The sequence below is a fragment of the Tiliqua scincoides genome, chromosome 2 (genome assembly GCF_035046505.1).
Source record: "Tiliqua scincoides isolate rTilSci1 chromosome 2, rTilSci1.hap2, whole genome shotgun sequence".
NCBI classification, from domain to species: Eukaryota; Metazoa; Chordata; class Lepidosauria; order Squamata; family Scincidae; genus Tiliqua; species Tiliqua scincoides.
The window spans coordinates 123955718-124026780 of NC_089822.1; the positions used below are offsets into that span (position 1 = coordinate 123955718).

At 46.1% G+C, this 71063-nt stretch overlaps 2 protein-coding genes and 1 long non-coding RNA gene across 5 annotated transcripts in view; 1 reads left to right on the forward strand and 2 right to left on the reverse strand.

The window, feature by feature from the left end:
- Positions 1-9332: 9332 nt before the first annotated feature.
- LOC136642078 (uncharacterized) lies at positions 9333-20015 on the reverse strand. Its single transcript, XR_010793952.1, has 3 exons — positions 19940-20015; positions 12703-12842; positions 9333-10966 (listed from the first exon to the last, which is right to left on the reverse strand). It is a non-coding gene; the product is annotated as an uncharacterized lncRNA (long non-coding RNA).
- NAB2 (NGFI-A binding protein 2) lies at positions 15251-36355 on the forward strand. 2 transcript variants are annotated; one of them, XM_066618284.1, is made up of 7 exons: positions 15251-15271; positions 22772-23537; positions 26063-26196; positions 27552-27603; positions 30763-30886; positions 33446-33646; positions 36086-36355. In XM_066618284.1, the coding sequence occupies exons 2-7, from the start codon at positions 22782-22784 to the stop codon at positions 36184-36186; spliced, it is 1368 nt and encodes a 455-aa protein (XP_066474381.1). In that variant the 5' UTR covers positions 15251-15271; positions 22772-22781; the 3' UTR covers positions 36187-36355. The 2 variants fall into 2 exon arrangements, with proteins under 2 accessions (XP_066474381.1, XP_066474380.1); XM_066618283.1 differs by lacking the exon at positions 15251-15271 and adding an exon at positions 20046-20204.
- Positions 36356-38938: 2583 nt separating this feature from the next.
- Positions 38939-71063, reverse strand: part of STAT6 (signal transducer and activator of transcription 6) — an 85326-nt gene continuing 53201 nt past the window's right edge. Inside the window, exons 5-21 of one of the 2 annotated variants that reach the window (XM_066618285.1) lie at positions 70698-70836; positions 70170-70231; positions 68727-68884; positions 67687-67818; positions 65533-65721; positions 60965-61052; positions 58562-58684; positions 57363-57455; positions 56141-56347; positions 55958-56052; positions 53904-54040; positions 50781-50921; positions 47591-47648; positions 46153-46242; positions 43188-43262; positions 41896-42087; positions 38939-41224 (exon numbers count right to left, since the gene is read on the reverse strand). In XM_066618285.1, coding sequence (XP_066474382.1) covers positions 41104-41224; positions 41896-42087; positions 43188-43262; positions 46153-46242; positions 47591-47648; positions 50781-50921; positions 53904-54040; positions 55958-56052; positions 56141-56347; positions 57363-57455; positions 58562-58684; positions 60965-61052; positions 65533-65721; positions 67687-67818; positions 68727-68884; positions 70170-70231; positions 70698-70836 — 2100 coding nt within the window. In that variant the 3' untranslated portion in view covers positions 38939-41103. The remainder of the gene's footprint in view (positions 41225-41895; positions 42088-43187; positions 43263-46152; positions 46243-47590; positions 47649-50780; positions 50922-53903; positions 54041-55957; positions 56053-56140; positions 56348-57362; positions 57456-58561; positions 58685-60964; positions 61053-65532; positions 65722-67686; positions 67819-68726; positions 68885-70169; positions 70232-70697; positions 70837-71063) is intronic. The other variant, XM_066618287.1, reaches the window with a different exon arrangement.

Below are 71063 nucleotides of genomic sequence, written 5' to 3' on the forward strand. Positions count from 1 at the left end.
CCTGGCTGTGACATCAGGAGCCCACAGCTGGACCTCCCTGAGTCATCTGCAGAGCTACAGGACCCTAGTGGGCAGGGCCAGCCCACCCCCCAAAGGCAGAGGCTAGAGCAGAGGCAGCAGCCTTCCCAGCCCTCTCAGGAACAACCCTGGCAGCTCCAGGTGAGAGGAGGTGGGAGGGAAACAGAGAGGGGAAGGGGAGGAGTCATGGTAAGCCCAGGGGGGGCAGTCCCAGAGACCGGCCCTTTTTGTACCATCCCTGTAATGGAAGGGGAGGGGCCAAAGGGGTGGGGCCTGCCCTACATAAGCCTGGAGGCCAGGGATGACAAGGCAGTTGGGAGTCAGAAGAGCAGGCAGGAGGATCTGCTGCTAGCAGTCCCTGCTCCTGACTGGCAAATGCTGCCAACCCAGAGAGGGGGAACTGGGTGACACAACCCCCCCCTTCTTCTGGTGAACTGTTCTGAGGCCTTCACAAGGGGGTCCCCCTCAGAAAGGCCGGGTGGGCCCTCCCCTCCCCTCCCCTCCACAGAGAGGCCTCACATCTGCTGATGTGTTGGCATGTAGTAACATACTTAATAATTGACCTGTGTAACTTAATTTTTTTCTTTTAAGTTGTGCAGACCCCAAACAGTCTGTTGGGGCCTCTCCCAGATGCCCTGACCCCCGACTTACCCAGGAGGAGGCACCCCATGCCCAGGGTGTGGAGGCTTCACCACCCTCGAAGGGGGCAAAGCCAGTTGGCTCACCTCAACCAGCCAGAGGGGGCTGGCAGGGCCAACAAGGAACACTACAAGAAACAAGCCAGGCACAGGAAAGGCCTTTTCTGCCCCACCTGGAGGAAGGGGAGGGGCCAAAGGGGGCAGGCTTGCTCCATAAAACAGGGAGGCCAGGGATGAGAGGCAGTCAGTGCGAAGCAGGGAGCTGTGAGGTCAACAGCTCCTAGGCCAGGTTTGGCAGTCCTGCTAGGGAGGAGGACAAGGATGCTGGAACCCCCTCCAGCCAATCTGAGGCATCCCTGGGGAGGAGCAAGCCTGCTCCAGGCCCCTCCAGGGGAAGGCCCCTACAAGTCTATAGAGCCAAATTTTAAAGATTGCAGTCAAGTGACACCTTTATTTCTTACACCCAGTTTATGTGAAGAGATTAGAGGCAAAGGATAGAATTCTCCCCCTTTCCAAAGTTTGGTAGGCAATTTAAAAGAGGGATTGATTCTTGTAATCCACATACATACTTTCCACTTCACCTTTGATCATCAAACAGATTTTGTAGTGGTTATATTGTGTTAGAAAAGACTGGTCTGAGAGAGAGCGAGAGAGCGAGAGCGAGAGCGCGAGCAGGTGCATGACCCCAGAGCACCATAGGAAGCAATGCCTCAGATCCCTTCCAGCTTTAACAATTTCTAGTCATTGTCTGGAGAGAATGGCAACCAGTCACCTTAACCATCTCTCTAATGGAACAGGATGTATGAGATACAAGTCTTTTCATTAAGTAAAAGCCAGCACTGACTGCTGTGTGTAATTATGTAATACATGAATTCCAACAAAAAGCTGAACTAATCCATTTCACAGGCTCTTTATCTCCATTTTCTCTGGGTCTTATTTTGTCAGTTCCTTAGAGCTCCAGGTGGTCAGTATTTCAAATACTCTAGTAGGAGAGCCAGCAGTGGCTAGTAGTATTTGTTTCTACATCTATAATTTTCAAAGTTATGACTTTCCTTGGAAAGAACTCAGGATCTGGCAACAAATCAATGTCTCCCTTCTTTCTTGGCATCAAAGGTGGGCAGGCAACCTTTTTCTCATGTACCAACCTTCTACCTCAGACTTGAGAACTGTAGAATAGAGTACAGGTCTAGTTAGTACCTTTCAGTGGCATACAAAGGTCATTTGGCACCCATGATCCATAAGTTTTTGGCACCCCCCCAGGACAAAATTATTTTCAGTAATAGTCATGATATGAAATGAATAATAGTAATGACCAGAGAAGAAGCACAGACAGTGAACATTTATTTATTTATTTTATTTTATTTTAAGAAATTTATATCCTGCCTTTCCCATGCTAAAGCAAATGCCCAAGGCAACTTACAAAGTAAATTAAGTACAAAGTATCACAACAAGTAAAATCAAACAATGCATTAAAACAGTGTTTCTCAAACCATGGGTCGGGACCTGTCTTGTCCTAATTTTCGACTCCTGCCGACTACACCAATTTGTCCTGTCCAAATATCCCAACTCCCTTCTAATGCCCGCTTTTTGGCTAATTAACACCCTCCTTTTCCAAGAAACAACAGCTGTGGTGTGCAAAGGAATGAACACAGAACTCCTTATCTATAGCAATTAACAAGAATTTATTGCTATAAACACAGACACTCCCTGCAAGTCCTCTTGTCCAACCACCTTTCTTGATCTTTATTCAAGACTTTATTCAAGGCGGTTTACATAGGCAGGCTTATTTAAATCCCCATAGGGATTTTTACAAATGAAAGAAGGTTCTTTCTTTCAAGAACCACAACATTCAGGTGTTTCTCTCAGATTTGGTTTCACATTCTGGCCTCCATCCTCCCACGCTCAGAGCAGATGGAATAGCTCGGCTTCAGCTTGTCAGCTGCTTCAAGGTCGCACGGTGCCGGTGGCCTCGAACTGGCAACCTTGTGGATGTTATCTTCAGGCAAATGGAGGCTCTACCCTCTAGACCAGACCTCCTGCCCGGTTAAAGGTCCAAAGCCTCCAGTCCAAGTCCAAGTCCAATCCAATCTCCAAAGCACAGTCCAGTCTTCTGAAGCAGAGTCCCTCCTCTCCAGCAGTGTTCTCTCCAGCAGAGCATCTCCTCCAGCAGAGTCCTGGCAGTCCTCTCTTCTGTGTCCTCCAGCAGAGTCCTGGCAGTCCCCTTCTCCTGTAGGTCAGGGTCCAGCTTCCAGCCGGGTCAGCATCCTGCTCTGATCAGCCCTTTGCTCCTTCTGAAGCTGCCTTTTATCCTGCAGCCCCTTGTTAAGTCCAAATTAGGCTCAGCTGAGCCATCTCTTCAGTCCATGAGCCCATGTCCATTCAAAGTCTCATCAAGGTCAAATGAAGCTCAGGTGTCCATCAGAGTCTCCATTGGCCTTGATTGATTACAGCTGTGGAGCCAGCCCTGCCCTTCCTAGAGCTGTCAACCAGCTGTCAAAACATGGAATCGCTGGCAACACCACATCATCCACCTGATGATCTTCTGATCTTCCATTACAGGACCCACTAGGTGGGTCACAAGCCAATTTCAGGTGGGTCCCCATTCATTTCAATATTTTATTTTTAATATATTAGACTTGGTTAACATGGTACGTGCCTGCATTTGGGGAAATGTTACGGACCTGTACTTTTAACAAGCTACCATGTGTATTCTTTTAACAATGACAGTCAGGGAGATTTACTTCTGATAAGCGTGGGTAGGATTGCAGCATAGGATAGTTAAAAATTTTCCTGCTTGATGATGTCACTTCTGGTCATGACATCTCTTCTGGTGGGTCCTGACAGACTCTCATTCTAAAAAGTGGGCCCTGGTGCTAAAAGTGTGAGAACCACTGCATTACACTGAAATGTAATTCAAAACAGCAAAATCTAACAAATATCATTGGGTCAATGGGGAACAAATTAGTCCAGGGAAGCTGTCAAGTTGCATCTGTATTTCAGAGGCACAGAGGGCAAATAGCCACTCAGCCAGACAAAACAAGTGTGTTTTGAGCTGTTGCCGAAAGGCCATGAGGGAAGGGAGTAGTTCTCAGTTCCCCTGGAAGGGAATTCCATAGTTGTGGCATAGAGAACGTTACAGTAGTTCTGTCCTGAAGTTACTAATGCATGGGTCACCATAAAAGAAAATTAAATTTCTTTTATTTAAATTTTATTTAAATTTCTTTTAAATAAAGAAAATTAAATTTTCTTTTATTGAAACTATATATAATAGGCTTCACATATGTAATGAGCATTAGAGATCATAACCCAAAACAAAACAGGGAAGGAATGCCTATCAAGATAATGTGCAGTGGGCTTGTGGTCTTTCATACATACAAAAGAAGTTTTGTTGTAATTTAGAAGAAAGGCAGAACATACATACATTTATGAAGCATACATTTGGTTTTCTGAAATGTTTGCAAGAAGCTATGTATTCCCAGTGGTAATCCCAGTGTAATCCACTTTTCTTACAGTGTGTACATGTTTTGTTGCAGTTTTTCTTTTCTGATTTTTGGGCTATAACTTTTTATAGAAGAGAGATGTTTCAAAGAGGTTTGTTTCATAGCATTCTGCATGAAATTACACATTGAATGATATATAACATGATGGTATTATTCAAAAATACCAAGATTTTAAAAATTGGGAGGCGATCTCTGTCTTCCCCCTGCAACTTGGCACCCAGGGCCTGTGGCCCCCAGCACCACCATTTGTATGCCACTGGTACCTTATCTGTGCTGCTAACTAGTCACCGCTCTTCCCCCCCCCCCAAAAAGGCAGCTTCCCAAAACTTAATGGTTGTTAACTACTTAATTCAAGTTGTCCTTTTGCATGAATGACATGGGTATATGAGACGCTGCTGCTGAAGCAGCATCCTATAGGTTCTCTGTGCTGTGAGTTCACTGGGGTGTATAAGACTGGGTGTATTTGCTCAAAAGCAGAGTAGCTTAGTCAAGCCATCCTACCTTTATTTTTTTCTTCTTCTGCATTTTCAATGCAAACCCTCAAGGGGGCACCAGAGCTTCTTCCATCAAGCCATTTACTTGGACATCAGTGTCCACATTTATGTCTGGGTAGCACAAAATACAGTACCCCAGAAGACATTTAAAATAGAATATCCCAAGGACAAAAGGCATTCTTTCCCACAACGCAAGCCACCAACATATATTACACATGCTGAATATGCATGTTTATGGCATGTCTTGTACCGGGAATCTTTGACCCCCTCTCTTATGCCCTTCCACACTGGAATGGACCTTTCCATTCTGGTATGTCTTTGATTTGCTAATTGCCAGACTGGTTTTTTCCTGATCAAGTTTGCTTGAGCCTTTTGTTATGATGCTTTTTTTTTTGTATTATCAGCTGTGTCTTGTTCTGGTTCTTAACAGCTTCTCTTTTTATGTCTTGGACTCAATGTAAACTGCCTTGGGGGACCCCCACATTGGAAAAGAAGGGTAAAAATATTTTAAAAGAAATTAAATACATTCCTAATCAGTATGATAAGTCCCAAAATTCAGGGTGCACTGCTCCCATGACTTGGGCACTGTGCTTCCCTATTCTTACTCATTTTTCCTCAGAAGGAATTTTCACTGTGCTCACTAGGACTTGCTTCCTAGCTGAATATATTACAGCCTTATTCTTTGAACAGTCCCTTGTTGGCCATCAGAGACAAGAAATGGGGCTTATTCGATCTTTGGGGTCTTGGCTATAGCACTGACTAGCCTATGCTATAGGCCAGTGTTTCTCAAACTGTGGGTTGGAACCCACTAGGTGGGTCACAAGCAAATTTCAGGTGGGTCCCCATTCATTTCAGTATTTTATTTTTAATATATTAGACTTGATGCTACCATAGTATGTGCCTGCATGTGGGGAAATATTACAGACCTGTACTTTTAACAAACTACCATGCATATTATTTTAACAATGACAGTAAATGGGACTTACTCCTGATAAGGGTGGGTAGGATTGTAGCCTTCTAAAATTATTAGAAATTTTCCTGTTTGATGATGTCACTTCCAGTCATGACATCACTTCTCCTGATAGATTCTCATTCTAAAAAGTGGGTCCTGGTGCTAAATGTTTGAGAACCACTGCTATAGGCTGTTTAGTGCACAAAGAATCCAAGATGCCTCAACTTGGAAAGTTCCCAGGTTCACATTGAACAGGATAATTATACACACTGGGTGTATGCAGGTTATTTGGCCTAATGGAATCAAGTTTCTCTTTTTAGTACCACATCCCATTTAGCATGAAAATGCATTTAGCATTTCCCCCAACTGCAAAAATAAGGCAACAAGGAATGAGGAAAGATGTACTCTTGCAGCACAATCCTATACATGTCTATTCAGAAGTAAATACAGTTGGACCTCAGTATCTACAGGGGATCTGTTCCTGGACCCCCATAGGTACCAAAACCTGCGGATAAGCAAATCCATGGTCTAGTCCAGGGGTATCCAAACTTTTTGGCAAGAGGGCCACATCATCTCTCTGACACTGTGTCAGAGATTTCATTTCAAATTTGAATAAATTTACATAAATGAATATATTAGATGGAACTTACATGAATGAATGAATGAAGGTCTTGCAATAGCTCAAGGCCTATAAAAGGCCTTATACAAAGCAAGGCTGGCCTTTCCTTCACTGCCACTGCTGCATCACATGACTATGTGAAACGGCAAGCAGTGGAGGGAGCCCTCGTCCCACAGTTCACGCAAGACGTCACACAGTCTCCCTCATGCAGATAGCAGTTGCATCAGGCTAGCACAAGGGTGGGCGGATTGTGGTCCTGGGGGCAGGCGGGCGGGGAGCAGGAGATAGGGCTGGGATCTGGCTGTTATGCCATATGCCAACCCCAGTTCCTGAGCAGTGCAGAGCAACTTCAAGCTACTTCGCTCTCCTTGGACTTACGCCACCTCAGGAGGTGGCGCAAGTCCGAGGAGACCCATAGGGCTGCAGTGGCTTAGCTGGGGGTAAGGGGGAGAGTTTCCCCTTACCTCTGGCTGAGCCACTTTGGCACCCTATCTCGCGCTGGATATAGCGCAAGCCTCCTGGCTTGCCTGTTCCAGCACAAGATAGGATTGCGCTGTTAATCACTCTGTTTATTTGGAGAGAAAGGTGGAATTAAAATCATTTAAATAAATAAATAAATTTTAAAAAGTGGTGAACCAGTTCTGAAAATCAGCATAACAAGAAATAAAATGGGGGGAGAGGTCTGTCTCGATCTGGTGCTGCTTTGAGTAGTTTTCCTTGTGAGCAGTATGATGACTTGTCTGAGAGGAACTGAATTTTATTTATTTACTTGTGGATGTGAGATGGTCTCTGTCTGTGCGCTCTTCAGTCCAAAGTGACTGTTCACTCTGCAGCCTCCAAACTTCATGCTTGCAACCTCCTACACTCAGAGAGGCTGTGATGGGGAATTGGAGACAGGAGCGTTTTAGTTTGTGAGGTGATGGGGCTAAGGCAGGGGAGTGAGTTGTTGGTTTGTGGTTTGATGTAGGCTGGAGTATGGGGGAGTGGAGAAAACAGACATTTGAAACTAGCAGGGTGTGAATACTTATGATCCTTTTCAATATATTACTTTTCAGTTGCCTGTCTTCCACAGCTTCCACCCACTGAGCCCCTATTTATGTTCTGAAGGGATGTTAGCTAACAGCATATGGTGTCAGTTCTCAAGTGTCAGTCAAGGCTCTTCAGTGCCCAGTTGACACCCAGACTCAATCATCATCTCACTTCCCTGTAACTATAACTACAGGAGGAAATGCTGGTGCAAACTGGCACATTGAAATTAGAGAAAAGAGGATTAAGTGGGACTTGGTAGTAATTTTCAAATAACCTATAGGTGGCAATGATGGCAATGGCAATGATGGCCTGTAGGTGGCAATAATAACAACTTTTCAGGAACACTGAGGAAAGGACAACCATGTTTGCTGTTTGCATTAACTGCTAATGACAACAACATTCACTACTACAATCTGAGGTTGACTGGAACAGTGGCATGACATTGGTCAGATTGACATGTTTTCAATAAAAACGAGGGCTACAACATTCAGGGTCCAATTCTATCCAACTTTCCAGCACTGATGCAGTCATGCCAATGGGGCATGTGCCACATCCTCTACTGATGGGGGCAGTCACGCAGGCCTCCTCAAGGTAAGGGAATGTTTGTTCCCTTTCTTCAGAGCTGCATTGCAGCTGCATCGGCTCTGGAAAGTTAAAAAGGATTTGGCCCTCAGTTGATAGATGAATTGATTTTTAAAAGTATGATGGACTGACAGTGCAATCCGATAAGCGAACCCCATTTAGTTTACTCATAAGCAAGCCCCATTTAGTTAAGTGGGGTTTACTCCCAAGTATGTGTGTATAGGATTGCAGGCTCAAAAGGTGGTAAATGCACTGGTAAATGAGGCAGCAGATTTTATATACAAAATCTCACACAGGAAGGAAATACCTCTTCCAAGATTATGCTTGCCATGACACAGGTGCACAATGTTAAAAAAAAAAAAGCTTGCTTTTGCTGATTGTACTTATTCATATGCAATTTTTAAATATTTATCTGGGCACGTGAATGCTATCTTTCTACCTCCCAGGAGGCCCACAAGGCAGCTCGCATTCTGTTAAAAACACAACACACAATCAGACCATTGTAAAACAATCAATTAAAAACAAGAACCATTAAAAATGCACAAAAATTAGTTGGGCTGGCAGTGAACCAGCTGAAACTTCACAAAAATGCCCCCAACCACAGCTGCCTCCTATTTATTCAGGACCAGCGCCAGATCCTGGAGGACTCCTAAACTAAGATGTCTTGGCTTGGGGAACAGCCTTAATAAAAATATTCTAGAATTTTTACTTAAATTTTACTTAAATATTTTTACTAAAATTTTATTCCACTGTACTACATCTGTAAGAACTGTTGTAACTGACAAATGATTTAGGGCCCAATCCTATCCAACTTTCCACTGCTGATGCACCTGCAATGAAGCCCCTAGGTAAGAGAACAAATGCTCCTTTACATTGGAGAGGCCTCCATGACTACCCCCCACCACAGAGTACAGTGCATGCCCCACTGGCACGGCTACATCAGCGATGGAAAGTTGGATAGGATTGGACTGTTACAGTCCTCCTTACTTCTGTGAAAAGGAAACTTACAGCCAGATCTCCACCCTGAACATATTGATTCAGAGGTAAGTACTGTGGAACTTACTTTCTAGAAAAAATGCTTAGCCCTACTCGGTACTGCCTTTCTCTCCCCATTCCATCAGCAGAAAGCACAAAATGATTTCAAAAAGCACTAGTGAAGGGAAACGTACCAAGTGTGCAATATTGGGACATTCTGATGTTGACATGGAAATTGCACCCATCTTAACAACTCATGACGTGATGCACATTAGCAAGACCAGAGCCATCACTAAAAATAGGCTGATTAGCAAGTTTAGCTCTCTTGGTTCTCGGATGGAGTGGCCTGACACTGAGCACTGTAACCAATGGCTGACTGATTACATAGAAACAATTTGGGTGTGGCTATTTATTTTAAAACATTTCCATCCTGCCCCCAAAAAATCAGGATGGCTAATAAGCAAATAAACAAATTTTTAGAAAGCAAATAAGAAATCAGTAAATATAATCAAACATGCCTAAAATAGAAAACAGCCATAAAAGCAGCCACCATAATAATTTTTAATGGGCAAAAGCAAGCTGAATTTTAAAAAGCTCCCACTGGATGTTGAAACTCTTCAGTCCCCACTCCGCCTGTCTTGTCCAACCAGATCGCCATTATACACATTATACATATATCAATGGAAGGCTGGGCTTATGCAACATAAGCAAAGTCTGACAAGATGCAAATCGTATTTATTTTTCATATTTTTGGACCACCCTTCTTCCAAGCTCAGGGTGGCGTACATGTTTCCTTCTCTCTTTTTGTCCTCACAACAACCCTGTGAGGTACATGAGGCTGAGAGAGTGTCACTGGCCCAAGGTCATCCAGGACGTTTCATGACTGGGCAGGGATCTGAACCTAGATCTTCCAGGTCTAAGTCCAGAACGACTACACCAGTGTTTCTCAAACTGTGGATTGGGACCCACTAGGTGGGTCAGAAGCCAATTTCAGGTGAGTCCCCATTCATTTCAATATTTTATTTTTAATTTATTAGACTTGATGCTACCATGGTATGTGACTACATTTGGGGAAATGTTACAGATCTGTACTTTGAACAGGTTACTCTGTACATGCTTTTAACAATAATAGTCAATGGGACTTACTCCTGGGTCGGTGTGGGTAGGATTGCAGCCTAGGATTATTAAAAATGTTCCTGCTTGATGATGTCACTTCCAGTCATGACATCACTTCCAGTGGGTCCTGACAGACTTTCATTCTAAAAAGTGGGTCCCGGTGCTAAATGTGTGAGAACCACTGTACTATACCATCTGGGCTAGTAAAGCGGTTTCCTCTATTTTACTGCACAGAGACATTTGTTCTTCTTACTGTTGTTATTCTCAGCTACCCTGATTTTTTTTCTGAAGGGAGGTTCAAGCATTTTTTAAAGAAACAAATAATAAGAGGTCATTCTTGGTGCTTTATTTAACAAGCATCTAAACAGCAGCTTCATAATATCCCTTCTCTGCATTGTCAGGATCTAGAAACATACAGGGCACTAGTAATGACAGCAACCCTGTGAATCACTGCCTTTTTTTTAGTGAAAGTGCTGCACAAGAAAATCTTCCACTGTCTTTCTCCTCATCAGGGTTTGCAGGCCTTTGGTTCAAGTAGTTACTGGAATTCACTGCCTCTTTCCCCTGAAGGAGAGACTTCTCAGAGAGAAGCACGTGAGCCATTCAAAGGTACAACTCCTCCAAAAAGGCCAGGCATAAACAGGTACTGTAAGTTACATCTCTAGTTTAGCTTGTTATGTTCACAGACCTATTTTCATAGCCTGCAGTATTCCCAGCAGGGATAGCAAGAGTTAACACTCTGTCAGAACAGCATGTTCATACCCACGCACACAGTCTGAAAGGACTGTATACAGATAACCCTCTTGGCAATGCCAAGGTCACATCACTATCCTAGTTGATCCAGAAGAGAGCTCCTGGCCCCAAATGAACCAAGGCAAAATGGAAGTACACACAAAGGAGGAAAAAGTTCCTGACACATGAGAGAAGCTAGAAAGATGAGAATTCTTCTGTGATGCACCCTTGCTCAGCCTTTCTTCCCACAGAGCCATGGTGCCACAAAAGGGTTTTATGGTCTCAAATTCATTATTCACATGAAGAATCTCCTAATGGGAATAAGTAAAGTCCTTTGAGGCTGATATTAAGGCTGTCTTGATAACATGGGGAAGAGAGAGCTTTCACATTGGAGCAGATCAGATCTCATAAGTTCATACTGCTGTTGGGATTGATTCAGGAGGGCATTATCACTTGGCAAGGGTCCCTTCAACCTGCTGGACTTTCCAGCCTGATAAAATTCAATCCAGTTTTCCTAGAAGTCATGCTCAAGGCTGAAGATGGGAGCCAGAAACAAGGGTTTGATTTGAGCTGACTTTATTGCTGCAAAGGAAGACTTGACAAAAAGGAGCCTAGTTGCTTTGCGACCTGTGTTACCTGCGGTTGTACTGCTGTCCAACAAGTACATAAAAACCTTTTTTTTGTCTCCAAAAGCAAGAGAGGCTGCAAAAAACTGCCCTGCAACCACTGCTGAGTGAGGAATTAAAAAGAACCAGACAAGAGGCATGCATCAATAACTGCCAGAGCAAATTAGCATTTTCTAGAGTTGGGTGTTTATACCACTCAGCCTTGAGATGGCTTAGGGCAGGGCCGTTGTTCAACACTGTCACCCAAAGCCCTCTACAGAGAGGAAGCTTTTTCTCAGGCAGGGATGTATGGGAATCCCACACTCACTGAGAAATGCAGCCACTTCTGAGGTTTGATGTGGCTGCAGCAAATATTTGGGCCATCACAATACAGTGCCTTTTCTCCCTTCACTGCCCAGCGGCAGTTCCATTGCTGTTTGTAAAAACAGTAGCCTTTTTGTGGGAAAAGAAACACCCAGAAGCTTGTGTGTCTATAAATCAGTCTGTCAGAAAAGGTTGCCTTTGGCTTCCAAGAAGTGAGAAACTCAAGAAGTTCAGGGGAGATTTGGTCAGGAAAGTGACAACACTAATTACAAAGGGATCTCAAATTGCTTTTTTTCTTGGCTCTCTCTGGGAGACCAAAGATAGTGGGAAGGAAAGGCTCAGGGGGTGGACGGGAGCCTTTTCAACAGGCCTGCGTAGGACGGAAATATTTTACAATCCCATCTCTTCAGCCCACGTGACCTGCCTCTTTCATGCCAAATATTTTCTTAATAGCGTGATTGTCAAGGCCCTTCCCACACACACTGCCCACCACCCTGCGCTTGGCTGGCTGCACCTGCCCTCCTTAAGGCACAGGGAATGTCAGACCCACGGCCACAGCAGTAGGGGAGAGTGAGCAGATGTGCAGAACTGGAAGTCCTATTGCACACCCCATGACCAGCCAGCTCTGATAAGAAAATATGAGATCCCCCCTCTCCAGTTTTCTATACCATTCTGAGATCCATTTCTTCATGTCTGTGACTGCAGTGTTCACAGGGTTCTCATGCAGCCTACACATGAGAGGCTGGCCAGATTCAGAACTGCAGATGCTTAATTTATAACAAATCAGACACCTTTCAAAAGACATGGATCAGGCACAAATCAAAGCCCAGGCATCCTTTGGGGGAGGGAGGGGAATAGCAGCTGTAGTGGGGAGACAAATCCAGACAGGGAATCATAGTGAAGTCATGAACCCCTTCCTTCATGCTACAGTCCCAGTGCAGATTCTCCTCCCCCCCAGCGGCTGCTGGGGGCAGAAAAACTGTCCAGGACAAGCATGTTATTAAGGTAATGTGTAGTTTTGCTCTATATTAACTAGCTGGGGAGAAATGATTAAAACAGGCTAAATACATTAATAACAAACTTGAGCAGCAACATCACTGCCCTCCAGCACTACTCACCCATGATTCAACAGAGGACTGCCTCCCAAATTCCTAGGAGAATGTACCACCCACTCTTCTTCCTGGTGCCACAACCTTGTCCATAACTGTCCATAAAGCCAGAAGGATTGCTGCCTTTCGTTCTGTACTATGTACTCCATCTATAAGAATGCATTGAAAGAAGAGGAAACCATCAATTCCTTTACAACTCTTGATTGTGGGTAACTCATTTTAAGGTGCAAACCTATGCACACTTACCTGGGAGTAAGCCCCACTAAACACAGTGGAATTTACTTCTGTGTAAATATGCCTAGGTAGAAAACATAGTGGTGCTCCCACTCAGGCTAACAGATATCACTGCCATGTTACAGATGAGGAAAGACGACAGATGATGTCCTATGTTTTTAGTCCTAGATCAGTGGTTCTCAAACTTTTAGCACTGGGACCCCCTTTTTAGAATGAGAATCTGTCAGGACCCACTGGAGGTGATGTCATGACCAGAAGTGACATCATCAAGCAGGAACATTTTTAACAATCCCAGGCTGCAATCCTACTCACACCTACCCAGGAGCAAGTTCCATTAACTATCATTGTTTAAAGTATATATATAGTAGCCTGTTAGAGCTGTCACATTCCCTAAATGCAGTCACATACCAAGGTAGCATCAAGTTTAATATATTAAAAATAAATGTTGAAATGAATGGGGTCCCACCTAGTGGGTCTCAACCCACAGTTTGAGAAACACAGTATCCTGGCTCAAGGATACCCTGGTATCCTTGGCTCTGGGTCAGAAACATCTGATCCAGAGCCAAGGATACCAGGGTCCTGTGGTCCTGCCCCCCCCCCCCTTAGCAAACGACTGAGGACACAATCCTATGCATTGTGTTCAGTGGGGTTTACTCCCAGGAAAGTGTGTATAGGGTGGCAGCCTGAGGCTACAGTCCTATCCACACTTACCTAGGAGTAAGCCCCACTGACTATAATGGGACTTATTTCTGAGTAGACATGCCTAGGATCGGGCTCTGAGTCTTCAGGAATCCCACAAGCCAAACTTCCACCCTTGCAGCCCCCAAAGGCAGAATCTCTTCCTAGCCACCAGCTTGAGCCCTATGCTGTCTGCATGCATGCAGGGGGGTTATTTCACATGCTTCTGGGAACCCTGAGGGAGGGGCACCCCTATTTTTAGTCCTCCTGCAACTTGGGGGAAATGTGCGCAGCCAGGGCGATCTCCTGAGCGGGGGGGGGCTGTTGCACTTTGAAGAAGGGGGAAGAAAAGGGGGCGGAAGAAGGATCTATTTTGCGCCCATTAATTATTCCTCTCCCTCCTGCCCTCCCCCTTCCTGGCTTCCTCTTCGAGCCTGGAGGGACTGCAAGGGGCCGCCCGCGCGTGGGCGAGCTCATTGCAGCGAGCCCCGCTGCCAGTACAGTACGCGATGCGCGCCACTGCCCGCGTGGGCGGCAGGATGTGCGTCAGCCCCGTGCGGGGGTGGCCAACACGTGGAAGCAAGGCCGGCCACAGTGGCGGCAGCGGGGGGGAGGAGGAGGAGGAGGAGGAGAAGGAGAAGGACTCGATCTTCTCTTGCAGACCGGATCTCCTGGGTATTTTTGAAGCCCAGAGAAGCCAGCGGAGGGATCTGGGACAGTACCTTGGAAGTGCTGGGGCAACATCGCTCCCCTTCTTCCCAGCAAAGATAGACAATGTCTGTCAATGACATTCATGCTCTTGTGCAAGCTGAAGCCTTCCTCAGCAGGAATAAAATGATCAAAGGTTTTTGTTTTTTTTCCCCTCTCTGGGTGTGCTTCTAATTAAAAAGTTGCCCTGCAAGAGATTCAGCAGTTTCTCAACCAGTGGTACTTGAGGTGGTGCCTGGTGGGACCTCTGGACACCTGCCAGACCAGGAATGTAACACTAGTAGAAGGCTCAGGGCCCAATCCTATCCAATTTTCCAGGGCCGGTGCAGCCATGCCAATGGGGCATGTGCTGCACCTTGCAGTTGGGGGGCAGTCACAGAGGCCTCCCACAGAGGGATATTTGTTCCTTTACTTTGGGGGCTGCACTGGTGCTGGAAAATGGGATAGGATTGGGCCCTCCGTTTGGCAGGCAGAAGTCTAAATCACTCAAAAAAAAACCCCTGCCTATCCTGTGACTCTTACTAGTGGTTGTCACATGAAGTAACTGTTGATTATAGGCCAAATCCTATCACCTTTTCCAGTGCCAGTGCAGCCGTGACAACAGGGCAGGCTCCTGCAGTGGGGGAGCAATCATGGAGGCCTTCTCCAGGTAAGGGAATTTTATTCCCTTTCCTCAAGGCTGCATTGCAGCTGCACTGGTACTGGAAAGTTAGATAGGCTTGGGCCCTATGTCATCACTAGTTACTTCCAGTGCTATTTCAAATAGTTCAGTGTTTCTCAACCAGCGGTAATCATACCACTGGCGGTACTCGAGGGTGTCTGGTCTGGTGGTACTCCAATTTCTAGTGGTACTCAGGGGATCTTCACACTGCACAGTGAGCTCCCAAAGAACAAAATAAGGAGGTGTGAAAGCTGCCTGCCTGCCAGACTTCCAGCCGCAAAAGATTCCACTGCAAAGGTTGGTGTTGTTGGAGGAGGTGCTGATTCAAAATGATGCTGTTTAGGTTGCTAAATTAAGGCCTGATTCTCCAAATGCTTGCGTGAGTAAAGCCTGCAGTTGTGACTTGCATCCATAGTTGGCCCAGCATGGGACCCTCCTGGAGAGTCCTGGTGGCAGGTTGGCATTCAACGACCTTTGTAGAGAGGAGGGACTCCAGGGCTGGCACAGATGAGCTTCAGTTTGCAGAACATGCACACCCCCCCGCCCCATAGATACTGTTACCATCACTGTGGGAGGCTGCTCAGTGGGAACCATATGCTGCTGCTCAGGCCTCTCTGAATAGAAACCTTCTCTCAACAGCTAAAGCTGGTCAGGAGGATGCGGCCTCCGCAGAGCCAGATCCCTGCCCACGGCCTTCCCAGGGAGCGCAGCTCTGACTTCCCTGGGCTTCAGTTGCTGAGAAGACAAGAGATTTCTGGGACTGGATGCTGCTGGAAGGAGCATAAGGGGAAGGTGGAATTCATGATGAATGGGTGCCCCAAAAAGAACCACACTTCCGTCGTGACAAAACCCACAATGGACAACGTTTCCTGCACCACAAAGAGGATCCAAAAATAAACCCACAATCAACTCCCAGCTGCAGGGGAAAAGATAGCTATAGGAATTGCAGGGGGGCTGGGAGTCTAAGCGGAGAGGCATTGGCACAAAAGAGCCTAATGCTGGGATAGCTGAATACAGTACTGTGGGTTAGCTGGCTGCAGCAGCTGGCTGAGTGGGAAGGTTCAGGTTATTTACAAGGAGACTCTCCTTGGAATTCACTGTTTCTCCAGTGTTCATTTAGCACTTCTTTCTTAGCACTCACCCAGCAGACAGTTTCTCTTCACGTATCCCATGTGACAAGCAGAGCTGTTAAGCAAGAGATCAGAGGCCTGGCTAGATGTGGTCACAACCTCTTCTCTGCTCTTCCTCCCTGGGTCAAGAGGTTGTGCAGTGACAGGGAGTGTCTGATGGTATGGAGACCAATACAAGGAGCATACTGGTGTCTACACACGAACGTGTACATACATGTCAGTAGAGCAGGATGTCCAAATCAGAAAACTCCTTGTGTTCTGTAGTCTTGCCAATACTCCCCCCCCATATCTCGAACAACATAAGCAATGTCTCCATACACTGCTGCAGCACACAAAATATGTGAATGTCTCTCAGTCCAAGCCTACAGCCCTCCAACAAATCCACTGACAGCCAATGTCCTGTACTGGTTAGAAGCCTGGATTAGGAGATGCAGCAAGACACAAGTTCAAATCACCACTCAAGCTATCAAGCTCACTATGTGAGCCTTGACTAGTCATTTTCTCTTAGTTTAGCCTACCTCACAGGGTTGTTGTGAGGGAAAAGGTGCTGAAAGAACCTCGTATGACGTCCTTCTGCTTCTCTGAGAAAAGCTGAGATGGAAGCATAACTAATAATAATTTCCATACCTTTTTAAGGCCCTAAGCCTGCCATATCAGAAGCCCTCCTTGCTTGATGGAGCATAGCAGCAAAGAGACTGAGGGCCCAATCCGATCCAACTTTCCAGCCCTGCTATAGCCGTGCCAATGGGGTGTGTGCTGCTTCTTATGGTGTGAGGATAGTTATGAAGGCCTCCTCAAAGTAAGGGAAAGTTTACTTACCTCCAGGGTGTACTGCAGCTGCACTGGCATTAGAAATAATAATAATAACAACAACAACAACAGGTATTCATATACCGCCTTTTTTGGTCTTTATTCAAGACTTCATTCAAGGCGGTTTACATAGGCAGGCTTATCCAAATCCCTTATTAAATAGGGATTTTTACAATTGAAAGAAGGTTCTCTCTTTCAAGAACCACTACATTCAGGTGTTTCAATCCAATCTGGCTTCACATTCTGGCCTCCATCCTCCCACGCTCAGAGCAGATGGAATAGCTCGGCTTCAGCTTGTCAGCTGCTTCAAGGTCGCACGGTGCCGGTGGCCTCGAACTGGCAACCTTGTGGATGTTATAAACTGGCAACCTTGTGGATGTTATAAACTGGCAACCTTGTGGATGTTATCTTCAGGCAGACGGAGGCTCTACCCTCTAGACCAGACCTCCTGCCCACTAGAAAGTTGGATAGGATTGGGCACTGAGCTGCCAATCAGCTCTAGCGCTGATCTTGCCTCTGCCATGAACTCACTAGAGCAGCCTTAGGCAAGGCACCACCTCTTAGTCTCAGCTTCCCAGCTGCAACTAGGGGGGGGCACTAATAATTCACCTTGCAGAATTGCAGTAAGGACAGCAGCAAGATGATTTGTGTGAAACACTTGGAAGAGCTATACAAATGTGAAGTGTTGTGTTGTCTGCAGCTCATGAACACGCTTTCTCACACTATAATACCTTTTATGATGGATGGCCTGAGCTGACCACAGGCAGGACAGCAAGCTTGGGAATGGCTCAGAAATTTCTAGCAGGCAAAGGAAAGCTGAACAGGGACACAGTGGTTGCAGATGTTCCACATTGTGCAAATGGGGAATAAGCAAACTCTTATGTCCTACTGTTTAGCAAGGGACATTTTTTGGGGTGCTCATTGTGACACCTGTTAGAACTGGCCAGCCAAGGATAGCAATAATCACTGGATATACTTTTCCATTACTGAAGCTGTCTCTGCAATTTTTGCATTAAAATTGCATTGGATTGAAAGGAGTAAAGTGTAGAAACAAGCCTTAAGTAGGGCCTTGTCTGTATGACACCATAATATCAATGCTATTATTACATCAATATTCTATTACTATTAAAATAGTAGTAGTGGTCAGTACAAGAAGTGGTCAGCACATAAAAACTCCTTTTACAAGAAATATGTCCTTTACTGTGCCAGCAGGTCTTGTTTCTGCTATTATAGATAAAGGGCCCAATCATATACAACTTTTCAGCACTAGGGCAGCCGCAATGCAGCCTGGAGGTAAGGGAACAAATGTTCAGATAACATTGAGGAGGCCTCCAAGACTGCTTCCCCAACACAGGAAGGAGTGTAGACCCCGTGAGTACAGCAGCAGCACCAGCACTGAAAAACTGGATAGGATTGGGCCCTAACTGGGCTAGTCCCTCTGTAAGTGGGACTATTTACCAAGAATTCTGAAAACCAGACACCAGGAAATTTTGCCCAGAGGTAATTCTCTTACCAGACATGGGGGTATCACTTTTTTTTTTTTTAAACCAGTTGAAGCTGTGTTAGCATCATTTGGCCAAGAAAAAAAATATAGGAGATGTAAGTCATCCTCCTCCCCTTTGTTCAGATGCAGTCACAATAAAGAACAGTTGATATATCGTGCATAAATAAGACCCCTTAAAAATCCTTATACAATTTTGCTTTTTTCAGTTTTTCACAAGAGTGTTCAAAGTATTTGAAATGAAAAAAATACATTAGCACATTTGCAATACTACAGAAATTTGTAATGTTCTGTATTCAAATCCATTGTAAAATACCAGCTTGGGCACAGACTTGTTTGAAAAAAGGAACAACATTTCTCAAAAGTACAATGATTAGATAAGTTTCGCTTGCCCTAATTTTGGCAACTAACAGTACAATCCTATACACAGATACTCACAAGTAAGCCCCATTATGTTCAATGGGACTTACTCCCAGGAAAGTGTGGATAGGACTGCAGTCTAACAGCACAATCCTATGCATGTATACTCAGCATAAGCCCCATTACGTTCAATGGGACTTACTTCCAGGTAAGTGTGTATAGGAGCGTAGCCTAAGGTACCTGAAAATCAGTAGCTGAACTTTTTTCTTCAGTGGAGTAATATATAGTACTAGTTTCTCTCCCCTTCCCCCATGGAGACTCTTGCACATGCTTTTGGGCCCAATCCCATCCAATTTTCCAGTGCTGGTGCAGTTGTACAGTGGGGTGTGTGCTGCATCTTGTGGTGGAGGGGCAGTCACTGGGACCTTCTTCAGGTATGGGAACATGTGTTCCCTTACCATGGGGCTGCACTGTGGCTACACAGGAGCTGGAAAGTTGGATAGGATTGGGCCCTTAGAGCCCAATGCCAAATATAAGCCAATGTCTACTCAGAAGTCAGTCCCATTATACTCTATAGGATTTACTCCCAGGCAAGTGTGGATAGGATTGGGCCCTTATTCCCTAACCATCACAGATTACCCACACACGGAGACAGACACCACTGTATGCATATGCACCGCTTGCACATCCAAAGACATCCCACACGACTTCATGCACACTGCACTCCCATGTGCACAGAGGTGCATACGAGGGACATGGAAAAGAACAAGCCCAGCACACACGCGCACACACACACGCACTTTTTTTTGCCACGACCCCGGCACATTTCATCCGGGTACAGGCACCATCCCCACACCCCCCAGCAAGGCGCATGAAGCCAGCCAAGCAAGCCACGGGCGAAAGTGTCCCGCGTGCACCCCACGCTTCTTCCAAGGCGCGCAGGAGGCCGAGGGCGGATGGGTGGGAAGCGCTTCTCTGCCTGCCCCTGGGCAGATCGGACGGGCAGAGGCGGTGTTGTTCCCTTTCGGCGGCTGCTGCCGTTTTTCTGGTCCCAGGCAGGCAGGCGCTGGCTGCCGCCCCCGGAGCCTCCCACGCGCGGCAGCAGCTCGGAGCCGCCGCCGCCGCTCCATTGTAAATCCGGCGGCGTGGGAGGCAATTCCGTACCAAAGGCTCAGCGCGCACAGGGAGGGAGAGGCGCGCAAGGAGGAGGAGGAGGGGGCGAGCACAGCAGCTCCGACGGACGGACGGACAGAGAGCCAGCCAACGGGCGGGCGGGCAGGCGTGCGCCAGCGGCGCACTCTTGAGGCTCCCTCGCTCCGCCAGGAGAAGGCGCCGCCAGCCAGGCCAGCAGGGCTGTCCATGCGCCAAGAGCGCGCCCGCCGGGCTCAGCGAGGATCCACTAGCGCGGAGAGGCTGCAGCGGAGAGCGAGTGAGTGCGTACAAGAGGGTGGGGTGGAGAGGCGTCGACCAGGAGAGCTGGGGGGGGGAGCGCTGGGACCCAGTTGCCCCGCAGGGTGGGGTGGGAAGAGCAGGCAAGGCTCTTCCTTGGAGGAGGGTGGGGTAGGCAGCCATCAACCTCCCCACCCCTTTGCTCCTCAGTTAGGCTGCAATCCTATCCACTCTAACTTGGGAGTAAACCCCACTGACTATAATGGGACTTGCTTCTTAGCAGACATGCACAGGATCGGGCTGTGAGGCTGCATTCCTATCCACTCTTACTTGGGAGTAAGCCCCACTGACTATAATGGGACTTGCTTCTGAGTAGGCATGCATAGGCTTGGGCTCTGAGGCTGCCAGCCTATCCATACTTTCCTGGGAGTAAAACCTATTGACTATAATGGCACTTCTGAGTAGACATGCATAGGATGGGGCTCTTAGTGGGCTGCTCAGATCTTGCCTGCTAAGATCCAAGGTGTGACAAGTCTCAGGAGTCAACAGCGAAAACGTCTATAAAAAGACAGGTGCTATTAAAAGACAGGTGCTGGGGCTTCAGCCTTCCTGAAAGCCACACCTCCTGATATGGGACATAGTACCTGCTGGCTTCCAGGAATCCTAGAGGTGTGGTGGTGGGGATTGATTGGTCAGTGGTCTCTGCACATGTTCATTATTACTGTATTTTTGTCCACATTCCACATTAGAATGCCTTCATTTGAAACCAGACTTGAGGCTGAACCCAGTAAATTCTGGCTGTATGGCATTTCTGGTGGTTAATGCACATGCAGCACCCCAGGATGAGAAGTAGCTCACGTTTTGGGGGGAAAGCATCAAAATGGAATTGGAAGTATTCATGCTTTGTGGATAAAGCATGAACCTCCCCATAATATCCTAGTCTTTATTGCTTTGTTCAGAAGAGGGAGCTGTTTTGAGGAAGATGGTCTGTGAGCTCAGGGTGGGGAATGAAATTGAGATACGGCTTATATTTCCCGTCCACCAACTACAACCTGCAAGCCCAGTTAGCTCCATGCCCCATACTGTGTGACCACATTCCTGGCCCTCCGGTGTGTCCCTTTAACTGCTGCTCCAGAAAAATGAAAGGAAGTAAAACTTTGCAAACTCCCAGTAATGAGCAGTGTACAAGGAGGAGCATGGATCCCCTCCCAGGCGACTGCTCCTTTGTTGCTTTTGTGGCCTAGCCAGAACAAGGGACAAGAAAGATACAGAGACCGTGGGTGTATCTGAATTGTGGTGTATACAGTATGTACGTATGTTGGTATAAGGCCTGGCTAGGGCCATATGTCAGTGTATGGTTGGTTTGTAGCCGTGTAGAATACCAGGCTGCATATGTGTTTGAAATGTGGTTGGTTTTAGTTCAGGTGGAAAGGTCAATGGTGGGGGTATAGCAAAGTTGCTGGTTGCACAGCAGTGGGAGAGCAATTAAGAGTGCAGAGCTGAGCCAGCTTGTAGTTCGAACAACAAGGGCTGCCCCCATAAGGAACAGTATGAGTATGAACAGGTTCCAGTACTTTGTGGATTGTATGTGTGTAGAGATTATAGTGGATGTTGATTTCAGTGTGGGAATAGTGGCTGCAGAATGGCCTGGAGTCCCAGTGCAGAGGAGATATGGCCTTGGCTTGGATGGGAAGGCTGTGGTGTTAGTGTGTGTGTGTGTGTGTGTGTGTGTGTGTGTGTGTGTGTGACTCTACGGCACAGTGAAAAGTGAAGGCCATTCAGGAGAGGTCACCCACCAAGAAAAAGCCGATAGTGTCTCATGGCGTTCCAAAATGCAGTAGGAGTTTCACTGTAGCAATGCTAGATTGGGCCTGACTTACGCTGGGAAGATTTCCATGCAGTGGGAGGCTATGGTGGGAGGGAGGAGGTGTAAAATAAGGCGGCACCACAATTAGGGAGCCTACACAAGGTCACATTTATTTCAGATGAGTGGATCCAAGATAAATGCCACACCCCGGTCCCTTCCCACGATCCCTCATGCTGGTTAGAATGGTTGCCATAATTCTTTGGAGGATGACCAATTTGGGGTTATAGGAAAGAGAGTTCATTCCTTGACCACTTTTTGGACCAGTTCACGCAAATGTGGTGCTGGTTCTTCCTATGTGATCAGTTTCCAAGGTACCTGAGCACATGAAGAAACTCCAGTGAGACACCCGAGTTCACTGTTCACACTGTGAAACTTCAGCATGAACAGGGACACACTGTTTTTTTCTGGACACAGAAGCTGTAGCATGTGTCCCCATTTAAGGCGGGACATACAAGACCACGTAGAGCAAGTAAGCATGACTTCTTGGTTTTTAATCATTTTGGTTTTTAATCATTTTGATCGTGGGTGCAAAACATGATTAGGATATGTGTGGTATATGCCTCAAGAAATGCTGTCGGCACCCACACATCAGTACCATGATGCCAGTTTCCCCTTGATTCTAATTGTGCTGGAAGATAGCAGTGACCTGAGAGGAGGCCAGCCGGAACGGTCCCATTCCCTCCATTTCAGCCCCAACCTCTGCTATCATGGTGCTCTCTCTCTCTCTCTCACCTCTGCAGGCCGCTGGCTATGGCCCTGTCCCTGCCACGCACGTTGGGCGAACTCCAGCTGTATCGGGTCCTTCAGCGAGCCAATCTCCTTTCCTACTATGAGACCTTCATCCAGCAGGGCGGTGATGATGTGCAACAGCTGTGTGAAGCGGGCGAGGAGGAGTTCCTGGAGATCATGGCTCTGGTTGGTATGGCGACCAAGCCACTTCATGTCCGGCGCCTCCAGAAGGCCCTGCGGGAGTGGGCCACCAATCCTGGGCTCTTTAACCAGCCGGTGCCATCTATACCTGTAAGCAGCATCCCCCTCTTCAAGATCTCTGAGTCAGGTGGGCGCAAATCACTTACCAACGGACACACAAGCCCAGGAGAGACTACTGGCAAAGCCAGTAGTACCTCTCCTGCCAAGAGCCCCTCAGAGACAACAGAGAAGCTATCCCCCTTGCCAGGGATTCAGTGGGGCGCTACAGAGTCTGAAGAGGAAGGAGGGGTTTCCTCACCCAGCGAGCAACCTTCATCCACAGAACGTCTGGATCCGGAGCTGGTCCAGGCGGTGTCTGAGTGTGTCGAGCGTCTTCTGCGCAGCTGCTCCCGTGGCAGCGATACCGACTTGAGGACCCTCATGAAGCTGAACAAGAAATTAACCAAGACAGTGGGGCATATTTTCCGGATGGATAATGGGGACCCTCGCAAAGAGGAGGAGATCCGGCGTCACAGCGCCATCTATGGGCGGGGCGAGGCTCGGCGATGTGAGGGCAAGCAGCTCACAATACATGAGGTGAGTCAAGGGAAGGGGATTTGTGTGGGAAAGCTGGTCAGCAAATAGGGTAGTGAAGAGGGATTTAGGAACATATGGGTAGGTCCCGTCCTGAATCAGGGCCTCTGTTTTAGACCAGTGTTGGGCTATCTAGTGGTTCAGTATTTTTATGCAATGTATGACAGGATGACTCTTGTGGCAATGTGATTTCCTTTTGGCATTTTTTGTTTATATTAAAATTGGAGGTATGTACTTCAGCCCTGGAGAGGGGAAGCATTTAGAACATAACTTACATGTACTTAAAAAACTGGTTTATGAAATGCCTGGGAATTAGGCTTACAGTGTTTCCCCTTCACCCTCAAATTTCAAAAAGGCTACAAGGCTGAAACCTTGAAGCACTTACGCATTGTTTAGCCTCTTCAAAATATTTATTTATATATTTAAAAAATATATACGCTGCCTTTCAGTCCCAGCAAGGGCCACCGATAAATGGTGAATAAAAATGCAGTAGGTAAAAAGGCAGTAATCCACACTGATAAATGAATTTAAAACCACCAGTCACTAAATACAAACCTCAATCAAACGAGCAGCAGCGAGCAAAACAAAGGGCCTGACAGGAGAGAAATGTTTTTACTACACTTTAAAAATTCACAGTGTTGTTGCCAACCGGGCATCCCAGTTGAGGGAACTCCAGAGTTAGGGGCAGCCACTGATAAGGTCCTGTTCTGCATTCCCACCAACTGTGGTTCAATTTAAGGAGCAAATGCAAAGCAGAAACTCCCAGTAGCAGAACCAGAAGGGGGGGAGGAGTTGTAAGTCCCACATGGCTCCAAAACTCTCTGTGTAAGCTGTCCCCCCTTGCACTCAAAGCCTATCTGGGGGCAAAAGTAACACAGAGGAGATGGCTTTGCATTGCTGTCACTCTTTGGAATGCTCCCAAGAGCGATGAGGGTAGGCAGCTTACACGGTGAGTTTTGGAGCCATGTTGCACCCTCACTGATATGAAAAGATTTGGCCCTTCAGGTGCCCAGAGCCTAAGGGCGCAATCCTAACCCCTTATGTCAGTGCTTTCCAGCACTGATATAAGGGCAATGCAGCTCTGAGGTAAGGGAATAAACATTCCCTTACTTTGAGGAGGCCTCCGTGAATGACACACAACTGCAGAATGCAGCATACATCCCATTGGCACCACTATGCCAGAGCTGGAAAGTACTGACTTAAGGGGTTAGGATTGCGCCCTAAGTCATGTAGGGCTTTATAAGTCATAATAAGCAGCCCCTTGAATTGTGCCTGGAAGTACACAGGAAGCCAGTGCCACTCAGCCAACTCTAGTGTGATATATGCAGACCCACTGGTCCAAAAGCATCCTGGCAGCTGCACTCTGTGCCAGTTGAAGCTTCCAGACAGTCTTCAGGGGCAGTCCAAAGTAGAGTGCATTACAGTAGTCCAAACCAGATGACCAAGATAGGGATTTCTCTGGCCACATCTTTTTTCATGAAGGGCAGCAGCTGGTGCCCCAGTCAAAACTAAGCAAAAGCAGTCCTAGCTACAGCTGCTATTTAGGAGCAAAGTCAGGTCCAGGATCACATTCAAGCTGTGAAGGCTGGTCCTTTTGGGGGAACAAGATGAAACTCTACAAAACCCCATAAACCAGTGGCCAAGCAGTGGCCCCCCAGTTCTGCTTTCTGGTAGCTACTCAACAGGTACTAGCAGAGCCACCTCAGCGCTGTGCCTCTCAACCCCATCGCTGCAAGGCAGACTAGAATGATACCACAGTTGATGGCTTGCTGAAACAAACAAGAAAGCTAGCAAGCTTTAAGAGTACTTGAAAATTTCATTTAAAAAAAAGAGACTAGTCTGCGCATGTGAGTGTTGTGGCTTCCTCATCACTAGTAATGACACAGGCACTAGTCAATAAGACGTTTGCGCGACCACAGTCTATATAACACTCACTAGTACTCCTAGGTGAGGAGCACATTTGCACAGTGATAGTATATTGTGGTTTGAGCATTATGGGGCTGATTCCATTGTGGAGGAGCACCTGCATTGCATGCTGCTGGTTCAGTCCTCACGGCCACTCCAGGCAGAACTGGAATAGGCCCTTCTTTGTCAGGAACCCTGGAGAGCTGCTGCCAACAATACTTACCTAGAGGGAGCAATGAGGCAGCTTCAGGCAACTGTTCAATTGCCCCACGGTAGCTGGGAAACTGTATGTAGTGTTTGGAAATAGTTCTTGGTATTGTCTGTATTATTTCAGGCATCCACGAGTTCTTTTTTCTGAGTTGCCTGTCCATTCACCTTTCTTCCCACAGCGCCTAACCAGCTGGTTGTCCTAAAGAAGTATTCACCCATGTCTCTCTAGACAACCACTTCTTCAGAGATGCTCTTTGCTTTGCTTGCTCCTTACTGGTTACCCCAGAATTCCTCACCCTCAAGTGCCATTATGTTATTATAGAGCCTCTGGAACAGATCTCTTTGCTTCAGAGCCCCACCTCTTGTGCCCTCTGCTTCCCAAGAGAACCATTCTGTCCTCTCTGTTCTCTCAGCTCACCATCAATGAAGCTGCTGCCCAGTTCTGCCTGCGGGACAACTCTTTGCTGCTGCGTCGCGTGGAACTGTTTTCACTGTCACGTCAGGTAGCCCGGGAGAGCAGCTACCTGTCCTCACTGAAGGGATCCAGGTGAGGTCCATACCCTCAAGTTCTTGCCTGTGGTCGAGCCCCAGGGGATTCCTCAAAGCCAGATTGTCTCCCTCACCCCACCCTACACTTGTGGTGCTGATGGGAAAAGACTTAGGGCCCAATCCTATTCCATTTTCTGGTGCCTATGCAGCTGTGCCAGTGGGGTGTGCGCTGCATGCTGTGGTGGAGGGGCAGTCACTGGGGCCTTCTCAAGGTATGGGAACATGTTCCCTTACCCTGGGGTTGCATTGTAGCTACACCGGAGCTGGAAAGTTGGGTAGGATTGGGCCCTTACAGTCCAATCTTATGCATGTCTACTTAGTAGTAAGTGCCATTGAGTTCACTGGGGCTTACTCCCAGGAAAATGTGCTTGGTTTGCAGCCACAGCCAGCTAAAGGTGACATTTTGGAGTTTTCTTGCTCCTGCTCAGACCCCTCCAGTTGTCCTTTCCACACCACTGTGGTGAGTGAAGTGTCAGTGCTTTGACCCTCAGAAGTAGTAGACAGTACAGCCAATTCTGTCTGGAAACGGTGCCTTCTGTTCTAAAAGGCATGATCAAAGTGCAGAGGTTCTCTCTAGTGACTGAGTGGCAAAGAGAAAGCACTCTGCACCTGCTCAGGGGCACTTTTTATCCATTTCTCCCTCTTGTTGTTCTAGCTTGAGCCCTGGTTTGAGAACAGATGCCTGAACTGGGCCTTGGTACAAAGTGAGCCCTGCAGAGTGTGGCATGAGCCAGAATTCTCCAGCTGTGCTAATTATCTCTGCACTGTGTGCTAATTTCTGGCTGCTGCACTGATCCCGAATAGTTTCTTCATCGCCCAGGAAATGGGTAGGGCCTTGTTTGCCAGTTGGAGGTGACGATCCCGGGCATGCCCAAGCTGGCCCATCCCCCACCAAGGCCCTACTTGTCTCTTTGGCTTACAGAGTGTCAAGCCTGCTTTCAGTATAATGCTGACAGGCAAGAAGATCTATCTGTTTTATTTTAATAAGTTCCCATCCCGCCCCTCCCTTGCCAAGGCAAATGCCCAAGAAGGCCTTGCATGCGACTGATGCCTTGTTCAAACTGGGCCCTTGTCTGCCAGCACAGGGTTAGTATGCCAGCACAGAGCCTCCTGAGGCTACAGATCTCTGCCACTCCAGTGCTGCATGTGTGGGTGAGGCAACCTGCTTTCAATGAAATTGAGAGCATGCGCCAACACCGCATGGGCAAGTTCTCCTTGACCGCCAGGCAGCATGCTGAAATCAGTCCTGAGTTTCACCTTTGTGGATTCCTCAGTGATCAGTCTAAGTGTCATTTTCAAGGTGCAATGCTTTGCAGGAGGTTCTGACTCCGTAATGTCTTCTGTCCTCCTCAGGCTTCATCCAGATGAGGGTGGCGCTGGTCAGGCCAAGCGGTTCAAGCAGGAGGTAAGCCATAGAGGCAGGCCGTGTGTGTATGTGTGAGAGAGAGAGGGGGGGGTGATGTGCTTTGAGCCCTCAACACAAGCACTGTAGAAAAGATAAGATCATCATCAGAGCCCTGCTGAATCTGATCAGAAGTCCTTCTAGCCGAACACCTGCTTCCCACAGTGGTCATCCAGATGCCTCTGGGTAGGCCCAGCACCAGGTTTGTGGGGCTCTCAACCAAGTGTTGTTCTAGGCCCCAAGAGGTGTGGCAGGGCAGCTATGCTGCTAGATCATCTTAAGTCTTCCTATAGTGCAGTTCAGCCTGTTACTGCTAATGACATCATTAGCAGCCATCACTGCATGGCCATTGGACTGCCACTAAGGTAAGCTTCCCCAGGATCTGGGGGATTCTTATTTTAGCAGCAGCTCAGAACATTCTCCAGCAGCTGTGCTGCCGCCACTCACCATCTTCTTGTTCCTTGCCCTGTCCCACAATGGCTAACTGTCCTAACTGTGCTGGGCCCTGGGGAAGGGGCAGAGAACTAGCAGGCACACCTGCTGCTTTTCCCCCAGGAGTGCCCAGCTCTGAGAAAGCAGGCATGCCTCCTTCAGTGCCACTGCCAGAGCATCAGCACAGAAGGAGGGGAATGTCCACTGCTGTCTTTTCTTTTCAAGAAAGAAAGAAAGAATATTCAGTGGGTCTGCAGGCCCCCCTGCACACCACCTGCATGCTCTCCCTCAGGAGTGCCTCCAGAGGATCCTGTGAGCTCATCAGAGGCTGCAGATGTCCGTCTGTGGCCTCTGCCTGGCTCAGACTGAGCTCAGCAGTAGAAATAACGCAACTTCCAGTTTCACGGAAAAACTGGAAGTCATGTGTTTTGAGCTGCCGAGCTCAGTCTGAACCTGGCAGAGGCCACGGACAGACATCCGTGGCCTCTGCTGGGTTCAGAGGACCCTCAAGAGGCAAGGGGAGCAGAGCTGGAGCAGGCGTGCATGTGCGGGCCCTCCAAACCCAATCCGTGGATAACCAAATCCGTGGATATGGGTATGGGGGGCCCTCTGTACAGCAAAGTGAGAATGCTGCTTGTTCCATCAGGTAGAGGGTGAACTGGGGGAAGAGGTTTGGACTGCACCCTGTTGACTACATGCTGTTCAAGAAACAGGAGTGGTTTCTGGGTTGGGGCCTGATCACCCTAGTTTCAAGGCGGTATCTCTGTGCATAATGCACACCCACAAGGGCATATTTTTGTGGTGTCTATCATATCCATTCCTGCGCATTCACAGAATGATGTATATACAGTACCTGTTTATGTTGCCACATCCTGGAAATGAGAGTCAGGAGAGGGGGCTGCCTCTGTTGGTGTCTTAACACCAGCAAGCCCCTCTGCAGCTTCTTTTGCTCTCTCCATCTGAAGGAAAGAACCTGGAACACTGACTTATGACATCACCTGTGGACTGGCACCCTTAACATCAGCCAGCTCCTGAGTCCATCTGCCACTGGACTTCCATAAACACCTCCCTGTAATGGTTGGCAACCTTCAGTCGACTATGATATAAGCCTACAGCACCCGGTATTCCCAGGCGGTCTCCCATCCAAGCACTAACCAGGCCTGACCCTGCTTAGCTTCCAAGATCAGATAAGATCAGGCATGTGCAGGGTATATTCTGGAATCAATGTGTATGTCCAGATATGAATACTTGCAGGCGGGTGACTTGATTCTCAAGTATAGCATTCAGAATCATATGAGAGTTCTGATATAGGCGGATGCAAACCTCTGTGCTTGCTTGTAGTGTCCACACAAGTCTGTGCCTGCAACTGCATGTGCATCAGTAAATGTTCCTCTGACATGTCTGTTTGTTGGGATGTGTGAGTGTTAGTATATGTTGTGCTTGGGTGCTGAAATTTGTTTGCCCTTACATATATTATGTGTGCCTCTTCAATGGGTATTCATGAATGCACTTGAGTTTGTTGCATGCAGAATGGACAATGCTGGAAAATACCATTAACCTGGAGCTTTTGCTAATAGGTACATGATATAGATTTGGATAGAGAATATCTAGGTACATTCCATCTGGGGACTGTCCAAGCATTTAGCCACTTTCCTGACATCCAGTCTTAGTGAGATCTTTGGGATGCCAAAAAAGCCCCCTTATATGTGGAGAAAAGGGATACAACATCTCCTTCTCCACCTGGGCTTTTCAGAATCTCCTCTTGCAGTACAGTTTATTTTGGCAAGACCTAAAAAAGGTTCCTGGCATCACTCTGGTACACCCCTCATTCTGCTTCCTTGCTCTGTCTTGGTTAAGCCCAGACAGACATAGCCTTTGGGGTTGCCACTTTCGGGTCTGTCAGTGGCTGCTGGTCATAATGCCTATTTGCTACCTCAGTGATGGCGAACCTGTGACATGAGTGTCAAAGATGGCATGCCAGAACATTTTGGGTGACACACCAGCATTCACTAACACTCAACAGCTACCGGGTTTGGGCTACTCAGATTTCATTTTTGTAATTATTGACTTTTTAATGTAATAAATAGCACCACGCATGATTGGACTATTTTTTGTTGCAGTTTTTTAAATAAATGAATATGTAAAGAATTGTTTCTCTTTTGTTCTGGGAGGGGGTGACACATCAGCAGAGTCAAGTTAGACATTTTCTGAATTTTTGAACCAAAAGGTTCACCTTCACGGTGCTACCTCCAGGTTGAAAGGCAGCAGTGGGAGAGGACTATTTGCCTATGCATCTCACTTCTTTCCCAGAGATGTCTGGCTAGCCATTGTGGGGAACCATAGAGGTGGACCTTGGTCTGAACCCACAAGGCTTTCCTTATATTCTTACTGGGAACACTTGATGACTGTAGTCCCAGATCTGTAAAGAGTGTTTATGGGGTCATAACAATGTGGGCTGAGAACCAATTTCCCAGCAGTTCCCAAACTTACCCAAACTAGGCAGCAGTTCCCAAACTTACCTTGGTCATGGTGCCCTTCCTTCATGGCAGCCTTTTTGGCTCTCCTGGACAACTTAGGCATCGTTTTCAGAAAGAGCTGCAATTGGCTGTCTCTACTGTTGGGCATCATTTCCAGCTTTGAGAAGGGAAATGATGTTTATAGTGGGCAAAACAGAGTTGGCAGCCAGAGTCATGCATTCTAATGTCTCCCCATCAACTACATCCCATGTAGGTTGCCGACCACAGCCGTCCTGAACTTCCCTTGGTCTGTGAGCCCTTTCTGCCCCAGTATCGATCCAGCGTAGAAGACGACACAGCCAGCTTGTCAGGTGAAAGCTTAGATGGACACCCGCAAGGTGAGTGGGCTGGTCTCCCATCTCTAGTTAACCCTTTCAACTGTAGGGACAACAAAGAACGCCACAGAGAGCCAGAGATGGATTTGTGTCTCGCTGGCTTTCAGCACACAGACTGATGATATTGATGCGTAGAGATGGGAGTAAACAGTGGTAACAAAATAAGAACATGCATCAGTGATGCATTTCACTTTTCGGCGAGAGCCCAGGTTCTACTGCAGCAGTTTGCTTGCTCTTTCCAAGCATGAGATGTGCTTTAGCATGTATGTAATTTGAGATTATATTCTCCCCATGCACAGCCCTCTGTATTTAGCAACACTTTGTTTTATCTGATCTGATTTGAATAGAATTATCTGTACATTTTGCCACATTGGTTTTTAAACACACACACACACACACACACACACACCCAACATTTTGGGCGTGCCTTAACTGTTGCAGCTGCTCCCTCGCAGAACTGTAGCTTTATGGAGAGGCCGTGGATGTCAAGCAAAGAATTCTCAGCCCCCTTCCAAAGCAGACATTCCTATTCCCAGGAATTTGTTTTCTGGTGGGTTCCGCTACAGTCACATGGATTTAACACCTGTTTATTTTGTCAACACATCCTACATTTTTTATATTCCACTTTTTCAAGTTGCTTGCCCATCATATCAAAAGCTTTAAGAACATAAGAAGAGCCCCTTTGGCGGGATCAGGCCCAAGGTCCATCTAGTCCAGCTTCCTGTATCTCACAGTGGCCCACCAGATGCCTCAGGGAGCACACAAGGCAGACACAATCTGTGTCATCTATATTCGCATACAGCAATACCTTGACTTTCTTCACTTTACTCTTTCAGCCATTTCCAGTTATAATCGCATTTCCGATTTGTTTTTCTGCTGTCTTTTTTGTGACTTGGCATTGCATTTCTCAGTTCCCACCTCTAATTTGGCATTGTTGCAACTGTGCTAGTGTGTTTCGGCAAGAGCGTGGTGAAGCTCTGCATGTCTCAACCTGAAGAAGTATTTCCTGATGCCATTATTTGGAGGCACCGAACAGATAAGGCAACTTCATTCATTGGCTCAGGTTTGCTGAGGAAGGAGTTGCAAGTGTTTGTATTACACAGAACCCAAAGGCTGCTGAAGCCACATCTGCCTAGAGGTTTCAGTGGGGTTCAGAAGAGCCTTTCATCTGCTTGTTATTTCTCAGTGGTGCATCCGTGGAGGTGCTGCCCTTGTCCCCCTTTCATTTCCACTCTTACCCTAGAATGGAACCATCAAAGTACCAACCCCAGTGTAAACAATTGGTTTTCTGTGTTTCTTTTTTACCAATGTTAAATCTATAGATCAATAGTCCTCTGCCAAACACAATTTGGTAGCAAAGACTGCTTTTCCGTGTGACTAAAATACCATTTTTTGAGTTCAAGTGCTGCAAATATGACCCAATGGGTCATGCACCATATCGCTGCTATAGGCCAGAAACTGGGAGCTGGGGCTTGGCAGTAGTCACAGGCATCAAAACCTCTGAGGCTCTAGGACCCACCGAAAGTGATGTCATGACCAGAAGTGACAGCATCAAGCAGGAAAAATTTTTAACGATCCTAGGCTGCAATCCTACCCACACTTACCCAGGAGTAAGTCCCATTTACTGTCATTGTTAAAAAAAATATACATAGTAGCTTGTTAAAAGTACAGGTCTGTAACATTTCCCCAAATGCAGTCACATACCATAGTAGCATCAAGTCTAATATATTAAAAATAAAATATTGAAATGAATGGGGACCCACCAGAAATTGGCTTGCGACCCACCTAGTGGGTTCTGACCCACAGTTTGAGAAACACTGGTTTATGTAATAACTCTGTATGTCGTGTCAGTAGGAAACTGGATTTCAGTTAGTGATTTAAATCAACTTTCTTCTTGTTTAAAATATCAACAGTTTAAAATATCAACACCCTAATTTAAATCAATTCACCCTGGTTGTGTAGTATGAAAGTGTATTACACAGAGGTCTTCAGCTGGAAGACTCCCCCTCCCCTGCTATGCTTGTCCAGAAAAATATACTGCCTCTCTGCGTGTTATGAATCTGACAAAATGCCTGTGATTATGATGGGCGGGGGACTATGCAGAGGAAAGATCTTTTTAGAAAACTTGGAGTCTTGAACCATGTGCTGTTGCTTCTGGGGACATGATCTGCTGTTTTATCAGTGATGGCTGTCTACATTGGTTTGCATCTACGCAAGCTACTTTGCATGTTTCTAACCTGAAAGGGAGTTATGCAATTATACTATACAGTATTGCAAGTGTACCCTGGGATGTGAGATAAACCTGCTCCCTGAAACCCTGTGTATTGTTTCTTTGGCAGACTAGAATGTAATGGCATGATGAGGGGGTGGAATGGGGGGGGAGGCTGTATTGGGGAACAAATGTCTCTCCACTTGGGACAGGTATTGTAGGGTCTGGTGTAGTTGTGGGGTAATTTGAAGAGCAATCAGTATTCTGGATGCACAATGCCACTGGCTCAGTTTGTCTCTTGCCAGGTAAAGCAGATGCTCCTGTTGATTCTTGTTCCCTCTCTTGCTTCACAGCCACAGGTTCCTGTCCTCGGCTTACGCCACCCCCCAATCCTGCTCCAGATGCGCTGTTGAGTCTCCCACCGCACGGGCTATGGAGTCGTCATATCCTGCAGCAGACTCTGATGGATGAAGGGCTACGGCTTGCCCGGCTGGTGTCGCATGAGCGGGTGGGACGGCTCAGCCCGTGCCTGCCTGGAAAGTCCCAGGGTTCAGGTGAACTGTCTTTTTCCTTCCTGGACATCCAGTCAAGTTTGATGAGAAGTCCAGATTGCAATCAGAGACTTCCCCGTCGGCATCATTAAAATTGACTTATTGGGGGGCTCTGGGGGCTGGGATAGCAAGGAGCAGGTGTTTCGAAAGGAGAAATGCATTAACAGCCTTGCAGAGAGAATAGCTACGTCTCTTCAGTGCTTGCTGTTCTTATAAATTCTCTACAAGGAGCAAGGATATGGCATATCTGTGTGTGAGCAGAGGAGAGGGGTGGGAAGACCGCTCTCTATTTTGTGGGCTCCCACTTCTGAAAAGGCTGGCAGATTTGGATGAAACATGTGGGTTGATGTCAGGCTTATCTTGCCACTCCAGGGGTTTGTGATTAATTGTTGCCCAGGAAACAGATCCTAAAGAATAGTCTTGATAGGACTCAAGGCTTCAAGCCAATGTTGCATAAACACAACAAGGACCAAATGTGTATACCTGTGGGCCAGGCAAAAAAGGGTTAACTCCATGCTGCTGGGGCAGACAAGGTGGGCTGGCCATTCCTTAGTCAGCATTGTTCCCTCCACATGGTCTGTTTGTGAGGTCAAGGGTCTAGCTCAGAGGCATCAAACTCGTTTCATACCAAGGGCCGAATGGCATTCATGATGCCTGCTGAGGGCTGAAAGTGATGTCGTTAGGCAGGAAGTGATGTCAGCTGTGCCAATGGGGCATGTGCTGCGTACTGCAGGGGGAGGGGCATCACAGAGGCCTTCTAAAGGAAAATTTATTCTCTTACCTCAGGGCTGCATTGGGGCTGGAAAGTTGGATAGGATCAGACTTAAAACCTCTGCAATTCAAAACCTAAAGTAAAAGTTCTTCATACTGTTTGGATAATATCCATTTTGTTACAAGGTTCTGAACTGAAAGGCCATTTCCAAAACCTGTATCCCAGACTTAGGAGGAAGATAGCCAGATTCAGTGAGTTGTAAGCACAAGTGATCTGGGAACAAAGAAACGCACAGCTACAGAACACCGTAGGAAACTACACCACTGCCCATTTAATAGGGGAAAACTTTCAGAAATTGCACCTGACCAGTTTCTTAAAAGTCAAAGACAATGGAGAGAGCTTTTTGAAAGCCAATTAGAGAAGTTTATTCTAGTATGAAAGTTCAATTTTTCATGCACACTGTTTCTCTAGATTAGGAGTGTCCAAACATTTTGGCATGAGGGCCACATAATTTTTCCGACACTGTGTTGGGGGCCAGGAAAAAAAAGAATTAATTTAAATTTAAAATTTGAATAAATTTACATAACGAATATATTAGAGATGGAACTTATGTGAATGAATGAAGGTCTTCCACTAGCTTAAGGCCTCTAAAAGGCCTTGCACAAAGCAAGGCTGGCTTTTGCTTTCCTTAGCTGCTGCAGCTGCATCACAGACGTGAAACAGCAAGTAGTGGAGGGAGCCCTCATCCCACAGCTCACGTGAGAGGTTGAACAGTTGCTCTCACGCTGAGAGCGGTTGCATTGGGCCAGCATGGGCTCCAGCAAGTCGCCAGAGGCTCATTGGAGAGTAGGGGCTCCCTGATGGCTGCAAGTGGCCCCCAGGCCAGGGTTTGGGCACCTCTGCTCTAGCTGATGTATAGTGAGCCCTCCCTATCCACATGGGATCCATTCTAGGATGCTGGAATCTGGGGAGGGGGGCTCCAGCTTACTTGTTTGTTTGTTTAAGAAAACTTGGCACCACAGTTACCTTAGAGCAGTGGTTCCCAATGTTTTTTTTTCACTTGCATACCCCTTGGTTGCCCATTTCCATAAATTGTACCCTTCATTAGCAAAATGTTTGTAATTAATATAGTTGCTGTTATTTCAGATGTATATGTTTTCAAATACTGATCCATATCTGATAATATGGGAACAGATAAAAAACTAGCAGTTGGTGAGGCTTTTGCCTCCAGCTTGCTATCGTCCTGCCTGCCTTGCCAGTCGCGCAAGGCATTCTAATACAGACCTGTCTTTTCCCATTATTCAATACTTTTTTGAGTACCCCTAAAGGTCCTGATAAATACCCCTAGGGGTACACATACCCCAGGTTGGAAACCACTGCCTTAGAGCCATGCCAGGCTTAATTTAAAAAATGCAACCTTTATGTACATCCTGTAATACTTTGCTGGCTTCCACAGTGCAGTTTTGGCCCTGTAAAGTGGTACGCTCAGAATCATCACACCAATTTGTCCTGATGATTAGCATATAGCAAACCATTAGCAGGAGTGAACGCAGTGTCACGTATGAGTGGTGCCTGCTCAAACGTTTCTTTTCACTAGTAACTTAAACTGAATTGATGCAATTGAAATAATTTGTGACTGGCAAAAGAGAATAGGTTGGAGTTAAGAGTCCTAAAAAGAAGCAAGGCCAGGGACAGGACATTTCTTCCTGACTCTTGATTTCTCATTGTAGAGTTTGGGGAAAACCTTTCCGAGCGGTGCCAGCCCCCAGCAGCACAACCTGAGGCTCGAAGGAACAGCATCAAGGTGGAACCAGAGACCAGCCGGCAATGAGCGGACGGTGACTCGGAACTCAGTCGCCAAGCAATAAAGTGCCAGTTGGCTCTGCTCATCTGAAGGACTCTTGCAAGGAGAGGGGTGCAGTCCTTCATGTTGCCATAAGGAGGCACACTTGGTTTCATTGACTTTGTTCATGGAAAGATCGCTACCATATCTTAGCACAGCAAACCTATTTCCTCTGGGGGTCTCTTCAAAACGTATAGAAAACTTGCGTGTCACCCCATGCCCTCCCTGCCAAGTGCAAAGTGGGAAAGGAATGAATGGGAAAATGCACTATGTAACAACTTCCAGAGGGGTAGCTGTGTTAAGTCTGTTGCAAGAAAAGCAACAGTCTTGTGTCCCCTTACCAATGAACAAGTTTATTGTAGTATAAGCTTAGCAGGACAAGGGCCTACTTCACATCTGATAGACTGCAGCCCCCAAAAGCTTATGCTATAATAAGTGTGCTTGTCTTTTAAGGTGGGATAAGACTCTCTGCTGTTTTGGCATCATTTAAGAAGCCTGTGACCCTAATAACTGTGCGAGGGAGCATCCTAGCTACAGCTGATAGCCATGAGCTCAGGGAGACCATGTCTCTAGCTGGGTTTTCCCCTGTGAGGGGCTATTGAAAGGTCACAGTCTCATGCACCGCCTCTGCCCTCAAGTGGGGCTTAGGACTGTGATTTACACAGCCATAAAAAAAGCACATAAATACACTTTACACCTTAACTGAAAGACATTTGGTTTCTTAGCCACATACCCTCACCCCTGGTAATTTTCTTCAATGCTTCCCCTTTTTTTTGACAACCACACGCTGACTCATACATGCCTCCCATATGTGTACATTCAGCACATTCTCTCCACAGGTGTTCTCTGTCACACGCCCCTGCATATGCCCAAATACCTCACAGCAACACATGCTCCTAACCATTTTCACACCTTTATTCTCTCACTACACTGTAGTTCTCAGATATCAGGGTGAACACCTTGCCCCCATGGAGCGTGCTAATGTATTCATTGCTGATCTTGGCATGGACTGGTGTTTGGGCACCAGCGCAAGCGGTCAGCCCAGACAGGGAGCCTGTGATGTTCTTTACCCCCAAGATTCCTCTAAAGCAAGGGTTCTCAAGCGATGGTACAAGTAGCACTGGTGGTATGCGCAACATCTGCTGCCCAGCAGCAAGACCGTGATAGGAGCTTCCAGCAGCAGTAGGAGACCCAGCCCAGGTGGGCAGAATTCCAGCACACGGTTTTTGCATGTTTGGAAAAGCCTTCCTGCCTGCCCAGAACTTCTTACCACTGTGGGAATCTCCCGTTGCAGTCATCACCAGTTATTTCTGGTGATACTTCTGCAGAGAGCAAGTGGGGAAGCAGAGGTAAGAAATGCTGTTCTAAGGAGTCATCTCTAGAATCTTATACCTGATCACCAAACTAGATTTTAATTGCTGTCAGTTGTTTGTGGGCTGGTAAAAGTTAGCTGCCCAGCTGTGTTCCTTCAGCAGACTAATTTTTGCTATTTATCGAAAAGGTATAGACACAGGGATTAAAATGGACTTTAAAGCCTTTTTGCCTATCAAGCCTTCCTCTAACTCAACTTTATGTGGGCTGTAGAGGCCCCAAGAAGGGAAAGGTAGAGTTTAGTTGGGGGCCAAAAGGAATCGCATGCTCACTCCTCTTGTGGCAGTTTCTAGCTGCAACATTGCTGGGGGAATCAATTCTCACTCTTGGGGCTTAGCTATACTTAACTGCCTTCCCCTTTTAATGCAGCAGGAAAAGGAGTGAATAGCTGAAAGGACTCAGATACCTCCCAAACAAGAAAGTTAGGGAGGCATGGGCTGCACCTGCTCCAGCATTGTCTCTCCAGCCATATTTATCAAGGTGATAGGACCATTTGAATCTCCTGTATCACAGTATGGATCTTCCAGCTCAGAGCAGTTTTACGGAAACAAGAAACTCACACACAACCACCCTTTGAAAAAGTAGCCATGTAGCCACAGTCCCAGTAGAAAGGTCCAGGCTATATGTTCACATTGACCATTTACCACCGGAGTTGCTCATCTTTGGTGTTAGATTTGTCCTTGACCAGCCGTGATTTAATGTCAAATTATTATTGCTGAAAATCCCAGTGGTACTACTGCATTGACCCCTGGAAAACTTGAATGAGTGTACGGGTCCAACCTTGTTATACATGGATTTTTTTATACACAGATTTGACTCAACACGAATGGCCCCTGCGAATGAGAAGGAATGTGCTGATCCCTGGAGAAGCAGAAAAATGCATCCCTTTAAAATCAGTCAGTCATTTAACAATAGCCTCCTTAATGAGAGGGGGAGGACAACAGGTGGCTGACAATCATTCTCTCCCCACTCCAAGGCAAAGCAACCCCTCCCTTCCCCCTGAGCACATGAAAGAAAGATCACTTTGCTCTGGGTGAAGGGAGGAGTCATTGGCTTGCCTGGAGAGAGACTGATTGATGGACTGTCTGCCTAATGACTCTGTCTTATCCCAAAGGTCAGCAAGGCTGTTTTTAAATCATTGGCGCAAAGGGACTTTGTTTTTCAAATTGATTTGCTTTAGTGTGATTGTTGCCATCCACTGAGTTCTGGGAAGGGAACCCTACAAGTAACAAGGTTCAACCTGTATAGATACTTTCAAAGTGTAACCATTTTCTGGGCAGCTGCAGTTGGGGCAAGTGACCTGTCAGAAAGGCTAGGAACAGCTCAGGTTATTTTGCTGTCCTAAGCTTGTGCATACACTCATACCACCCCATAATTTTGGTGCTCCTGTTTTACATCTTGTATGTGGATGGTGGCATTCCCTCCTGCAAGGGTTTTTCCAGCTACATCCTAAATGAGGGAGTGAAACTGTCTGCAACTGGGTCATTTGTCATATATTTCCCTTTACGAGAGTGATCCAGAGTAACCAACTGCTTCTTGTCCTCCAGTGCCCCAGCAGGTGCCTGTACCAGCTAGTCTGGTTTGACACATCTTGAGAAAGGCAGCATCCTGGGTTCCCTTTTACTGACTGCAAGAGAATATGGCATAACCATTGTTGTTGTTTTTCAGAATGGGCAACTCAGCATCAACTTAGGTTGTTGCAGCCCTATAAACTAACCTAGGAATGAGTCCCACTGCATTCAGTGGGGCTCACTTCTAAGTAGAGACATGCACAGGACTGTGCTGTTAATCCTTACGGATGTGGTTGCTGGAGCAGTATGGAAGCAAACTAGCATACTGCTGTTTGAAGACACAAGTGCAATCACATATGGTCTAGAGGGGGAAAGCACTGAAATGCAGTTGAGGTAACATAAATCCCTACTTGCTGTTGGTTCTAGTTTCCACTCTCTCCCATACAGCCCTGGTGTCTTTATATAGAAAATTAGAACCCTTTCCTTTGTAATGTGTACAGTAGATTATTTATTTTGTTATTTTGGAATAAAGTCTTATTTTATGGCTTATTTTTTTAACATCTACTTGCGCTCCTTTGCAGGCTGCGAGATGAGATGGAGAAGCTGGTAGATATAAGTTGGGTCAAGTCAGGAGAAGAGGCAGGCTACTGATCACGAAGGCAGGAGTTGGGTTCGCTGGTGGTGAATTAGGGCTGAACTCCCCCTTTTACCAGAAAGGTGAATTGTTCAAGGTTTTGCAATCTGGCTTCATATTCCAAAATTCATACCAGCAGCACTTTGGAAAAAGACATTTGAGGAATATGCAGTAGATGGAGGAGATGGGCTCCAGCTGATATGAATGGAGCACAGGTTGATGAAAAGAACAGGATATCAGTCTTATGGATTCTTACGTCTGGGAGGAAGTATGAAGTCTTCTATTGCAGAAAGAAAAACTGGAAAATGGCATAGAAGAGCCAGAGCACATATTCCCAACATGGGCAGCTGTCCCAAGCAAATATATAAAATTATCCTCAGCCCAACCAGGCATCACCTTAAACTAAATCAGGTGATGAATATCAGAGTCTGCAAATCCTGAGAAAATACCTTCTCCCCTCAATTTGGCTGGCTGTTGAAGAAAAAAGGTCATTTGGCATTTTACAGCAGGGGTGCCCAAACCCCGGCCCTGGGGCCACTTGCGGCCCTCGAGGCCTCTCAATGCGGCCCTCAGGGAGTCCCCACTCTCCAATGAGCCTCTGGAGCTTCGTTGGAGCCCACACTGGCCTGACGCAACTGCTCTCAGCGTGAGGGCAACTGTTTGACCTCTCATGTTAGCTGTGGGATGAGGGCTCCCTCCACTGCTTGTTGTTTCACGTCTGTGATGCAGTAGCAGCAGCAAAGGCCAGCCTCGCTTTGTGCAAGGCCTTTTATAGACCTTCATTCATTCATATAAGTTCATCTTTAATATATTCATTTATGTAAACTTGTGTAAATTTATTCAAATTTTAAATGTAAATTAATTCTTTTTTCCCTGGCCCCTGACACAGTGTCAGAGGGACAATGTGGCCCTCCTGCCAAAAACTTTGGACACCCCTGTTTTACAGCAAGAAACCCACCCATCCCACCCTCCAAACAGGTCCATTATTAGGAGTAGCAAAGACAAACTGCAAAGCATCCATGGCCAGTGCCCTTACCAACAAGACTAGTACCAAACAGTGGGTGGTGGGCCTCTGTTCTGCTCCACAACAGTGCAGCTGGTGCTCTGGCACAACATGGACACCGCTTCCCTAGCTAGGCAAAACTGATAAACATCCACCGCGGTAGCATACCATTGTGTTAGTCTGATGCAGCACAGCAGTAGCAAGATTCTGGTCTGGGCATCCAAGATGGGAAAATGCAGCTGGGGATGTTTGTGTTTAGGCTTTTTGTGCCCTAAAAGAATGTCGGGACCCCAGCCACCACTGCGCTAGCGGGTCCAGTCCTGATGGATGTAAGGTCCAGATTGTAAGGTCCATAGCAGTCCCTCCAAAATGCTAGGTGGGAAAGATTATGAGCAGATGTTGGTCATGGTGGATCCCAGATTTAGTAAACAGTGATTCATATCTTGATCACGATGCAGCAGTTGGACTAGCTCTTGCTCAGAGGGTGGGGGAATGTTCTCAGGCACCCTGGGGAGGGAAACAGAAGGTGAGTGAATGCAGAGCCACAGCCCTCATACAGCATCTCACAAAGCATGATCAGCTTCCTCCATCTTCTCTTAGAACCATGTATATGTAAAGGAAGACACTTTTATCCAAAATTGTAAGGCTTCTGCTGTAGTTCTGCTTACCACCATGCTATCACCCAACTGACACCTGTCATCAGTAGCCACACTATCTTGTTGACACATTATCAGAACTTGCAGTTTGTATTTCATGTTCCTGTACCTCTATCCCATCTGGTTTCCTCACGATTCCCAGCTAGCTTTCCAAGGTTAACTATAGTTCCCCACCCCTCCCATTTGTTTATCTGCAGCAATTCATTTCCTACAGGCACCATTTGTAGTAGAAGCATGTCTACACTGCAGACTTAAACCAGTTTCAGGCCTGCTTAACTATTAAAGTTTCCACCTTAAGAAACCCTGGAAACTGTAGTTTTATGAACAGGGCATGTGATTTCCCAGCACCTCTGAAAATCAAACAATTTCAAAGGTCTTGGTGGGAGAATATGCCATGTAGACATTCCTTCAGACAACAGGAAGTACAACAGAAAAAAATCCATCAATGGCTGGCTGTTGAGGGGAGGAACTTTCCTTGCCCACCATCTATTTCTGTGCTCATCCATGACAAGCTAGACTCACCCCATCATATTTGGTGGCATAAGGAAGGGCATATCCCTTGGGTATACTGCGATGTTATTGGACCGGCAGGTCTCCATATCCTCATCTAGGATATCTTGCATAGAATATAATGCATTTGTTGGGCCAAGTGACGAAGCAGGTTGCAGAGGGTATGTGCAAGTTGGCAAGTCACTATGAGAACCAAAAGACGACCTGAAAGTAAATGGACAACACGCTCAGTTCTCCATGCCCAACCAATAGTGCCCATCCAACAATAGTTTGTTTCTCGCTTTTCTAAGCAAACTTGCCCCGGATAGAAGTAAAAGGCCACAAGAGTATGGTTTGAGCCTTTGGTGCCCAGCTGTCATAACCGCAAAAGAGGACAAGGCACCCCCAAAATGTAGGACATCTGAGAAAAATGTAGGACATGACAACAGAAAAGCTAAAAACACTTGTATTTCATGTGGTTAATTTAAACACTATATTATTACTAAATTTAAAACAATATTACATATAATGTATTAATAACAATAAGGCTATGCAGTGCCTGTAGGGGCCCACTCTCAGGGAAAAGAAAAACATTAATGTTCTTTTCCAAGACATGAGGCTAAAAAAAAAAAGAGGACATGGCCTGGAAAAAAGAGGACATCTGGACACCCTGTTGGTGCCCCCCTTTCCTGCTTACTATCCAGATCTTCCTAAGGAGAAGTTCCACAGGATTCTATGGCACATTCTTCAGGGTTATGCCTTGATCACACTTAAGGTTGCAGCACACGTGCAGTCAGTCACTGGGTTTCCAGTCTTCTTTCGTTCACCTTCCTTCCTTCCTTCCTTCCTTCCTGGACTTCAATTAGATCATGCTACTGACTGTGAAAATAAAATGGCGCTCTCATGCCTGGCTCCATGTGATTCTTGGCAGGAAATTACTCCCCTTAGCATTTAGCCTCTCTGGAATCCCCTCTCTATCTCCCTACACCAGCTATTTTCAACCTTTTTCATCTCACGGCACACTGACAAGGCAGACCATCAGTTTTTTGACAATTGACAAGGCACACCCATTGACAGCTGGAGCTCACATCCCCAATGGCCCTACCAACAAATGACCCTCCCCCAATCTCTCGAGGCCCACCTGCAGACCATCTGCGGCACACTAGTGTGCCACAGCACAGTGGTTGAAAATGGCTGTCCTACATTGTCCATGTAGAATTCATTTGGATTGAATTCTATTTCTCTCTCTCTCTCTCTCTCTCTCTCTCTCACACACACACACACACACACACACACACACACACAGAGTTGCTCAGGATTCTTACGGCATCAACTGTGGGCTTCCAAAGGTTGAGGTGGTGGAAGGAGACATGCCCATGGAGGATGACATCAGTGAGGGGCTGTGAAAGGACAGAGCAAGGATACAGCAAACTGTTGCAAAAGGAACAATACTCTTGTCATAAATTGACTACAGCCAATTGAGGGCCCAATCCTAACCAATTTTCCAGTGCCAGTGCAGCTGTGCTAATGGGGTGTGCACTGCATCTTGTGGTGGGGAGGTAGTCACAGAGGCCTCCTCAAGGTATGGGTACATTTGTTCCTTTACCTCAGGGCCAGGGCCTCTGAGAGGAATTTAATCAGGGGGTACAAAGTTTCTTTGTGGCCCCTTTGCAAAGTGTGGGGGTGAAACAGAGCAGGGGAGGATGGTGACGGGTGAGCAGAACAGCAGCAGGGAGGAGCGAAGCAGGGTGAGGGGAGGGTAGAGACAACTGGAAAAGCCTTTGGAGCCCAGGTCTACCCACCCATGTGGCATCAGTAGTGTCCCCATTATCTACAGTCATGATAGTGTCCCCAGCATCCTGTACGGGCAACAAGTCTGAGTAGCTAGGAAAGTGTCAGATCCCAGGAAATTTCTGACCCCCTGCTTTGGCTCGTGGGCCCCTTTTGACCCTGGGCCTGGGTTCAAATTACCCCCTTTACCCCCCTCTCCTAGGCCCTGCTCAGGGCTGCACTGCAGTTGCACCGATGGTGGTAAGTTGGATAGGATTGGACCCTGATAGAGCTGGGCCCACTGCAAGAAATGTTGCTCTATGAGTACATAAAGATGCCCTGCAAACAAGGTCAGTGAGAAGTGGCAAAAAACTAAATACCATTAATTCACTACTACTATAAATGAACTACATTTGGATTTAACACATTGAAAATAAGTGTCACATGCTTGCCAAAATATCCAGTGCCTTCCCTCCCTAGTCCAGTGGCCAGAGCTGCATGCAAACTGACCTTCCTTCATAGTTGACATCTAACTGATCAAGCATTCAAGAGGGCGAGCAGGAGACTGGATTCAGCTCTTCCCCCTTCCCTGCCAAATAGCTGATCAGCAGAGATTTCAACTTTTCCAAAAGGACCTCTCCCATGCAGCTCCAGATGCACCCTGGCTGCTCTGCCAGCCCAAAAGTTCTGACCAAGACCCACTGACAGCAGCAGTACTGCTGTTAATCATGGCTTGCTGTTCCACTGGTTTCAGTGAGACTAAGGGCACAATCCTAACCAGGCCTACTCAGAAGTAAGTTCTATTTTTTTTCAGTGGGGCTTACTCTCAGGAAAGTGTGGTTAGGATTGCAGCCTAACTTTATTGGAACTGGGGCCAATTTGGATATAGTATTTCCTCGCCGTAGCAAAAAAACTGAAATCCCTCCTGTCTCCAACAAATACGTCACACTGTGATACAACTTGTTTGTCAAGGATAATGATGCTTGCTACATCATGCTTGAGCTCTGGCGCCTGGATTTGTGTAGCTGCAATGAACAGTTTCACACATTTGTGAATCAAATGAAATACTCAAATTTCTTTGACAAACACACTGGAATATGTAGCCTGGTGCATAATGATAGGCTCACTTTTGCAGGATTCTTACATTAACAGTGCAATCTTATGCATGTCTACTCAGAAGCAAGTCCCACTGTATTCAATGGGACATACTCCCAACTAAGGTTCCAATGCAGCCTTGAGGGGAGAAAGCAAATGTTTCCCTATCTGGAGGAGGCCTCCATGATTCCCCCCCCCCCCTCCACTGAAGAATACAGTGCATGCCCCATTGGCACAGCTCAAAGATGATGGAAAACTGGATAGGAAACCAGCACCGGAAAACTGGATAGGATTTGGCCCTGTGTATAGAATTGCAGCCCAATTCATGGACCAAAAGCATGTTTTCTTATTAGCTTAAAATCAAATCATTCTGAGAGATCAACGTATCATTAGCCAAAAAATACAGAACAGATTGCTTTCATAGTCACACTCCCATGAAACCAAGAAGCCATTTGTGCTGATGTCAGTTATTCTCCAATGATTTACTGATGTTGCCAAATCCCATGGTTCAATTTTGCACACAGTTGTAACCCGTGGGAGGCAACACATAAACATCAAAAGGTGCAAGTTGCATTCTTCTGCACAGCCTTTAACTTACACTGTGCAAAACAACAAGAAAAGATTTATTTCAGTGGCTCAGTTGCCAGGCACATGCTCATGCATGTATTTAGGAAGTTTTACAGTTCCACCCTACTCCTGCTAAGGATGTTGAGGGAGGGAGTAGGATTCTTGAAGAGGGTCTGTGGAAAGTGGCAGAAAGAAGTTGCATAAGAGCAGCTTCACCCCTGTTAACTGGACACAGAGGCAAAGTGACAGATAAGATATTGTCACTGTTCAAAGTGACAGTATCTTATCTTCAATAAGGAGGAGAGCAACTGTTTCTATTCGACGGCAAAACATCCCTCAGTTTTTCGACAGCAAAACTGGCTGTTGCTGCCGTTTTCCTTTTGTCTTTTTTTTTTTTAAAAGATGCAAGCCCTTCTGAGACAAAGAGGAAGCATCTTCTCTTATTTCTTTGCTATGTAAGATGCTTTGAGAATTTTTTTGGCTCAAAAATGGCATACAAATATTGTAAACAACCTATTTGGGATATTCTAGGGCAGGCCTTCATTTGGGATTCCTTGTTCCCTAACAGGTGGGTTGCAAAATTATCTGACTGGCCAGTCAACTTCTCACACCTCTGAGCCAAGGGTATGCTTGGCCGGGGCTCTGGGGTTCCTTGACCATGAACACGCTAGAAGACATAATGAGGACACATGCTGTATTCTCTAATACAATTCACATTTCCTCCTTCCTGAAGGACACTGAAAAAGCATGAAAAGATTTCACAGGCAGCCTTCTTTTCTTTGTACTTTTTTAAGCAGTCATGGCCAACACACTCAAGTAGTGATGCTTAGCAGGTCACTAATGTGGATTGGCACTTACTCAGCAAAAGTAGGATCAGAGTGGATTCCAGGAGTCATGTTAACCATGGGGCCACCTGGGGGACAAACTGAGGAAGTAGAGGAGAAAGGCCTAGAATTGAACAGAGTTTTGATTAGCATCCAATTTGTTATGCAAGATCTCAGAAGAGCAAGTTCACACAGCCCATCACTCCACAATTTATGTGAATGAATCATCACAGAACAGATCAAATACCACAGAGTCACTGCAGCTGACACCACCTCAAATACCAACTATGGCCAGAATACCCTCTTCTGTGGAGGCTGTTTACACACTCACCTATGGATTATGTGTAACCTAGCTTTTTAGTTCTGCTTTTGGAGGAGGGCAATGTCTGGCTTGACTGGTGGCGGTTGATGCAGGGATTTTCAGTTGTGGATTGTGGTTTGATAGTTTGCTGCCTTTAAATCAGATAATGTCTTGTTTTATGAATGGTTTGGTTTTGCCCTTTGCTGCAACTCTCTGTTTTGAGTGTAAGTCAGCTTTCTTGTCATAGACAAGAAAGGTAGGGTACAAATGTTTTAAAATAATAAACTATGGGCCCAATCCTATCCAACTCAGCACTGATGTAGCCGTGCCAATGGGGCATGCGCTGCATCCTGTGGTGGTGGGGCAATAATGGAGGCCTCCCACAAGGTAAAGGAACATTTGCTCCCTTACCTTGGGGTCGCATTGGTGCAGGAAAGCTGGACATGATTGGACCCTATGTTACTTTGCTACATGATCCAATTAACTGATATACTACACTGCTACAAGATGAAGCGATGGGTACTTACTTAGATGCCTTTGACGATGGATTGAAATAAATTAAATGGAAGGTGGGTTCATTAACAGTCAGGATAAATAAAACCTCCATGTTCAATGGCTTATAGCTTTGAAAACCAGATCCTGGGGACAAACAAACCTTAACAACCTGCTTCTGTGTTTCTGGGAGGCATCTGGCTTCATCATCGTTGAAATACAGGTGAGCCCCAGTAATTGCAAGGGGTTCCGTTCTGTGGATGTGTGAGTTCAGGGATACCAGGGATGCCCCTTCCCACCTTTAGGTACACATGCATGCATGCAAACATACATGGGGGAGGAACCGGGGCAAGACAGGGTAGGACCAGTAGAGGGACCAGCAATCCTCTGCCGTGTCCTATCTTCGTGTTGGGCTGCAAAGCCTGACACGGAGGTTCTCAAGTCTGTGCTAGCCAAATAGACCTCTGGCAGTGCCACTGGATACAGCGGTAGCTATTCTGGCACCACTGCACATGGCGGTGCCAGTGGGGAAAGTATCAGGCTGTTAATCCCCAAATGCTTATTGGGAGGTAAATTTGCATGTGTCACACCCCAAGGAAGGTTAAGAGAAGGATGGGAAATCCTTATTCCTTTGAACAGTACAGTTTTTCTCAGCAGACAGAGAACTAAATTTACTTACTCTTCCACCCTTATTGTCATTGTGGCTCGGACATAAGGCGTTGTCCTTGGTACCTCTGCTGTGGGAGGAAAACAAACCGTGTTATCCTTCTCAACATATACATGCATTCCATTTCCTATATAGAAAGACAAGACAAGCCACCGCTGCAGCAAAGATGAGATTCCTAAGCAATTTTTGTACATTCTCTCCCCCCCCCCACACACACACACATTCCTGTAGGGAATAATTAAATGTTCTTGCTTGAGCTGTCTGATGTAAGGACCGCAGGAAATTCTGAAATTAGGTCCTAGCAGCATCAGGCAAGAATTTAGCTTGTGATGGAACTCCCAATCTAGATATGTCAGAGAAGATCACATAACGAACTCCAATCTCAGAATTAATAGGTAAGGTCAGAGAAACGAATAGATTGTGGGCTCAATCCTACCCAACTTTCAATCGCTGATGCAGCCATTCCAATGGGGTGTGCACTGTATTCTGCAATGGGCAGGGTCATGGAGGTAAGAGAACGTTTGTTACCTTAGGGCTGCATCGGTGCTGGAAAGTAGGATAGGACTGGGCTTTCAAGTTTGCCTGCTGCAGACTACTTTAGGCTGCTCAGTAAAAATTTGCCAATACACTCCCCTAACCAATACACTTTAAAATACAGGGCCCACTCTTGAAAATACCCTTCTCTCCATGACAACCCACCCTCTCTAGTTTACTTTCTGAACCAGTGAACTTTCAGCAGGGCATCTCCTCTTGACCTTAAAGCATGAGAGGTTCGTAAAGGAATTATCTAACACATAGGGCTTTAAAGATAAATCCTTCAAAGGGATGTAGGCTCAATGGCAGAGCACATGCTTTGCATGTGGAAGATCCCAGGCTCAGCATCTCTTGGTAGGGCTGGCCAAGACCTCCATTCCCCAGTCTGAAACTCTGGAGAATCATTGCCAGTTAGGAAGTACTAAGCTCAAGAACAATGCTGTAAATCAGCAGAAAGCAGCTTCACAATAGCTGCAAATGTCTGGAGTGTCAAATATAAGGCCCCCCAGAAGCTCTTTATCCAGCCCCTGTGATTACTGGGTTCTTCCAACACCACCCTTTCAGTAGCACTGGTTCTGCCAAGGCATCACTTTGCAGGCCACCTCTCAGTGACGCCGCAACAGAAGCGATGCTGTTGAAAGGGCAGCCCATGTGATAACTGGGCTCTCCCATATCTTGACAATATATTGGGAGTCAAACAAGGGTGTGCTTTAGCCCCTACTTTATTTACTTTATTTATTAATGACTTGGCTCCCTCTCTGACTGAGGTGGACGGGCACTGTCCTAGAATAGGATCCACTCAGGTTCTGATTCTCTTATATGCGGATGATGCAGTAATAATGTCCTGGACCCGTTTGGGGTTAAAACGCCTTTTGAAAAAGTGTTTGGAATACTTGTCAGAAAACCAACTACAGCTGAATTTTGACAAGTCTAAAATACTTGAGTTCTCTAGAACATGGAAGCTATATAACTGGCAATTAAATGGACACAAATTAGAACATGTTAAGCAGTTTAAATACCTCGGTTTAAATTTACATTATAATCTCTCCTGGGCTATTCACCGGAATACGGCAATTAATACAGCTAACATTACCTCTCAGTCCATCGTTCACTTTTTCTATGCGAGAGGTAACTGTTATGTACCAGCAGTCTTGAAGACTTTTAATGCCAAGGTGGTTTGGCAATTATTTTACGGAATTCCCCTTTGGATTAGGGTTTTAAATAAAGCCCTGGAGTCTGCCCAAGGTAAATTCCTGCGAAAAATCTTGGGTCTTCCAAATTGTGTAGTTTACGCAGTCCTGTGCCTAGAAACAGGTCAATCATTGTTACAAACCAAGGCCTGGCTGATGGTTATTAATTATTGGCTGCGCATATATTGCAAACATGACCCTCGAAGCTTGCTCTACATCAGGGGTGCTCACACTTTTTTGGCTTGAGAGCTACTTTGAAACCCAGCAAGGCCTGGAGATCTACCAGAGTTTTTTTTACAATGTTCGCGCCATCATAACATATAACATTTATGTGTACAATGTATGTTGGTGTATCTTGAGCCCCACTGAGTATAACAGGACTTACTCCTGAGTAGACATGCCTAGGATTAGGCTGTGAGGCTGCAATCCTAGCCACACTGACCTGGGAGTAAGCCCCATTGAGTACAATGGGCCTTACTCCCGGCGTTTCCTCCCAGAGGCACCTGAAGGGGGGGGTCGGCACTCTGTGATCTACTCATTTTGCCTCGTGATCTACCGGTAGATCGCGATCCACCTATTGAGCACCCCTGCTCTACATGATCTTGCTTGAATCTAATAGGCCCCTTGCTATAACTGTGCTGGAAAAGAAGATTAATTCAATCCGGCTGTCTTTTGAATGTTTAGGTTCGCTTCTCTACCAAGAGGAGTTTCAGTGTATCAAATGCAGATTTCTTGACATTGAAAGGCAGGATCTTTACAGCATGGCAAACAGAGCATGTTCCCCGCTAAGTATGGAGATTTCTATATTGCATGGTCAAATAGCCTCATATCTATACTCGTTGCTCAGTTATCAAATAAGGAGAGTTTTCTCTCCTGCCAGATTTAATGTGCTCCCATCCGCCGTTCTTTTTGGGAAATTTCGTAAGATAGCTGAAAGGCATGTGGGATGGGAAGCGTGGAGACCATTGTCCATTCTTTATTGTCCCTTCTACAATGAGATCCGTCAAAGATATCTGGATCCTATATTAAGAACAAGAGGACGACTTACTGATGGGGCAAGAATATGCTACCTCCTAAGTGATTCTTTGGTGGAAATAACAGATACTGCGGCAACTTTCCTGTGCCAGCTCATTGAGCTACGCCATCAAGAAGTTGATTTGCTACCTGGCTGACCAACTGACCAATTGTATATAGTTGAAGTTTTGTTTATTTGTTTTATATGCCAATAAAGGATTCTATCTATTCTATTCTAAGACAATATATCAAGATTTGCACATTTTGTCTTCTGTCATTTGCATCTAATGAATTTCTATGTGAGAACAAAGTGCTTATTTCTGGCCAACATCTGTTTAATGACACCATTTCCTGCTTAATGATGTCACTTCTGGCCCTCAGCAGGCACCATGAATGCTATTCAGCTCACTATATGTAATGAGTTTGACATTCTGGGACAGAGCTTGCTCTTTGCCATCACTTACCATTACACTTGAAATATTCATGCTTAGGCCTGTTAGGATATAGTATTTCAAGCTGTTTCAGGTCCAGGACACAGTCGGCAAGGGAACGAATACTCAGTTGCTTTGCTGTGAATGGTTGGATATTCTCCACTTGGGGGGAACCTGAGCCAGACAGTAGAAAGCAGTGCAAGAACAAACATACAAATGAGCCCAGAACAGGAAGCATGTGCTCACTGTCCTAAGCACAGCCTCCTAGGCACAATTTAAATGGTAAAAACAAAATAATGTAAAACAACACAAAACTGGGCTAATAGTAAGACAAACGGTGATATCCAGCTCAAGAAATGAAACAATACCAACATTTACCTATTAAAGTGGCTGTGGAATGTCTGTGGACCGTCCTGTTTCTGACTGTGTTTCTAAACCCTTCACTCCTTGCACCTTGCTGCTTTCTCCTAGCCAGCTGCAGTGTTCCGAGCATGCTCAGAATCAGCCAAGGAAAATGCACGAAGCCCTATGGAAAATGAAACTGAGCCGCACTGCGCATTTTCTCGAGAGCAGGTGAATGTGCCTCAGTCCATTTCGAAGGGCAGGTTGAGAGGAATGCAACACCACCAGAAAGGTCCGAATCCAATGAATGGAGGCTCTAAAAACCACCTGAGAAAAGTCCCTCCCCTCCAAGCTGACAAATGTATTGAGCCCTATGGAAAGTGAAACTGAGCTACATGGTCACATTTACTCATGACTAAGCAAAAATGACTTGGCTCTGATGGAAGGCCACCAGAATGGTCCTCATTCGACAAGCATGAAGCTCAAATGCTTTCCCCCTGCAGTTTAAAACCAGGTTTTTTTCCCCATAGTAATTCAATGCTCTGTTGGTTTAAGTTGCTATCTTCTTTGGGTTTGGCAGCATTAAGTTAATTGTTGTTGTTGTTCATTCAGGCAGCATGCAAAACTTAAACAGCTCCTATATGTTTAATTCAAGTAACTGACTATGTAGTTGTGTTCTTCCGGTATGCGTGTGTTGTGTCTATTTTATGCCTGTCTATATGTTTATTTTATTTTATGTCTGCTGACAGCCACAGGCATAAAACACATATACACCACCTATATGACACCTACATGATAAAAATGCTTTACAACTGGAATACATCACATAACACCACTTTCAGCCTTTTTAAAAAAAAGGATAACACCCAAATTCACACACACACAAAAATCATTTTAGACTGCCCCTACCTATCATTGGGAAGACCAACATAAAATAGGTGGTCCTGGGAGCAAGACAGCTCCAGGACCACCTATAACCATAGGGATCTATTCAAGCTTCAGTACTAATTCAGAACCAGATATCAGAGACAGAGACTTTTCAGTAGAGGGTCTGCAGTTGTGGAATTCTTTCCCCAGGGAAATCCACCAAGACCCTTCTCGTCCCATTTTTAGATAGGCTCTGAAAACATTTCTGTTCAGCAATTATGCTTGATTTTACTGTTGCTGACCAACTCTTATATTAGGAGTTAGATTAAGCCTTTTTTCTGTTGATCCATTATCTAATTGAAGGCTGTATATTTGATTTAAACTTATCTCTGGAAGCTCCCTTGGAAAAATTGTATTTTGGAAGGCTCAGAATAAACACATAAATATTGTTGATATGTTAATGGATTATTATTAATGTACTGAGAACTCACCCCCCCACACACACACACACATTTGTGGTACAAGCAGGGCACACATTTTTAATAAATAAAATAGCTATCAGTAACCCTTGAAACAAATGGTTGCTGCTTCAGTTGAAAAAACATTGCAGACATGTTCCCAAGTTGGACAACAGTGGCTTTCACATACACAAACCATCCTTCTTTCCTGAGGCTTCACACTGCAGGCTGGGGTGTTTTCATAGGAGAAAATCCTGTGACTGGAAAACGCAAGTCTGCCACTTGACGGAGCCCTTCCCAGCCAGCAGACTTTGCTCTAATTTGGGATTACAGCCAATGGTCCTCGTGATATTTGATTAAGCTGCAAGGAACTCTGCAGGAAGGCAAGTTCCTCTTTTCCCATAACTCAATTTCCCATAACAAAACCCAAAAGTGAAGTGCTAATCAGGAGCTCCGCCCAGGATGTGGGTACAAACTTACTAGTTGTCCCCCAGCCACATCTGGCAGCGGGGGAGGGGGAAGCAGATGATGAATCCATTTATTCATCTGCCTGCCCTGCACCATTTCATCTCCACCCTGAGGTAAGCCATCTGCTCCAGTCAACTCCATTCCACACTTGGAACAATTCCAGTTGGGTCTTGATGTACACCTCAGGAACACTGGAATATTAGCTACCTATGCCTTATCACCAATATCATTGCTTCTACGCATCTACACACTTGGGAAACATGATAGTTCAGTGGCAGAGTACATTCCTTGCATGCAGAAGGTTCCAGGTTCAGTTTCTAGCAACTTTTAAGGATTACTGACATCAAAGTAAGAAGGACTGCTGTCAGTCAGGAAAGACAATATCAGCTGGACTATGTAAACCAATGTCTGACTCAATACAAGACAGCATCACAGATTCTTGCAGTGCTTCCAAATGGGCAGGGGAGCTACTGCCAACCTGACCAACACTTCCAAATGTGAACTGAGCCTCCCATGCATGGTCCAGTGGAAAGCCAGGCCAAGGATCAGTACCAGCTATGGATAAATACCATGCAATGTAAAGCAAGAACACCACTCTGCACAGGAACGCCCAGATCATGTAGGTGACATGATCCCAGCAGCGTCACCAATTAAACCCTCTAGCTAAATTGGGTGGGGTTGCTTCCCAGAAAGGTTGTACAGACTTCTGAAGCATGACCGTGTCAATCATAGATCAAGTGGGAGGAGTAACCTATATCAGGACACCTTCCTTTACGGAGGTTTAATCTTGTCAGTCCCTAGCATAGCCCAATCAAAAAAAGGGGCAGTGATGCCATCTCTTCTTCTCTCCCAATCCCTTTTCCAGATTCAAGCTAGGAAGGAGAAGGATAGGTTTCACAGCATTGCTAGATACGGTTAATATTTTTAATTGAACACTTTCGTGAGGAGCAGGGGATCCTATTTCTATCGCCGTAGCCAAAGTAACAGGGAGCTAGTCCAGCAATTCTAAGCAAAACCATACCATCAGGGAGGCGGGTCACATAGGCAATGCTGATGCCACCAATCTCAGAGTCACTGAAGCGCAGAAGGAAAGTGCCAACTGGTTCCTTGATTAGGCAACTGTAAACATACTGCTTGCTGGTAAAGCCCATAATGAGTCTGTAAATGGGACAGATGGACACAGAGAAATAAAGCAACATGGGGGGGGAGTAGAAGAATCACTGAAATGCTCATCAGATATACTGATATTTACTATTGACAGAAAAATCTACAGCCTTAAGTGTGTATTATTTATAAGAGAAGCAGCTGAAAGTCCAGGCCCTTGATGGTCAATGTAGTCCAGTGGTCTGAAGCACAAACTATGGCATGGTCTGAGGGCACATAATACTGTCACTTTGCTGAAGCTAAACAGGTTTAAGCCTGGTCAGTGTTCAGATGGGTGACCACTTAGAAATCCTAAGTATGTTGAGTTTTGCAATAAAGGTGGAATAGAAATGCAAGTAGAAAATAACGTTAAAAGGAATATTTGTGATGTTCTCCCCCTGTTTTGTTTTTTTTGACCCAAGGCAGGCTGGTACCTGGTACCCATCTGGTAATCCAGCTCAAAATCACAAGTCACTTTTTCACCGACAAAGGGAAAAATGCAAAGTCCCAATTCTTTCTCCACATTTTTCTCCTCCTAGGTGAAAAAGCAATTTGGGAAAGGTGATTTTCAGTTGAAAAACACCCAGAGAAGAAAGACTTAAAGCAGCCACTCTCTGCCAATCCCTCTTCCAATTACACATAGCCGGCTCAGGTTACTTTGGGTTAAAAAAAAGAATTTGGGAAAACAACACGTGTAGCATGTAGTTTGATGCATTCATTCAAACTACATCTCTACCCTGAATTCACTAGGTGTCCTTGAAGAAGACACCATTACGATTAACAAACAGACACTGTACCATATTGGCCTCCAGTGTTTTAGATGAGATATTGCTGTAAGCATGTCACAGATCCATATGGTTCGGTTCTCTTCCTTTTCCTTTATCCAAGGTTGGACTTACACAAACATTTAACATGGTTAAATCCATGGAAGAGGTTTTTGAAGAACTGCATATATTATTTCAGGATACGCAGGGACACCATGACTACAGAAGGCTGTGGACTTTGGCATGTTAACATGTGCAAAGCCACCTTCAGGCCATAACTGCCCCAGGGATATCGTGCTGCCTACTGGACCACAATGACTCTCAGACTTCACTTTCCATCTGGAGCATGTTCATCTGTGCAACAAGATGAAAAGGAGCAGCTATTTCATCTGCTACAAAGATCAGAAAGTACTTCTCCATGTAACACATGTTACATGTTCCTCATAATGTGCAAGAACCCAAAACCTTTTTTTTACTGCTGCTCTGGGAATTCAGGATCAATAGCATCTTCCTCAATGTATACAACCACAGTGAAGGCACTATTGAGCCTGGGTCCCCAGAGCATATACAAACAGTTGTACATTATCAAAAAAAGACAGGCATTAAAACAGTTGCAATTCTTCCTTACTTTCCTGCTTCTTAAAATATTATTTTGACATTTTCAAAAAAAAAAAAAAAAAAAGGTTCTTAACAGTATCATTCAGAATGATTACAGCTGGTATACAACTATGCAAGCCATCAGCCATATCTTGTAGGCTCCCTGTATTTCTGGTGATAAAGAACAAGCAGGATACAACTTTTGGATGATATACATTCTATGACAGTTCTCCTTCAATAATTTTTTTTTTAAATACACATAAAAAAATAAAAAGGCAGACAACTGTACACTCTCTCATTTTGAGATTCCTTGTTATGGAGTACCACATCCCCGAAAACCATTTCTATGATCCCACTTAAATCTATGATTTTGCTTGGGAAGGTGTTACTTTATTGCATTGTTTCTTGATATTGTATTCAATTGTTTCTAATCATTTTTGTTGCAATGTTTTTAAGGTTTACTATTAAGCTGACTTGAATGCCTCCCTGTGGGAGAGGAAAGGTGGGCACTAAATATTTCAATAAATAAGTAAATCTATGAACTAGAGTCTATCAATGATTCATCCCTTACCCATCAGACCAGTATTCTTTGAGGTACTTCTTGGTGAGGTCGAGGATCCCCTCGAACCACTGCCAAAATGTGAATCCTCTGCCAGGAAGGACCTCCTGCAAATGCCAAGAGAGTAACGATGAGGGTGCTTGGCAAACCCAGCTCCCCACCACCCCTCCTGTCTTCCAAAACCCACTGAATGACCTTATTGAACTGGGTCCATGATACTTTGAGGTTCTGGAAATCCTCAGGTCTGGTGCTACTGTCCCCAAAGATCTTCTGGGCCAGGAAGAAGTAGTGCTCCTTGCAGAGACCATTGGTGGTCTGCACCTCAGCCATGAACTTCTGGTTGAGAGTCTCACACATGGCCTTCCAGGAGACACGCTCAGTCACCATGAAGGGGATGCGACCCTGGAATGGGCCAGAGGGACACAGCTTTATATCACACACAGCATGCCATAGATAGCAGCAGAACTGCACAACTTTGCTCTGTTCCAACCTTTGCTGTGCCTGTCCATCCCCCCCCCCAACCCCACCACCTCCTGCAGCAGCTAATACAGAATGGGACCAAGGCAGTAACCCAAGCTAAAAATCCTACCCTCCCAGTTCCACGCCTCCCAACTTGCCTAGCTGATAAGTCTCACTTATTTTGCACATACAGGGGCACAACTAGATTCTCTAGTTACAACATTAGACAGGAGCTTGGGAGCCACTCATCACAACCAGAGCTGCATGGAGCCCTTCAAGCCAGTATCCTCATGAACCTGCACTCAATGATGACATCATTGCTGAGCAACCTGGGAAGCTGGAACATAGGCAGCCTCACAGCTGACAGCAATTCCACGTAGCATGGATGCAGGAGGATTCCAAAGAAGAAAGGCAGCCAGATGAGAGGGTGGTTGGAGACAAGGAGGAAAGCAGCGGAAAGGCCAAGAAAGAAGGGAAGAGATGGAAAACACTGGTGGGGCAGAAATGGAGGCCAGAGGAGGAGGAAGGAAAGCCCAAAGTAAGATACCAAGGGAGGAACCAGAAAAAGATGGGCAAGGTGAAGAGGGGTGAACAGGAATCAACCAGGAGAGGCGTGGGAGAGGAAGAAGCCCAAGGCATAAAACCCCAGAAGGACAAGGAGGAGGGAACCTGAAATGGAGACAGGAGCAGTGGCAGACGGAGGAAGGAAGGCAGATTTGCAGAAAGCTGCCTGAAATGCCGAAAGCCCACAACAGAGGGCTGACCCACATGCCTTGGACTATACTAAATATCCCCACTGGTAGGAGAAGGAACTAAGGTACAGAACACAGAGAAGAATAACTGAGCAAAGGGTATCAGCCTGGCTGTTCCTTAAGTGATCTGCTAGAAACTCAGGGCATGACACCACATAAAGAATAAATAAATGCACAAATAATTTCAGCGGTGATGAATCACTTACAGGCTCAGCAAAAGCATTATCCCATAAGATGGTGGCTCTGGCATTGTTGTCCTGGTTGCCATGGACGATCACCACAATGGGTAGTGACAGGGCCTGCAGCAGAGGTGGTGGAAAAGGGAAGAACGCTGAAACAGCCTGCTACTTCCCCTACAGCTGGAACCCACCCCACACCCTCTTGTATTTCCCCGTATTTGCTCCCACAGTGTTGAGTAGGCAGTAGCTTTTTAGAAACTTTTATTTCATATGTTATTTTGTGGGCAGGACAAGGAAGTCAGGGACAAAAATACTGCAGTGATGCTAATAAGTATTTACCATGTTTCCCACAAAAACCCTTTACTGCCCCCAGCAAATCCCCAACGGCCTGTTCTCAACCAACTGCCACTAGGCCTTGGGTCTGTCATGGGAACCATTGGAATTTGAACCACGGCTGTGGAGCCCTAAGCTTTAAGGAGCCAGGGTTACTACCATATAGGGATGAGCCAGAGCCATAGCACAAAGACTCAAGTCTCTGCCCCCCCTTGACTTGAATCACCCACGAGTCATAACAGGCAGCTGCCATGTTCAGAGCTGTTTTTCAATCATTTTGACTCGAGTCCGAGTTTTTTTGCGGAAGCGAATTGTGGAAGCGGTGAAAAAATGCAAAAAAGCAAGCACAAACAAAAGTGAGTCTTGACTTGGATCTATTGAGTCTTTTCATTTTTAGGGTAAAATCCCCGAGTCAGTGGCCAGGTTTTTGACACATGTGACTCGAGTTCATATGAGGCACAAAAAAAGCGTGTTTTTGTGACTTGAGTCAGAGTCATCTGAGTCACAGCCCATCCCTGTTACCATACGCTGAAAGCCCATCCAAGTACATATCGGAAAGGTTATGGCATATGAGGAAATACTGTCTTTGTTGAGAACATAATTCAAACCACCAACCAAACTTCACACCCCCTAACACTGGGCCAAGAAGAGAACCCTCCACATCTACTACTTGACTGCCATTAATCCACCTCCTCTAATTTAGAGACAAGATGGCATCCCAATGCTGCCATCAATCAGCAAAACACCTCTTCTTATAACTGCAGTTGTGTACAGGAGGGCACTTACATGGACAAAAGGTGTTTACATCCCACAGCGCCACAGATGCAACCAATCAGCTGTGGCATTATTTTACCACCTCTCTGGCATTAAGATTTCCCACTTAAAACACTTACCTGCAGGCGGAAGGTGGTTTTATTGGGGCCAAGGTTAACTTTGGCATGGAAGAGAACGGCACATTTCTCTTCAGTCACAGACTCTGTACTCTTGCGGTCACAGCGCTTGATCTTCTTCAAAAGCTGAAGGAGAAAGAAAAACACACCCGGTGTGATTGGAACTAAGTCCACCCACTGGAGATAAGCCAGCAATTTTAATTTCTGTTCAGGCGAGTTCTACTGCAGACCTGAGTGCCTCACTATGCATTTGTGATCTCAACGCTCAGACTATCTTAGAAACATAGGGCTACAACCGTCCAGATGATCATCAAATGAACCTGTCATGCCAAGGGAGGAGACTAAAGCTAGATCTGAATACGAAGTGGAAACGAAGTCTTCAAGTTCTAATGTAATAGAAAGGAGGGCCATGCTTCAGGGTGCAACTGAAGAATCACTTTTTTTAATGCTTCCCTATTTTTTTTTAACTTCCTACAGGTAGAAAACTATGACTGAAAGGATCTTCCTACTGTGCTAGTTTTCTTTCTACAGGGAGTTAAAAAATGGGAGAGAATTCAAAAAATGTTATTTCCCCACCTGCCATCTGAAGCGGTTCAACCCATTCCACTACCTCAGGGTTCCACTATCCATCAGGCTGCACATGTAGATTGGACCCTAGCCCATATCATTCCAGATCATAGTATGAGGGTACATGGATGCTGTTATATTTATTTATATAATCCCTGCTTTCCACTCCACTAGCAATCTCTGCTCGTAGGGGAAGAAACTATGGGAATCAGGTGAAACGGAGGGTACAGTACCAAGGCCCAAATGAACACATGGTGCCTCAAGTCCACTACTCCCTTGTTTCCTGTAAGGACATAAGGTAAAATTGTATGCAGCTTAAAGTAAGACAAAAAGATCAACTAGGACTTAATCCACAGGAATGAAAAGCAAGAGTCTGTGTTGGGGGGGGGGGGAGAACAAGATGAATAATAGTACCATACCCTGCACATGCTGGATCTTGTCTGATCTCGGAAGCTAAGCAGGGTCAGGCCTGGTTAGTACTTGGATGGGAGACCGCCTGGGAATACCGGGTGCTGTAGGCTTAGACCATAGTCTTTCCAGACTGAAGGTTGCCAACCATTCAAAGGTGACTTAAACACAGATTGGCACTATACTTCTGGGTGAAGAAGCAGATCTTTTCAGCCTTGCCTGACACTTTCAGACTTCCACCTCTCACCCTCCTATCTTGGAGCTGTGACTGTGCTGCCAAATAGATACCGCTTGAGAGAGCAAGGAGGCCGCCTGCCATCACCTTCTCCTTGCCACTGCTGCCTCAGGCCCCTCAGCCCTTTTCTTCTCTCACATCTCCAGGCCTGAAGGGGGGGGGGCCCAGGAGCCAAAGGAGGGGGCCCAGAAATTTCCTGGGATCTTATCTCCTCTGGACTCACTGCCCGCATGGGATGCTGGGTGTGCAGCTGCTGCTACTACCAAAAGCCATGCGTGCTGGGCCAAGGAATGCATACATGACACTCCTTAACACAGTGTCAAATCTAGGGGGAAACTGACCTGCTACAGTAGCTCTTTGGCATGTAGATCTGCTTGCCATGAAGGAGCGTATGGGAGCTCAGCGACACAGCTCTGAGACTACAGCTGCCGCAGAAGCATGTTTCCATTCTAGTGTGAGCCTAAATACAATGATGCTAATTTTCTGCAAAGATTTTCTATATTAAAAGATTTTAGAGAGGAGTACATTTGGTTTTCCATATGACTGTATCTAGCTGCCAGTGCCGCACGGGCAAGTAGACCTGGGATCTGCACTGGGAAGCCCAGAACACTTGGGCTCCAAAGACTTTTAAAGCTGTTGCTACCCTCCCATGCCCTGTTTTGCTCCCTCTCCACCCTTATTCTGCCCACCTTTGTCACCAACCTCCCCCACTCTGTTATCACCCTTTGGGAAGGGGCCCAAAAGATACTTTGTACTCCCTGATAAAATTCCTCTAGAAGGCCCTGCTCCAGGCTCCTCACAAATTCATTCTCCTCCTCCAGAAGCTCTCCCCTCAGGGACCTTCCCTTTGCCTTTTCAGAATCATCTCCAACCACTCCCTACTGCAGCTGCAGGGTCAAAAAGAGCTGCCCCACTCATTCAGTGGGGGGTCATACTTGTCACATAAAGCTCAGCACACCTCAACCTAGTCAACTAGTCCAGAGATTCATGCATGAGCTTTCTCAAGCGAGGCAGAAAATGTGTAATGAACACACACCCACACCCAGTGGACTAAGGGCCTCAGCTCAACTCACCCACACACATCTTGATTCCAGCCAACAACCCAAGCCACCACTTAGGCTAGTTTTCTTTTCTACCCACCCCTGAGGCCGTATCTTTCCTCCCACAGGAGAGCACAACTGACTCTCTGCACATACCATATTCTTGAAGATAGCACAGCAAGTGCTAGTTGTGGTATTCGTCTCTAGAGGTGCTACGTTGTTCACAATTTCTCCTGTGCTCTCACTTTAACGAAGAGAGAAAGAAAGAACATGAACTAGCGAGTAGCTGGTTCAGAATCATGTAACGTGAAACTATAGTTTGAGTTTACCTTAAGATCCCACACCGGTTTCCAGGAGGATAAGAAGAAAGCCATGGTTTAGGAGCTGCTGGCTTTATTTTGTTTTCTATCTGCTCAGTACTCAGTTTAAAAAGTTCATTCTTCTCTCTATAGCTTACAGCAGTCCTCTTAAAGTGTAGCAAAGGCCCTAACTGGGGTTTGTCAATGTTCTGTGAGTTTAGACATAGCAACAAACCACAGTTAGTTCAAACCATGATTTGCAAATCAATTTTAAACCATGGTTTCTGGATCTTGCTTTGTCTGCTCCAAACAAATCATGATCTGCAGGCAGGTTCAGATGTCCAGATGTTAAAACAAGCCACAGTTATATCTGAAGCCAGTCAACATGTACAAAATGTAGTATGTGTTTAACAATTAACAAGTCGGAAGTGATTAACAATTACTGTTGGCTAGAGACAGATACAACTTTTTCAGAAGTGACTTCTTCCAGAGCACTTGGGTCATTGCTGACACATCCAGCCTCAAAAGCTCTACAACCAACCAATCAAACATAACTAAGGGCACAATCCAAATAAGGGCATGGGCCACGCAAATCCCTTGTGCCCGTAAATTATCTTATTTGTTTTGTGAACAAACAAATAACAGTATTGTACATTTTAAAAAGTTTCAAAAGGCATGTATGTTTATGTGCATATGCTTTCCACCTTCACCTTACAAATAGGAAATTAAAAGTATTTATGAAGAATGATTACATCTGGGCCCATCACAGTTATTGCCCAATAGAACCCTGCAGGAACTGGGAATAGAACTCTTGAATCAGCGTTTGTCTTGTCATCAATCTGAACTGCACCAAGAAGAGCAGAACAGTTCTGCTCAGAGCCCACTGAGGACAGAAAACACATCCTACAGTCCACTGATGCTGCTTTCAAGTTAACTCCACCGTTCTTGAAATGTTACATCTGTCTTGCGCCCATGCGGCCAACAGATTGAATTGCACCAGACTTACCAGTAAGATTGGTAAGCATGACTGTGACCTGGAGAGTGGAGTTATTCTAGAACTCATCAAGTGAGTTGTTCTACCTTCACTCCACTCGGTGCTGCACTTACCTCCCCCAGCACCTTTCCTGCTGGCACAAGAGGCACTGGGGATGGTAAGTGCAATTTTGAGTGGGGTGGAGGTGAAACGGGGCACGAGGAAGGCAGAAGGAGGGGGAGGGTGATGACAAGGGCAGGGGTAGGCAGACAAGGTCCAGGGGCAGGGCAGGGACTGTGGCAGAGCCTCCTGCCAGATCCTATCCCCCCTCCTAAACCTGATCCACTGACATGAGGTTGCTCAGGCCTGTACCAAAGATTTTGCTGGTGTAGGGCCAAATAGCCCCATAGCTAGAAGTGGGTGAAAATGGCGATAGTGCCTCTGAATCCAGAAGTAAGTACACAGATTCCCACACAGTCACCTTAATTAGTAGCCATTGATAGATCTGTCCTCCATAACTCTGCCCAACCAAAAAGAAGTTAAATATGTTTGAGATCTACAGTTTCCCAACTAAATTCTTTAAAAACTCTCGGATGGGTGCTCTCAGGATCCAGTGATTTGTTTATTTTTAATTTGTCGGTTTGCGCCAGAACCTCGTATCACTTCTAGTCGAATCTTTTATTCATACACACTATCCCAGAGAATGCCAGTTCAGGCACAGGAATATGCCCTGTCTCATGTAGTAAAGACAGATGCAAATAATTCACTCAGTTTCTCTGCAATCTCCACATCCTTTGTAAACTTTTATTTTTACTCCCTCACTAGCTAATAATCTAACTGGCTCTTTGGCAGGTTTACTGTTTTGGATTATTTTAGAGGAGCTTTTATGGTTTGTCTGGATGCTTATAGCCATGCGCTGCTCTTCTTTTATTCCTTTTTGGCATCCCTTGTCAGCTACATTTCATACTGATTGGACAGCAGGTTGAAATGTGCAAACGCTTTATGACATATGCACAATAGATTTGCCAACAAAAGACAAAGGAAACTGGATCCTAAATTAAGCTGAGTTAATTTCCTGATCACAGCTGCTGCCCATTCCAACCACTATTTAATCTAGTTTCCCAGCCCAGGTGCCAGAGACCACATCATCATCATCATCATAGGTTTACATTGGCAGGCTAATTTAACCCCCCCCCCCCGAGGTTTTTTTACAATTGAAAGAAGGCTCTATCTTTCAAGAGCCACAACAATTCAGATGTTTCATTCTGATCTGGCCTCCATCCTGGCCTCCATCCTCCCACGCTCAGAGCAGACGGAAACGGCTCAGCTTGTCAGCTGCTTCAAGGTCGCACGGTGCCGATGGCCTCGAACTGGCGACCTTGTGGATGTTATCTTCAGGCAAATGGAGGCTCTACCCTCTAGACCAGACCTCCTGCACACATAAGTGTTTATCCATAGGGGCAAGCTCCTCCCAGCCGCCTTTAAACTTTTCTGTCAGCACCCCAAGGCATCTGTGCTTCCCTATGCAAGCTGGCATGCCAAGGTTCAGATTTAGCCAACCACCAATCTTTTCGCCGTATGTTTGCATTCGGTTGTCCCGTTGGTTGACAGACAGAAAACCCAGTGGGGTTGAATAATGATGACATATAGGCGAAGAGGATTGGAGAGAAGTGAGGAAATGAGATCTGAAAGCACAGAAGAGTTAGGCCCAAATCCTAACCAACTTTCCAGCAATGGCATAGCAGTGCCAATGGGGCGTATGCTGCATCCTGCAGGTGGGCGGCACTCACGGAGGACTCCTCAAAGTAAGGGAATATTTGTTCCCTTACCTTGGAGCTGCATTGCCCTTATGTCAGTGCTGGAAAACGGGTTAGGATTGTGCCCTTAATCTCATGCAAGCAGCAACTAGGGGGGTTCCCAAGGTTAGCTACTCACTAAGAAACTGCAGGCTGCCATTTGGGATGTGAGCATGTATGAGGAATTTTGCTGCCACAACAAAAAAGAGCACCGTTCCCAATGCCATCTTAGCGTAATTGATTCTGGTCGTCATGAACAGGAGAACCTACGATCCTGTCCACATCACTACTACAGCACAATGTGTGAAGCCCAGAAAATGCAGTGGAAGATAATTTTTTCTGACAGCATTGGGATTCAGAAGCATTTGCACATTCATCAAAACCAGGGGTGTCCAAACTTTTTAGCAGGAGGGCCAAATTATCTCTCTGACACTGTGTTGGAGGCCAGGAAAACGTAATTTACATTTAAAATTTGAATATATTTACATATATTAGAGATGGAACATATATGAATGAATGAAGGTCTTGCAATAATACAAGGCCTATAAAAGGCCTTGTGCAAAGCAAAGCTGGCCTTTCCTTCGCTGCAGCTGCTTCACGGATGTGAAACAGCAAGCAGTGGAGGGAGCCCTTGGCCCGCGGCTTGTGTGAGAGGTTGTACAGTTGGCCCTCATGCTGAGAGCAGTTGCATTGGGCCAGCATGGGCTCTAGCAAGTGCCCAGTGGGCCAGAGGCTCATTGGAGACTGGGAGCTCCCTGCGGGCCAGCTTAGGGGTCCCTGAGGGTTGCAAATGGCCCCCGGGCCAGGGTTTGGGCACCCCAATCAAAACCAAAATACCTGTAGATGCTGATCAATTTTCCTATGAGATACATTTGGAGCAGAACTGGGGCCAAGCTCCATATCTGCAACTCCATGTGTGTGCCACAGAAAAGCCCTTGCAGCCCCCTTTAGAAGCTTCCCTGCTGCTGTATCCCAAGAAGATAACCATGCCTAGTAAACACTTTTATGGGAAGTCTTAGAGAGTGGAAAAAATAGATTTTGCACAATCCCCTGGCTCAGATTCAGAGGGTTCTGCTCACTGGTTGCTGTGGCTTTTCTGGAATGTGTCAGGGCCAAGCTACATCAATAAGAAATCTGCTTAACTTTTCTATACTAAATAGAAGCTGGGATTGAGGAAGATTCAGACAGGAACCATAGTAAGGGGGCTTAAATTCCATCATCATGCCAATCTGCACCAGTCAGAGCTTCCTTAATGGGACAAATGGCAGCTGTGGAGGTGGAGAAGAGTGATCCTGAACCATCTGAATCAGGACAATAAGCAGGGCAAGGAATTACAGCCCCCCTCTTCCAACACTGCATACTCCCAGTCCAGACCTACCTCCCTGTGGCAATTCCAATTTAGCACAGAAAAGTTAAGCACATCAGCCCTAATGACTTGTGTAATGTAACATTTGCTTAACGCAACACAAGATTTGCCTTGTGAAAGTTGAACATTCAAAATGAGGGAAGTGGGACATCTTCATTTTGCTTTTTAAGGAAGCTTGGGTCACCCACATGCACACACAACGTGGCTAAATCAGGACTATGTAAAAATCAATTAATGAATATAGAAAAGCCCAGGATGGCTGGCAGTTCCATTCCAACAGTCTCTCTTACCAGAGAATGGTCTCCGGACGTCCAGCAGCCAGTTCACGTGCCTGTTTCTCTGTCACGATGTCAGCAGTGACTGTGAAGGTTGTGTGTGGAGGCTTGAGCAGCAGAGGTCCCAGCAGGAAGCGGACCGTGGCTTGAAATTTGGTTTGGGTCTTCAGAACTTGTGGAGGCTGCTTGTCCACCAAAAATGAGCTGAAGAGAGACACACAGACAATGTCAGGACACCAATGGAGGAAGAAGGATAGGCTGTCAGGAGGTGAGCCTCATCCCCCGAGATTACAGGGTGGGTGGCGAATATCTATAGTAGGAATCAGCAACTAAGACTATATCAATCTCTTAATGAGAACCACTTGTTCTACCCCAGTTGCCAACCTGAAGGAAAAAGGGGCATATAGAGGAAGTCACAGATGTGGTGATGAACTTGATGGTGATCCACTTTGTAGGGGGAACAGGATCGTAGCCCACAACTTCTACCACTCCTTCAGTCTAAGTCTCCTTTAAAACTAACTGCTGAGCAGGAATCTAGTCACCCCAGCATTCTGCCTTTAAGAAATAGTAATAGATCCCCCACACCACAGTGAGATGTGTAAAATGGAGGCCAAGTTTTGCCAACCGTGTTATTTAGTCACTGCAAAGTTAGAAATGGATCAAATCAGAAAAAGCAAATCGAGAATGAGAGGAACTGCCTCAATCATACACAAAATATTACATTTTCTCCTCAGGTAGTAGCACTGTCTCACACTTACAGAACAGACAGCTGAAAGGAACCACATTTCTCCTCATCTCAGGAGGATCTCATCTCATCTCATCTAACTAGATTTTGCAAGAAATGTATGGAGCTACCTCCCATCATTTTGTCTCATGCCATCAATGCCTAGTTTTGCTCAATATACTATGTGATGCTATTTGTGATGTGATGCTAAATACACTGGGTATTTCCCTCGCTCCCCCCCCCAATGCTGATAGCCAATGATCAGCCAATGGGGGCAGGGAAGAAGCACAGAACATTCTGATGTCATATTACTCATTTTTGTGAAGACAGACATCACTGGGAAGACAGAGAACAGCGTGGGTGCTACACTCACATTCTCTTGAAGTGTAAAACCGAAGCACGGGAAAGGGGAACACTCTGGCTGGCTCTGTCCCTTGTCTTCTGCATAGTGGAGTGAAAGTAAGAACAGAGTTTCTACATGCACACAAGCATACATGTGCAGAAGCCCTGTTCTCATCTTTGCCCAAACCAGTGTTTCTCAATGTTTGTCCTCCACCGTACCATTTCATGCGGTCCACCTATTTGATGTCCACTGGTCCACTTATAAGAATATAAGAACAGCCCCACTGGATCAGGCCATAGGCCCATCTAGTCCAGCTTCCTGTACCTCACAGCGGCCCACCAAATGCCCCAGGGAGCACACCAGATAACAAGAGACCTCATCCTGGTGCCCTCTCTTGCATCTGGCATAGCCCATTTCTAAAATCAGGAGGTTGCACGTACACATCATGGCTTGTACCCTGTAATGGATTTTCCCTCCAGAAACTTGTTCAATCCCCTTTTAAAGGCGCCCAGGCCAGACGCCATCACCATATCCTGTGGCAAGGAGTTCCACAGACCAACCACATGCTGAGTAAAGAAATAATTTCTTTTGTCTGTTCTAACTCTCCCAACACTCAATTTTAGTGGATGTCACCTGGTTCTGGTGTTATGTGAGAGTGTAAAGAGCCTCTCCCTATCCACTCTGTCCATCCCCTGCATTTGACCGGAAATGCACTTATTTGACCGGATTCCACTTATTTGACCGGAAATAACTGGCAATGACATCATCATCAATTACTTCTGGGTTGAGAGACCAGATGCGATGCAACAAACACCAGTAAGAGGCTCAAGGTGGACTGAAGGGTTTTTTGAGCATGGAAAAGCATGCTTTGGAGTTCTGTCTACCAAGCCTCCTACCACTGTTTGCTGTGTCACATTCCTGGTCTTGCTGCTGGGCAGCAGGGGTCTAGCGTTTACTACCAGACACAACCTCAAGTACTACTGGTTGAGAAACACTGGCCCAAACACACCAGGGTTGAGAGTTGGGCCAGCAGTGCCTACAGGCCGGGGGGGGGGGGGAGAGGCAGGGCTAGTCAGACAATTTGGACGAGGATTTTGCTTACTTTTGGATGAGGGCACTGAACACATTATCTAGTCGCTCCTGAAGACGTAAATGGAGTTCCGAGCTCAGCTCTGTTCCGGAGGCCACCAATTGCTGGCGGAGCTGGAAGCAAACCTCCACCAGGCTTTCAAATCTGCCAGGAAACATGCCAGATGATGATATTTTTGTCATTATTCAAATCCTACATCGAAGATTAGACAAGCTCTAAGAGTCAAGTAAACTGGCCAAAGTTGCTATTTCTGGATTTTGTTCTAGCAACGGTTAGAGTAGCACCGAGTGCAGAATGCAGCTTCCTGAACACTTTTTCCCTTTTATTTAAAAAGTCTCTACTGTAGCCCGTATGGTTGCAACAAATGCAGACCAGCTGAAATGTCAGAAGCCAGAAGGATGGTGCAATCAGATTTCTGGTGGCTGGGAGCAGGGCTTTGGTGCTCTGAACAACTTGTTGCACCTCTACGTGAGTAGCAAAACCAGCGTAAATGATGAAAATCAACAAGTAATGCAGAATATAGTATCCAAAGCAAGACAGATCACGTAAACTGAACATAACACACAAAGAGCCCCGCTGGATCAGGCCAAAGGTTCATCCAGTCCAGTTTCCTGTATCTCCCAGTGGCATCACCAGATGCATCAGGAGTGGCTCAATTTGTATCATTTATTCAGGTCACAGAATTCAGCTTTCCTTGGCAGAGAGTTCAGATTGTCTGGGTGCAGAAATTTGAGGGTATTTGTTCGGGGAGAGGGGATGTCCAACACATATATGGGGTGTGTCCAATACATATAGTCAGATTCCATGGGACACAATATGGCACACATATGACAGTGAAGGTGGCCCCACAAGAGAAGTGGCCTTGCCTATTTCGGCTGTCTACTGAAACAGCATGGCACAGCATCAAAGAGATACTCTTCTGGCTTCCTTTTTATCAGCACCAATGGTACACCACCTCTTCTCTGCAGACCGGGCTGGAAAACCTCCAAGACCTACCAAGAAGCAGCTCATCAGCCAAGATGACATGGCAAGCTCTGGCTTGAGATTCTCACCTCTTCTGCAGTGGAGCCAAGTCTTCAGTGCAGGGAGTTCCATTCCCAGCCAACTGCTGCTGCCACTTCCAAATCTGAAATCTCATCAGCACTTGTTTCTTTGTCTCTTCAAGTTCCTTGGCCGCTTCCAGGAACAGAGCGTGAAGGTTTTGGAGAGACTGCAAGGAGGATCAAGTTATTTGGGAGGCTGAGGAAAATGTTAGGCAAGGTCCAGTGTGGAGAATGATATACAGTGCCCCAATGAGGTGAGGTTTACACACATTATAGATATTCAAATCACTCCCCCCCCCTGCACCCATGCATATACAGGTGGGGGCCTAGGTTTCCAGAAGAGATCTATTATCAGACCCCCTGAAGATACCAAAAACAGCTGATACTGAAAAACATGGTTTTGGGCCCTCTTATAGTCTCCAAAGGTGACTGGAAGTTGTGTGTGTGGTTTTTGGGGGTTTTTGTTTTTGCCTTTTAGGCCATTCTGAAGCCCACAGAGGCTGCAAGAATGGACATGCGCGGCATCTGTGGGCTTCAGAAAGCCCTCTGGAGGTGACCAGAGTGCAGCTCTGGTCACCTTTGGAGGGTTCAGATGGGGCCAAGTCTGGCTCAACATGGGTCTGGCTCAACAAGGATATGAAATGAGTTGATCAGGAGGCTCCACCAGTACTCAACACGTAGAGGGTAAGTAGGACCATGCCCCTGCCACCCAGCTTCACTCCCCAATGCTCATGTGCTACACAGAACACTGGTAGGGAGGGGAAACCTATGTGTATACATCTTTGCAGTTAAGCAAATTATCTTTCAGATACCAGGCCTGCTTGCCTTAGTTTTCACGAATAATTAATACTGATCTATTCTAAACTTCTATTCACAGAGCTATTTTTTAGGCTCCATGATTTAATGTAATTTGTTTTCTTAGGTTTTTTTAAAATAGTGTTGCAACTATGTTTGTAAGACACCTTAAGGATCAAAACGGTGAAATGACATTTGGTGGGAAGTCATCCTTTGGGGCAGAAAGACAGGATATAAATTAATCAATATTTTCCAACTATCTTAAACAGCGGCGGACCTCCCCAGACCTGCACCCTGGGCAAAGGTCTGCGATGGCACCCCCCCCGCGGGCTGTTCCCGCCCGCCCCCGCATAAAAAGCCACCCCTCCCACTCCCCTGAGGCTCACAGAGCCTCGCCCGACCTTAGCATGCATCAGGAAAGCCTCTCTGAGGTTCCCTGATGCTGTGCTTCCAGAAAACCAGAAGCACAGTTTCTGACCCCGTCAGGAGCCTCAGAGAGGTTTCCGTAGGGTCCTAGTGGCTCACGCTAGGGGTTTTTGCCCCATTGGACCTAATGGCAGGTCTGCAACTGATCTTAAATGCAATTAATAAATTTAGTAAAACTGTGTCTCGAAGGATAAGTGAAGAGTGAATCACTGTATCAACCAGGTTACTTACAGTCGCCTGCAGGCTCTCTTGAGTTGGAAATTGTAGCTCCAATGTTCTTTGCTGCAGAGAACCTGAGGACAGCAGAATCATGATTAACATTTGTAGACCTCCCGGTTCAGGTCTATCACATAAGCACGAGTTCAGGATTTTCTGCACATCTCCCGGAAAGGAGCAGTGTGTTATAAGCATTTCCATTTTAAGGAAAGAACCTGGGAAATAGAGAAGCAGTTGCACTAACATTTGGGGTACCTACCTTCCAACTGCATATTTTATCATTACAGTAACTCAACATGACCAGATATCTGTGATGGTACTTAGTCCTCCCTAGTTCCTTAAAGTCAGACTTGTTTTGGCCCACTAATGTAGTAAGTAGCCAGGCTCTCCACAATTTGCCAGGCTCAAAGATTCTCTGGCTGCCTTGGCTATCAATGCTAGAAGCAAGTGCGACCAGAAGGGAAGCCATTCTTTGAAATCCCATGGTTGTCTGGTCCCTTCCAACACACCATCCTTCCAGATCTTTCAACTGCAACCGCTCACCTCTTGTGTTGCCATTCATCTGCTTCAAGCTGTCCCGGAGCACCATGATCTCTTTCACTCTGTGTTGCACCTTTTGCAGATAGAATCCAAACCTCAGCTCTTCCCTTTGCTGCTGGATGCTGAGGGGCAAGCTCTGAAACTACAAGAAACAGCAATTAGACAAGACTTTCCTTACTTCCTTTTCCTACATAGTTAGGAGAGAACAATTGTTTCCTGAGATTACAGGCCTGCTGCAGTCAGAAGACACCTGTCCAAGAAAGGACAATACACCCGATGTAAAAACAAGAATAACCACCCTGTATATTTTCTGATTCGCTTTGAGGAAGACAGAGGTAGCACTCAGAAGCCAGGGGACAGTGGGCTCAG

What these genes read in the sequence shown, in the direction of transcription:
- NAB2 (XM_066618284.1), top strand. Translation starts at nt 22,782, where the DNA reads ATGGCCCTGTCCCTGCCACGCACGTTGGGCGAACTCCAGCTGTATCGG. An exon ending in AGCAGCTCACAATACATGAG is followed by an intron (nt 23,538 to 26,062) that starts GTGAGTCAAGGG and finishes CTGTTCTCTCAG; the next exon opens with CTCACCATCAATGAAGCTGC. An exon ending in TCCTCACTGAAGGGATCCAG is followed by an intron (nt 26,197 to 27,551) that starts GTGAGGTCCATA and finishes TGTCCTCCTCAG; the next exon opens with GCTTCATCCAGATGAGGGTG.